Below are 67702 nucleotides of genomic sequence, written 5' to 3'. Positions count from 1 at the left end.
TATCTGAGAGACGTCATGAAGAAGGCAAACTTGTCAAATAAGGGGGAACTTGCAAGAGACGGGGGAAGACAGACTTATTAGTGCTTATCTGAGAGACCGGTCATTTTTAACTGCATCATAATCTCCATTCCCTGGAACTTTTAGTCCACACTGAGGCCTTGTCCCAACATAACTTCAGCTAATTAACAGGTCAGCTTCACATTTTTCACTGCAAGACATTGTAAGAGCTCTTATGCTATTATTCCTTAAAAAAAAAAAAGATTTATTTATTTATGGATACAAGAACTGGACAGAGGTGTGAAAGGTGAGAGGATTCACCAGAGACAGAGTGGGGAGCAGAACAGGCAGACTGACTGAAATACACTGCTGAGGGGAGCAGTGGGCGAGACAGGAGAGGTCTGCTGAGCCATGTGGGTAGCTCCCTGGCCAGGGATCGAACTCGTGCTGCAGTGGCTGCAGATAGGTTGCATCTTAACCCCTTGCGCCATCAAGGAGGCCCTGCTATTATTCCTTTGTACTAGATAACTCATACATAAACACATTTTATTTATTTATTTTTTAGGTGATGATGACAATAAAGTTTAGTTTTCCTACAATAAGAAGCAAAAAATAAACCAAAAGTTCGTTAAGTAGTCAACAAATTTTCATTATTAAACTTAGCAGATCCTTAGTTTTATAGGAGAAATATACCACCATTTAAATAATGATAAAAAGAGCAGATTTAAGATAGAGATACTAAATGTAGCTTTAGTTTTTCTTAGTATATATAGGAAGTTCAAATTGCAGAGTTACAAATGAAATAATTTCATATACCAGAGGTTTTTTTCTTTTTCTTTCTTTTTTTTCCTTCTTTTTTTTTTTTTTTTTGGCTATGACAAGGGAAGGAAAAATCAATTAATGTGCTTACCTGGGGAACAATAGTACTTCTTTTAAGGGGAAGAAATAAGGGTTAGTCTTTTCAGAAAAGAATTTTATCAAAAGAAGTGCAGGTATAAACAAAACCACATTTATCTCTGTTAACATAGACCAGGTCAGTAACTCTTTTTAACTTCTCCAAGCTCCTTTTTTCCCCTCCAAATTAAACACATTTAAACATACAATAAAACTATTAACTCCCAACATTATGAATTTAAGGCATATATGCTTTAATTAAACCATTACATTTTGAACTAGCTTTTGTTTACCAAAAATTTTAGATCACGATCTCAAAACTTGGGTTCTTTTCTATTAGAATTTATATAGGCACCATTTATAATAATTTTTAACCCTCCAGACACAAAGGCAAAGACACAGACACAGAGATCTCTTTCATTTAGAATTTTGTCCATTTGCATTAATTTTTTAGAGATAGTTATTTTACCAATATTTCTGACAACAATTATTAATTTACTTTTGAATATTCCTTTTTAACCAACTCCTTCAGATAAGAAAACATTTCTCGAGTTATATTTGTAAGATTGCCCCTTAGGTTCTAAAGAAAGTGGGGCAGAAAATTCCCTATCAGTTTTCTAAGGCCACATTTTTTCCTTAAATTCCTACAAGAGATTTTGGATGGGTAGAGAGTTTCACCAAAACTATATCCCTTTTCAAGACAAAGATAGACTAATTCCTAAAACAACTTAAGTTTTCCAAGTTAAGTTTGATAGACCCATTTAAGTTTATTTTTCTAATCAAGGTTTCCAATATGAGATGGAAACTAAAGTCCTTACATGTTAGAATAAGCATCCCATTTATTTTACTTTATTTTATTTTAAAGATTTATTTATTTTTATGCAAGAGCTGGGGTACAGGCCGAGGCTTAGGAGGGTGAGGGGATTCATCAGAGACAGAGTAGGGAAAAGAACAGGCAGACTGACTGAAATACACTGCTAAGGGGAGCAGCGGGTAATACGGGAGAGGTCTGCTGTGCCATGTGGGTATCCCCCTGGCCGGCCAGGAATCGAACCAGTGCTGCAGAGGCTGCAGACAGCTTCACAGAGCGGCGCTCAACCTGCTGCGCCACCAGGGAGGCCAGCATCCCATTTTAATCAATTTAAAACCTCTAGAGCCCGAGATTGGAATCATTTTAAAGACAAGCATAGAAAATTCAAATTGCTTTACAAAATCCTGGTTTCTGTTTGACCTCACAGATGAGGCCTGATGCTAGGAAAGATAAAAGATACCTAATACATGGGCTGTGAGGAGGACAGGAGAAGAGGTAGATTAAGATCTTACTTTGCAGTTTGTCTGTTCTTAGACTCTTACCAGAAATTTGATAAGGAATATTATTTACAGAAACCTACTGTGTAGTTTTTGATTACTAAATTGATTATTTTAAATAAGAAACTTCGATTTTTAAAGAAACCTGTAATTTTTAATGGCCAATAAGAAGTTTAGAAATCTTCCAACCAACTAGTAAGCTTCCTTTATAGCTGACTAGAAAGTCCAAAGTAATTCTGACAAAACCAACTGAACCTGATCCCAGAAGTCTCAGCGTATGATGAGAAGAGGCCTGCAAATTTAGAGGAAGAAAAGGCGACCTTCAAGTGGAGAACACTCTCTTCAGCTTACTTTACATCCATTTTCTACAGTGACTGGTAGATACTGAATTAGTTGTCTGACTAAACACATAAAAAACTGAAAAATACCAAATTTTTAAATTATCAAGACCTGATTTCAGATACTTGCTTGAATTATTTACACAGACACAAAGATCAGATTCACAAAGCTCTTTGCACAAAGCTATTTCTAAGGCAAGTAGAAGCCCTGGTCCAGGCCCACAGCTCTCGTGGGAACAATCCAGCCCTTCCAGCCATCTAGCCAATGTCCTAGAAGAGCTGGGATTATTCTAGGTTGCCTATAGCCAAAGCAGCTGAACTTACACTGGATTTCAGGGTAAGATTTTAGAAGAGCATGAAAAAGGATAAAAGGAACCCATGCATGAGCGAGCCAGTGTGGACAAGGAGAGCGTATTGCCTGGCTTTTGTGTTAGAAAAAATCATTAGTCTGTTCCCCACTGTCAGTTGTTCCTGGGCTCCTGCAGGGAGCTGCTTCTTAGACACAGGTTTGTAGCTCCAGGTCCACCACTCAGTTAATACTTTCCACAAGGGGCTTTCAGCTGAAACAAATATGGCGACTCTCATAATTTTAACCAAATCCCTGGCTTCCAAAAAAAACAAACAGGAAACTCCAAACACCAGATACCAAATAGACATCAAATAAAAATACTAAGTATTTCCCAGTTCCCACTCAACTGGGCCTAGCACAACAAAGGCGCCCCAAATTGAGGGAGACTCATAGACTCCCTCCCTAACTGAGGGGAACTGGACTCCCTCTGGGAAGGGGACACAGATTCCTCCCAAATGTGTGAAGGCCAGGGTCTCGGCGTGCAGGCCAGGGGGGACTTACACCAAATGCCAAACGCCAGGGGACCGCAGTTTTCCATCCAGCTTCCATCTCCTCAAAGGTGAATCCAGGAGGCAGAGAAGAGCTGTGCCTCTCCCGAGGAGGACTTGGAAAGTTCCCCGGAGGAAAAACTCCGGCAGCTGCTGGGACTCTCCCTCATCCTCCCGGAGAGAGGGCGCTCCCTCTCAGCAAGGTCAGCGTGCCACCCCGGATGCCCAGGCCCTCTCTGACAGCGAGGACGGGTAAGCCCTGGCGCGCTGGCGCGGCCAACTGCTCCATCCGTTGGAAGTCAGAGTTGGGGTTGGGAGAGCCGAAGTGGCATCCAGCTTCAGGTGGCTCGCCAAATTGATACCTGACACCGGCCTCAGTTTCCCTCAGCCAATAAAAGGAAATAGAGCTTGAGAAAAAGGAACATGGTTTAATTTGTGGACAAATGAGGAGGGCAGCAGACCACGTCCGAAAGACAACCGTCCTGCTCTTTGGCAGAGTCCAGGGGTATTTATACAAAGGAAAAAAAGGGGGGCCATGGGGGAGGGTCCGTAAAGGGGAGGAGAAGGGAGACAGGTGGGCGCCAGCTCGCTTTTTTAATTGCTGTCCTTGGAATGCAAGAAGACAAACCTGTCAAACAAGGGGGGAACTGCAAGAAATAGGGGAAAGACGAACTTGTTAATGCTTATCTGAGAGACGGCAAGAAGAAGGCAAACTTGCCAAATAAGGGGGAAATTGCAAGAGGTGGGGGAAGACAGACTTGTTAGTGCTTATCTGAGAGACCGGCCATTCGTAACTGCATCCAGAAGGCTTTGTCCCTAAACCTGTCCGAAGCAAACTCAGGACAAATGTTTTGGTTTCCAGAGCTCTTTGGAGTTTAGAGTTGTGGCTAAAGGACTGGAGAGCTGCCTTGTCCTCCTGCTGAGCGTCCCTTCCAGAAAGCAGAGGGGGAGGCCAGCATGCGCTGTGCCCCCACGTGTCCCGGGCACACAGCTGGCTCTCCCGTCTGTCACCCATTAAGGGGCTGGGTGCTGGCGGGGGCGGGCCCGGGCCTCCCATTCAGGGGAAAGGCCAGCTCAGCCTGACCTGGAAGCAGAAAGCAGCCCAGTTCTCTCCCCGCTAATGTGTTTACCCAGCGCGGGAGCAGGTGGGAGTCCATCTGCTAAGCTCTCTCAGCTGCCTCTCCAGGCCAGCGTCCTGAAAGGGCAGGGGTCTCCGGAGAGGCTGGGGTGGGGCCCAGGGAGAGGAGCCCTTCAGGGTCCTGATGAGGGAGGCCCTCTCCTTCCTCTGCTGGTGGACCAGGAGGCCTTGCTCCAAGGGCCTGGAGGGTGCGGCTGGGCCCCTCCCTTCCCCCTCTCCCGGCTCTTGAGCTGAGAGGCCATTTCCTTTCTCTTCAGGAGCAACAATGAAAACTGCAGTCCCTGGTGCATCCAGGCCCTGAATATGTCCTGGCTCCAGGGCAGGGAGTTAAGGGGACTCAGAAGGGGATTCTAGAAACCCCACAGGTGTCACCTGGGGCAGGGGTATCCAATCTGCTTTAAGGACCCCTCACTTCCTTTCCCAAGCAGTCCTCCGGGTCTCTCAGCCAGCTCACTGGATCTCCCACCCCGGGGAATCTTTCTACCCTAGAAGCCAGAGAAGTGATTAACTCAGGAATGAACCTCAGAAAGGAGGAGGCTGGAATCCATTCAAATAAATCCATCATCCATCCATACATCCATCCATCCACCCACCCAAGCGCCAACATTAACTTGGCCTTCATGAGATGCATATTATAAATACAAACATGCCAGGTTTGAAGGGATGCCCTTGGCAACTGACATGGTTAGCTGTGCCAGGCAGACCCCTTTCCTGGTCCCAGGGAGTGAGGGTGGCTGGTGAAACTAGTGGGGGAGATGGCTAAATTGTCCTCCTATTAGGAGGAAAAGGATGTCCTAAAGCTATAACACTCCCCTCCATCTAGGGCACCACCCCCAGGAAGGGGCCTCTCCAGACGCCAAAGTCGGGTATTGATAGTTCAGGGGGCACAACCACAAAAGCCCCCAGTAGGTATGGCCCTGAGCCAACCCAAGGTCCCTGGCTGGCGCCTCCCCTACAATTCTGCCCCTTCGGGGAGTCCTGGAGGCTTCAGGGCTGGCTCCTCTGGCCGTGACCCCAGGGCGCAGGGCAGGTGGACCTCGTGGACAATATCTCGGACAGTGGCCCGGAAAGTCTTGCTGACCAGACAGTAGAGGACAAAGTTGACTGTGGTGTTGAGCATGGCCGCCATGTTGGCCACATCCAAGGCCAGGTGGACCCTCCAGTCCCTGTGGACGGGTGCCACATATAGGTGGTAGAGCATGACGCAAATTCGGGGTGCCCAAAGCAGGGCGAAGAGCGTGGCGACGCCCAGGAGGATGGCCGTGCTCTTGCCCACCCGTGGCTGCAGCGCCCCCCGGCCACGTCTGCGCAGCCGGCAGATGATGGCCGAGTTGGCAGTCAGGAAAATGCCGCAAGGGACGAAGTAGATGATGAGGCAGTGGGCCCACTTGAGGACCTCGTCCAGCGTGCTGGGGGGGTCCACGTCCCTCCACACGTCCAGCCACCAATAGAAGGGGATACCGGTCAGCAGGGCGGTGGCCAGGACGGCGGCGATGGCCCTGCGGGTGCGGCCAGGGGACGAGGCGGCCCGGTGGCGCAGGGGGCGGCACAGGGCGCGGTACCGGTCCAGCGTGAACAGCACGGCCACCCACACGGAGGCGTGGTTGGCGGCGAACTCCAGGATGTTGGCCACGCGCACCACGGCCTGGGGCACCCGGCGGGCCAGCACGGCCCCCTGCAGCAGGAAGCCCACGAACACGATGACCACCTGGGTGACGATGTCCGAGGCCGTGAGCGCCAGCAGGTAGTGGTAGGAGGGCTTCCGCGTCCTGGCGGCCAGGCGGCCCAGCGCCACGGCGGTCAGGAGGTTGACTGCGGCGGCCAAGGTAAGAAGGGGACATGTCAGAGCGGCCAACTCAGAGCTGGCCGGCCAGGCCTTAGGTCTCCTCCCACCCCACCTGCTAGTGCCGAGGCCGTGCTGGCTCCCTCCTCCTCCTCCAGACCCTCCTCTAAGCCCACCTGGTCAGGAGATTAGCCCTGCCCTGTCCACCCACTCCACGTGGTCACTGACTTCAGCTGGGGCGGGGACTCTGCCTGGCACACAGGGAGCTCTTTTGCCGGGCAACAGGTGTCCGCAGAAGCCTCCTGTGCCTGCGGCATTCCCCCTAGACACGTCTCGGGTGCTCCGAGTCCTCTTTCCCAGGGGCTTCCATGGTGACAAGGTCGAGACCACCTGTCCTTTCCTGCATTCCCCCTGCACCACCCCCTCCAGCAACCCCAGCTCTGCTGAGGATGGTCCTAGGGGACTGTCCACTCCGGGGGAGAGGGGGGCAGTCTGCTCTGGTGAGGCCTCAGGTATAGCTATAAAGCACCCCCAAACCCTCACTTTTAATCCTATGCTTTGCTCCCCTGTGACTCAGATCACCCCATAAAAGCAAGGGGAGTCCTGGAGTCTGTGATCCAGGGTCTCAGGGGTCAGCACAGAGTGTTGGCACCCAAGGGGGAGGACCCCTGTTTCCAGCCACGCCCATGCCTCACCCCGGCTCCCCTCTCACCAGGCAGCCCCAGGCCCAGCAGGATGCTGTAGTAGATGACAGGGGCGACGCCAGCCACACACGGGGACCGCTCTGGGATCTCGGGCCAGTAGCCTTCGAACTCCTGGCTCGGCTCACTGCCACTGCCGTTGGGCGCGGGTGGCAGGGCCTCTCCTGGCTGGGCAGCTGGGGAGGGTGCAGGGTAAGAGTTCTGGTCTCTTTGCAACCCAGCGGCCCCGTCTTCACCCTGAGGTCTGTGTTCACCCTGCTCTGTGCAGACCCCCGCATCCCCAGTGCCCTGGCTCCCCTGGAAAGGAGCCCCCTGTGTGTTTCCTGTAGCTTTGGAGACTGTTTCTCCATGACGACGTCAGCCTCAAAAGCAGGGCTTCCAAACGGGGTACAGGTGCTGCCAGGCCGAGCCAGAGGGTCTGCTGTGGGGCTCAGGCCCCTCTGCTCTCAGGAAGTGTGCTGGGCGAGCCCCACCCTCGGCGAGAGCCGGCAGCTGCCCTGCTCTGCTCAACAGCCGCCCCCTTGAGGAGCCATGACTGGGCGCCCCTCCTTACTGAGTTAAAGACAATCCGTCTTCACCGGCTAACACTATTGGAGTTGAAACCGCCCTGGTTTCCCAGTAGGGAAACTGAGTCCAGAGGGCATCAAGTCCCCTGCCCACAACCACAGCTGACTTACGTCTGGGCTGGGGAGAGGACGAGCCACCTGCTCTGGTCCCTGCGCCCTCAGCCACACTTTAGGTCTCTTGAGAATCACCTTCCAGCTGGGCCTTGTGCTGAGCCCCCCCCCCCCCAGCCCCCGCTAGACCTGCCTGTGTCCGCCTCGCCCTTGCCTCCCACCGCAGTTCCAGACACCTTACCTGCCTCTCCTCCATCAAGCCTCATGCTTCTGGGTCCTGAGCCCCCTCGTGGCTTTTTCTGAGGGTCCTGCAGCATCACCAGGGGCCCGGCATCGCGGGCGCCGGCCCCACCCGGCCTGCCTCGAGCTGTTGTTCGCCCCACGGTTCCTTCAGCAGAACTGAGCCAATCTGCTCAGGTCACTCAGAGAGGTGGGTGTGGGGAGGCGGGTGGAGGGAGGAGGAGGAAGGAAAGGGTGGGGCCCAGACTCGGGGGAGTGAGCCCAGACTGTAGATGTGGCCTGCAGCAAACTGGGATTCCCAAGGGTGCTCAGGCCACTAGAGTCAGGTGGGAAGGGGCCCTGGGGGGTGCAGGATGGGGCATCCTGGGACCTGACCTGGGCTCAGTCACGGTGGGGATACTCTACGGGGAGGGCTTTGGGGAGAAGCAGGAGAATCGGGGAGCTACTCTACCTGCCTCAAAATGAGGAGGGCCTGTCTGCAAGAGGGCAGGTTAGTGCCCTGGGAAGAGGTGGTCCAGGCACGGCCCAGCTCTGGAGGGACCTGGGGCCAGTGAGGGAGTCAGTTCTGCCACAGCTGCTGGTGGAGGGACAGACACAGAGGAGGGTCCTGCCCGAAGGGCCGCTGGCCAGGAGGGACGGCAGGGGGCTATGCGTAGGGGGCCAGGACCATGGGGAGAAGCAGGTGTGCCAGCAGCCGGGGAACCCAAGAGCGGGTGGCCCCCGCAAGCTGTTGTTTTCCCAGCCCTGGTGAAATGGACCATCCTCCACAGAGTATCAGTCACTGGCAAACAAACACCAGCCGGCGAGGCGCGCGGCCGGAGAGTGGGAGTGGTGCCTGGCCCCTTGGGAGGGTGACTGGTGCCTTCCGCGGTGGGCAGGGCTGGCTTCCCCCATCTGCCCTCTGGGAATAGAGAAATGCTGGCTTCTGGGCTCCCTAAGTTAGATCCCACTTCTGGTGGGAGGTGGGGAGAAGCTACCTGTACCCCCAGCCCGCCCCACCCCCAGTTACACCTGGACTCTCACAGACGAGACCTTGCTGCCCCCTGGTGGCTGCCTCTAGACCCTGCAGGCCCTGAGAGCCACTCCAGCTGGGCAGGGTCCCCTGGGTGGCCAAGCTGGAGCAGAGGCAGCCCCCTCCCTCCCCCAGCTCAGGCCCCAGATAGGTGTCCGGCACCCAGCCCCAGAGAGGGCAGGTAGCACAGATGAGTCCCCTGGCTGCCACTTCCCTGCGCCCTGAGGCTCTGGACGAGCAAGGAGCTGCTTCCAGAAGAGCTGAGAGGCCAGCACACTCCAGGGGCCCCACAGATACCCCCCGATGTTCCCCCCTTCCCTGCTGTGACACCCCCTACAGCCCCACAAGCCGGCTGGCGCCCCCACTCCACACTGACACTGAAACTCAGAGAAGGGCAGCAACCTGGCCAAGGCCACACAGCCGGAGCAGGCGGCTGGAGTGGGAGCTGACGCGGCCCCTGGCCCGAGACTGTCTGGCCCTCACCCTCCTCACGCCGTGGCCTCTCCTCCCGCACGGGCAGGGCAGGGCGAGCCCACTGGACCCCTGTGAGCTCCAGCCTCTTGTGGGAGGGAGACACCAGGTGAGCTCGGGCCTTACGAGGAGGGGGAGGTGCGCGGATGGAGGGATGAGCACTGAGACAGGCAGGGGGAGCGGAGGGGGGGGCGGGGGGGCTGGGAGCACTGTCCCATCGGGGACAGCAGGTTGGAGGCCCGAGCAGGACGCGGCCCGGCTCCAGGGAAAGCTTGTAATAGCGTGTGAGTTGTTCAGGGAAGGATCCTTTCCTGTTTATTATTATTTGTTGGTTTTTTTCCATGATGAGAATCTATATTTAGAAGGAGCCAGCTGGACGCGGGGGGCGGGCCCTGTCTTGCTGCAGGGTCCAAGGCACCTGGCAGGAGCCCCCGGGTGCACCTCCCGCCCCCAGGGCCTGGGCCAGTGCTGGCCTTGCCCCGTCAGTCCCCGGCTTCTCAGGCGTGGGGTCTGGGGCTGCGGCCCTGGTGCCACGGTGAGCTTCTGTCCAGTTCCAGGGAGACTCTGTGGTGGGGGGAGCCATGACGGCTGGTCAGGCTTGTTCCTCCGGGGCGCCCCTCTGAGGGTAGAGGCCCCCTGCAGACCCGGTGACTTGGGTGCGGGAAGGTCGTGGATGCAGCTCGAATCTTCTGCGGCTGGGGACGCCTCCCGCCCGGCACTGCCTTCCCGGCCTTCCAAGCCCAGGGGTGGGGTGGGGGGCCAGGGGCTTCCTTCTTCACTTTTGACGCCATCTTCCTCCTTCCTGCTTGAGATTTGGGCGCCGTCCCTGCCCCCAGGACACAGGCCCAGAACCAAACTCATGACTCCCAGTCTGCGTGTCAGAGGGAACCCCGCGGGGAAGGGAGCCCATACAGATGCCCCTGGAGGGGAGGGGCTGGCCAGGACCGGCCCGGGGCCCACCCTCCGCCTTCCTCGCCCACTCCACAGCAAGTCTGGGTCCTGCCCGAGCTTGCAAGAGCTCCCAGCTGCTTTCAACTGAGATCCCGCGCCCGCTGGGGAGCTTGCTGTGGAGGAAATGGCAGCTGGGCCCAGGAGAGACGGCAGGGGGTGTGGGGAGAGAAGCAGCAAAGCAGCATTTGAATCCCGGCCCCCGCCTGTTCCTGGCCTTGAGAGCTCCGCAGCCCTCAGGGCACGAACGCCTCAGTCTTGGGCAGGAAGGAACCATCCTCTCTGGGGCTGTTCTTGTTATGAGTCCCCAGCCCAGCTCTCGGGGTCACGCGCCTCCAGAGGCTGCGCCCTTCCAGAAGGTTTCCAGGGGCAAATGCCTCCTTCCTCTCTCCCGATCCAAGACTCAGGCTCACTGTACACAGCACCCACACACCAGCCCCACACACCACACAAACACAAACGCATCACACGCGTGTGGAAAGTGGACATCTGAGAAACCAGACGGGCAGGAGCTGGAGGGTCTGCACAAGGGGAGGCAGGCGTGACGGGCAGGGCAGCTGGGCGGGGTTTCCCCTGGGCGGGCATCTCTGCCAGACCTAATTCCTGCCTTCTGTTTCTCCGGAGAAGGGGCGGAGCTGTGCCCCTTCTTGCTGCCAGCCAGGGCTGTATGGAGCTGGTCTCTGGGTCCAGGAGCTGCCCCAGAGGAGCCCAGAGCCGGACCTGTCAGCTGTCGCTGCTTCAGTTCCTCAACCTCCAGGGAGCCCCTCCCACGAGGAGCTGCGCCAGGGCCCCCTGCTCTCCGCAAGGGCCAGGCCTCCGGCACCCACCCCCCACCCCCGGGGCCCCCTCGAGACCCTTTCCTCTGTGCCTTTGTGCTTAGACCATCTCCAGGGCCCGGACCGGGGGGTCACATCCCCGAGGGGCCCAAGAAGCCCATCGCCCACCCCCTGGAGCATGCCACGAACAGTCTCCAACCTGAAAGGATGCCCGGGGTGCCTACTGAGCCCCTTGCCCTCCTCGCTGGAGAGCTTGCCCACCCCAAACGGCAGAGGGGGCGGGGTGGGAGTCTGAGCCACCCCTTCCCGCGCCCCTTCCAGGCCTTTCCTTTGCAGCCAGCTCGCAGGGCCCTCCAGCCAACTGCTGCCAGCGTGTGCTGTGCCAGGGCGGGGGTGTCCTTGGGGCCTGGGGGATGGGGGTACCCTCTGGGTCAGGGACTGCCAGTGGTGCTGAGCTCCTGCCTGCCCTTCAAGGGCCTAAACCTTCCCAGGAGAGGCCCAGCTCGCTGTGTGGGGTGGCAGCGCAGAGGGGGTGCCGGATCTGTCCCCTCAGGGGCCCACCGGCAGCACAATAGCCCCTGGGGCTGCCACTCTCTGGCTCAAGTGGTTGCCTGGGCAACAGCTGGGGCCACTTTCCACCAATCCGTGGCAGAGGCTGGGTGGGGGAGGGTGGCGGCCCAGGAAGGGGGGCTGGTGCCAGCCCCTTGTGCAGATCCTATATAAGGAGGAGGGGTACACGCGGTGTGGCCAGCTTCCCTGTCCCTCCAGTGCACCGGGGGCGGGGCACAGAGATGCTCAAGCTGGGCTTCGCCAGGCCTGGGTCCTGGGGCAGCTTCTGGGCCGTCCTGACCTTGGTGGGCCTGGCCACTCGTGCAGGTACGTGCACAGCGGGTAAGGTGGGGGCAGGGAGAAGGGCCCCCCTAACTTCCAACACTGGGTGGAGGTGGTGCCCGGCTGGCCAGGGTGCCCCCAGTCACAGGATCACACAGATCCGGGGGGAGGGCAGCCTGCTTCGGGGGGAGGACAGCTGGCCCGGAGGAGGGGTCTTAGCCACGAAAGAGCCTCTCACTGTCCATTGTACCCGCGCAGCTGGGCCCGCGCAGAGGTGAGCGGGACGCCATCAGCATGGGGGTCCTTTCAAGGGAGAGCTGGGGGCATGGGGCTGAGAAGTGAGCCCCTCCTTCTTTCTTCCTCCCTCTGTCTCGCTCCCTTTCCCACACAGATGCTCTACCGTCGAGTGAGTGAGCCTTCCTGCCATTACCCCATATGAGCAGGGGCCAGGGTGTGTGTGTGTGTGTGTGTGTGTGTGTGTGTGTGTGTGTGTGTGTGTGTGTTGGGGCTGGGGCTGGGACCCATCTGCTGCTGTCAGGCACCCTCCCTGCCCCCTCTGGGAGGCTCCTCACGTTCGGCCTTGGGAAAGCTGCTGGCAGCAACTTCTGCAGCTGAGTTTTCTGAAACCAAGTGCATGTCCCCATCTGACCCTCATGGCGCCCCTGGAAACGAGAGAAACGCTTAGAGGGGCCAGGATGGATGGCGGGGTGCCGGCCCTGACACCCAGTTCCTGTGAGAGCCCTCCCAGCTCTGCACGCACCCTCTGCCCTCTCTGCCTCCTCCACAGGCCACCCGCTGAGGGTGGACTTCTTTTTTTGCTGTTGCTGAAGATTTATTTATTTATGCAAACAAGAACTGGGGTGCAGGCCAGAAGTGTGGGGTGGTGGTGAGAAGATTCACAGAGACAGAGTGGGGAGCAGAACAGGTGGATCTACTGAAATACACTGCTGAGGGGAGCAGCGGGGAGACAGGAGAGGTCTGCTGCGCCCTGTGGGTCACCTCCCTGGCTGGGGATCGAACTCATGTTGCAGTGGCTGGTGACAGCTTGATAGTGCTGTGTCTTTAACCCTGGGCCACCAGAGAGGCCCTGAGGGTGGACTTCTGTCTCACACACAGGGCCCAAGAAGGCAGCTGGGCCTGGGCACAGCTTGCCCTCTGCACCTGGGCTCTGTAGTTGGGCTCCACCCCTCCCCCTCCCACCCAGCTCCCACCTGGCTCCCAGCAAACAAGCCCACCCTCTGCAAGGGCCTTCGCATAGCTGCTTCTCGGCCTGGGTGCCCTTCCTCTGGTGCCTCCTGACCCTCCCTCTGGGAGCCCATCCCTTCTCCCTGTACCTAACGTAGGCCCCACCCATTTCTTTCACCACCCCCCCCCATTTATCACAGTCTACAGCTGCTGTATTCCGAGCTGCTGGCAAAGAGTAGGTGTCCAGAAAGTATGTTCGAGAATGTACCACCTCTGACAAACCCTCCCAGGCTAAGCGGACAATTCTGGGTTGAGGTGGGGGTGGGGGGACCCCCAGACTCATCATCCCTGCCCGAGCCTCTGCAATCCTGGAGACCAGCTCTGGGCATTTTGTCCCACTCTGGTTCATGGTATCTACCTGCCAGGGACCCACCTCCCTTCCAAGAGCAGCCGCTCAGGGCTTGCTCAGGGTCAGGTTCGCCACCTTCCCCACCCTGGATGTGTGTGTGTGCACCAGTGCATGCAAGCACCTGAAGGACAGCACACAGCCTGGGCTGGCCCATCCTCTGCCCACACCCACACCATGTGTGTCTCCAGCCGGCCCCTCGGCCCCTCTAGACGCGGCCCCGGGCCCAGGCTGTGCTGTGCTCCCTCCCGTTGCAGCCCAGAGGGCCGACATCACTGGGGAGGCAGCGGGCACCTCCATCAACCACTCCCAGATGCTGCTGCAGCGCCTGCAAGAGCTGCTGCGCCAAGGCAACGCCAGCGACGTGGTTCTGCGCGTGCAGGCGGCAGGCACCGATGAAGTCCGAGTCTTCCACGCCCACCGCCTGCTGCTCGGCCTGCACAGTGAGCTGTTCCAGCAGCTGCTGAGCAACCAGAGCGAGGTGGTGCTGCAGGAGCCCAAGGATGGCGCCGCCGTCTTTGACAAGTTCATCAGGTAGGGACAGAGGAGGCTGGGGTGCAGATGTCATCCCTCCCCAAGCCCCCGGCTCTTCTGCTGTGGGTCACGGAGCTGTGGCTCCTTAGAGGTCATGATGACCACTCCCCAGGTGTCATTAGGACGACGATGCAAACAGCTCCTCCATCCCGTCTCCCACGGCTCTCTTGCAAAATGCAGTGCGACTCCCCTGCCTTTCCTGGTTTGATGTCACTTATCAAATAGTCTCAGAGCTGTTTCCAAACCTGGCCGGGAGATCTCTGAGAAGTTACAGAGCTCTGAGCTCCACCTGGAGGGTCTGCTTCAAATCTGGGTTTAGCTCCTGCCATCGTTTTTATTTTATTATTATTTTTAATATTTATTTATGCATACAAGAACTGGGGTACAGGCCAGAGATGCAGGGGAGGGAATGAGAGGATTCACCAGAGACAGAGTGGGGAGCAGAATAGGCAGACTGACCGAAATACACTGCTGAGGGGAGCAGCGAGGAGACAGGAGAGGTCTGCTGCGCCATGTGGGTAGCTCCCTGGCTGGCTGGAGATCGAATTCATGCTGCAGAGGCTGCAGATTGCTTCATAGTGCTGAGACTTAACCCCTTGCGCCATCAGGGAGGCCCCATCATTCTTATTTTAAAGTCTGCATGTGGACTTGGTGTCTGGACAGCTTTGAAACCATGGGGCTAGGGAGCTGGAAAAGTTAGCCAGTGCCACCCCCCATCTCCTGCTCCCTGCCACGGCACAGCACGGGGCGCCATTCACACTGCAAGGAGTCACACAAACTGGCTGCAGAGCTCCAGACATCACTTCCAAGTTCCAGGCAACAGGAAGAGGGACAACACAGAAGGTCAAAAGGGGCTTCCCCCACTTAGTTTCACTTAACCAGCCGTCCCCAAGATTCCATCCTGTGCCTGCAATTCTAGCCAATTCTGATTGGCTAGAATTTAGCCACACGGCCTTTCTAAGGGAACCTGGGGCACAAGTTCTGTTCCCCGAGGCATGGGCGTGGCTGACATGAGACATGGTGCAGGGGCAGCTGCAGGCACTACCGCCACACCCCCTGGAGCCAGTGCCAGCGGGACAGGCAGGAAGGCTGCTCAGAGGGACCCTTTGCCAGCCGTATACAGAGAGCGAGTGAGCAAGAGCAATACTGGGGAACAACAGGGGAGAGACAAAGCTAGAAAATCACACAGCAAGGAAAAAAATAGGGGGGGGCAGGATGTGTGCCCCTGTGTGCCCCGCCAGGCTGTAGCAATTGTCACAGTAACAGCTGATTTCTCCTTTCCCTGGAGAATCACCACAAGGGGCAGCCAGGTTAAGCGACCTCCCACTCATAGCAAAGAGGAGGTGGGATGCGGATCCCAGCCCAGATTGTCAGCCCCCCAGTGCCAGGACCCATGCGTCTCTTCTAGCAGAAAGCTCCACCCAGCAGACATGACCAAACGCAGGCCGCGCTGCTGTCCCGAGACAAAGAGAAGAGGCGGTGAAGGAGGCTGGGCACGGGACGATCCTTGGGAGGAAAAGGCAGGAAACCTCCACGCCCACTCTGCTGTGCGCGCCCCTGACCGCGAAGCTTTCCACCCAAGGCCCGGGCCCTTCTGGACCCAGAAAGTGGCACCGGGTGTGGGCGCAGTGCTGTCCACCCCAGCCTGACGCCGCCGCGCCCTGTGCTTCTCCCGCAGGTATCTCTACTGCGGGGAGCTGACGGTGCTGCTGGGCCAGGCCATCCCCCTGCACAGGCTGGCCACCAAGTACGGGGTGGCCTCCCTGCAGCGCGGCGTGGCCGACTACATGCGCGCGCACCTGGCGGGCGGCGCGGGCCCGGCCGTGGGCTGGTACCACTACGCGGTCAGCACCGGGGACGAGGCGCTCCGGGAGAGCTGCCTGCGCTTCCTGGCCTGGAACCTGTCGGCCGTGGCGGGGAGCGCCGAGTGGGGCGCCGTGAGCCCGAGCTGCTGGCTCAGCTCCTGCCGCGCTCGGACCTGGTGCTGCAGGACGAGCTGGAGCTGTTCCACGCGCTGGAGGCCTGGCTGGGCCGGGTGCGGCCGCCGCCCCCCGTGGCCGAGCGGGCGCTGCGCGCCATCCGCTACCCCATGATCCCGCCGGCGCAGCTGTTCCAGCTGCAGGCGCGCTCGGCCGCCCTGGCGCGCCACGGGGACGCGGTGGCCGACCTGCTGCTCCAGGCCTACCAGTTCCACGCCGCCTCCCCGCTGCACTACGCCAAGTTCTTCGACGTGAACGGCAGCGCCTTCCTGCCCCGCAACTACCTCGCGTCGGCCTGGGGCGCCCCTTGGGTCATCAACAACCCAGCGCGCGACGACCGCAGCACCAGCTTCCAGACGCAGCTGGGCCCCAGCGGCCACGACTCGGGGCGCCGGGTCACCTGGAACGTGCTCTTCTCCCCGCGCTGGCTGCCCGTCAGCCTGCGCCCCGTCTACGCCGACGCCGCCGGCACCGCCCTGCCCGCCGCGCGCCCCGAGGACGGCCGGCCGCGCCTGGTGGTCACCCCGGCCAGCAGCGGCGCCGACGCGGCGGGCGTGAGCTTCCAGAAGACCGTGCTGGTGGGCGCGCGCCAGCACGGCCGCCTGCTGGTCCGCCACGCCTACAGCTTCCACCAGAGCAGCGAGGAGGCCGGCGACTTCCTGGCGCACGCGGACCTGCAGCGGCGCAACTCCGAGTACCTGGTGGAGAACGCCCTGCACCTGCACCTCATCGTCAAGCCCGTCTACCACACCCTCATCCGGAGCCCCTAGTGGCCCAGCCGTGCCGGGAGGTGGGGGGGCGGGGGGCTGGCCTCTGGGGACATCTCTGATGGGGCGCGAGGCCTGGGAGGAACCCCGGCATGGAGGTGCCTGACACCGGCCCCCTGGGTGGCCCGGCCCTGGCAGTGCAGAGATGGTGGCGGCCAGGTGAGGGCTGGTAGACCAGATGCCTGGTTTCAGCAGGTGTTTTCACAACCGACTTGGAGGCAACTGTCTTGGTTGAATAAACAGATGCTCAGAGGACGGGAGGTGACTGAATCACCTGTGCAGGAGTCAGAACAGCCCAAGGAAGGTTCCTCAAGTCGCAGGGTCCCCAGCTGCTTCCACCTCTCCTGCACAGACCAGGCCCGTGGGAACATCCAGGTGGCCAGGGCAGCCCGCCAGCGACCAGCCCGGGAAGCCCCGGGCAGTTTTCTGGCTTTGAACCCGAGGGGCTTAGGTGGGCAGTTTCCGAGCCCAGACTTCAGGGTAACCACCTCACTTGGGTTATAAGGATTTCTGAGGTCTGGACCACCCCGAATGTGGCCTATCTCCCTGGAGGGGCCCTGGGCAGGTGTGACTGACAGGAATCAGCTTGCTAGCCCCACCCTTCTCAGGGCGGGGCCTTAAGGTCTGAGGAATACCACCCCCCCACCCCCCCCACCCCGTGCCGTGACCAGCCAGAGCTTTGGGGGGAGGGAGAAGAGAGTTGGGGTGAATCTTGACCAAGTATGGCCACCCCACCTTCTAGACAAGGTGGAGCTTCCAACATACCGTCAAGACCCAAATGGGATTTTATTGTCAAAAAGGAGGGGGGAAAGACACTACCAGTAACAAAATCCGATCCCTCCCCCACCCAACCACAGTACGAGAAGAGCTTGCCAGCCTCTCCCCAACCATCCAGGTGCCCCCAACCATCCAGGTGTGGGCCCAGGAGCCTCTCCCACTAACAGCCCCATCCCCCGTTTCCGAGGCTGGGTCTGGCCACAGGTCTCTGCAGGATTTTGGCAACAGAGTTCTGTCTGGGAGGCCAGGAAGCCCTGTCATCCTGGCCTGCTTCTGGGCTCACGTCCCTTCCCCGGTGGCACTGAGAGCATGGAGGGTTAAGCAGGTGCATCGCAGTTCCTGGGGCTCAGGAGCCCCAACCTTCTGAGGTCCTGGGCTCCTGCTTCCAGGTCACCCCCGTCTGCCCTGCCTCCATCTCCCATTTCCTGCCACACCCCGTTCAGGCTCGGGGCCAGGAGGGTGGGTTCCAGGCAGGGGTCCTCAGTTACGCCGGAAGCGTCCGTCTTTGCCATGGGTGCTTGCGCCATGGGGCAGGCGGGGCCCACGGCTCGCCCGCCGGGAAACAGCAGCTGGGTTGGAGGGCGCAGCGAGCGGTGAGGTGTCCCCAGGGCCTGCAGCAGGAAATGGCCAGGACCAGGGATTTAGGGATGTCCCCTCTCCCCCGCCTGATCACTAATATCTTGCACTCCTTAGGGGCGCAACCCCAAGCAGCTAGTCCCACGAGTGTCCCGCAAGAACCCTGTTTCCAGCGGGAGGCAGCCATAGGGGCAGGGAGCGCAACGGCCCCTCCCTGGGCCGGTCAAGGCCTCCCGGTCCCCAGTCCCTCCAGGGGTGTTACTGACCCATGTTCTGGCTTGGAGGGAGTTTGACTTTGGCCAAAGGCAGCGTGACCTTTCCCAGGTGCCGGCTGCCAGGGTTGGGGTGCCGGCGCACTGGCATCCTGTGGTCGGAGCTGCTCTCCAGGGGGCGGGATCCCGGGAGGTGTGACTTGGGGCAGGAGAGCTGCACGGTTGGAGCACAGTGAGGTGAGGCGACCGACACGGGGATCTGCCGTGGGGACCAGCCACAAGGCCAACCGTGGGGACAGGAATGGAGTGGGCTGGGGGGTGGGGGTGGGCGGGTGTAGCTACCCTGGGGTCCCCTAAGAAATCCAGCCCTCACACCCTCACCCACAACAAAGGGGTCCTGCCCCCATGTCTCACCCCTTGCCCTGTGACCTCAAAGGACCGGGACCTCCGCTTCCTCTTCTTGGCCTCCAGCGACTCCTCCCGCCTCTTGCCCAGGATTTTCTTCTGGCCCCGCAGCCAGGGCCCAGGACCATCACCATGATGCCCGACCGCCCGGGACGGCGCTTCTCCCGTGCTGCTGGACAGGTTGTCCTCGCTGGCAGCGTGCTGCAGCATGGGGCTGGACGGCCGCTTGCAGGCCAGGGGGCCCGGTGGGCCCAAATCTTCAGCTTCGCTCAGCGAGTGCAAGGACAGGCTGCTGCGCTCCATGGCGGGTGCCAGCAGGTGGCGCCCCTCGGCGCCCAGGGCCCGCGAGCGCCTCCGCGCAGCCTTCACCGAGATGCACTTGGTGCCCGTCAGGATCTCCTTCCTCTCTGCAGCGGGACAGAGGATCCCAAGCCCGGATCAAGGCCACACATCCCTCCCCTCCTGCACCACCTCGACAGCCCTCCAATGCACAAATGAGCAGAATCCAGAATGTTCGCAGCTCCATCCTAGCACCCCCACTAGCTGGCTATTTAAAAAACTGGGGGCACGTTCCTGAGCTGACTTTCATCTATAAACTGGGGGTGGTAAAATAACCCCCATAGGGTTTTGTAAAGATTCACTGAGCTAACGGCTTAGCCTAGGGCGAGGGGGGGATTTGGTCTGTGTTTGCCATTACAATTATGACTGAGTGGAGGGAGGGCTCCATCTAGTGCCGTGGGCTCCCCGTTCTCATTTCCGGCGGTGCGCCCCGCCGTCCCGCAGCAGCCGCTCGCCCGCTCTGGCCTCGGTGCCTCTCGCCATAGGAAGGGCGCACCCGTGCACGGGAGCATGCAGCAGCGCAGCAGGCAGGAAAGGGCTAGGGCTGGGTGATCCTGACAGGGTGGGCAGGGGCACACCTTTGCGGGACATGGGGACCTCTGACAGATTCTCGCTGCTTTCGGGGGAAGAGTTGATCCGGCTGCTCGGGCTGACCAGGCTGTCCTGAGTCCAGGGCTGCGGGCAAGGAGGTTGGGGAGAGAAAGGCAGTGAACACAGCGGGGACCCAGGAGCTACTCAGTGGGATGGGGGTAGGGATGGGGCTCCAGGGTGGGGGTGCTTTGGGAGAGGCTCCATGCCCACCACGGGCTGCCCCCTGTGCTTCCGCCTCCAGCGGTGGGGCCCGCGGGCGGGCGGGTGCTCAGTGACTCACCTCCTGAGTCACCAGGCTGCCCATCTGGATGGGGGGTGGGGTGGGCACAGAGGAGCTCTTCACCTGCCAGGCCCGGGGACTGGCCTTGAACATGCGGTTGGCTTCGCTGAGGCTGGCAGAGAAGGACAGGTGGCTGTGACCAGGCCGGTCCCACGGAGGTCCCACCCCCACCCCGGGGGGACAGCTGTTTGCACAAAGGGAGAGACAGCCCACAAGTCCAGGCTCCAGATCCGCGCCAGCTTCCCTTCCACCACTCTCCACCTTCCCCAGGTGGCTGCCATCCGCTTCGGCCCCCAGGGCCCGGCCCGGCCTGTGGTGGTGCCGGCAGAGGGGCTGGAAGGAAGCGGCCTCTGGCCTCACCTCTCCAAGCCGAGGGGAGGGAGCATGCTGCTCTGCAGGCGCTGGGCTTCAGAGTCCAGCATCTTCACGCTCTCAGGGTCAGACTCGGGGGTCAGCGTGGCTCCTGCTGTGGTAATTTTGGGCAAAGAGCTGTCCTGGGGTGGAGAGAGGCAGGAGGGCACAGTCAGAGGCTTGGTCCTGGAGCCGTAACAACGTGGGGCGACGGAGGCGCACACAGGGTGACCAGGGCTGCAACATGGGCTGGGAGTCCTGCAGGCAGTGAGTGTTCTGAGTCCCCAGGGCTGAGCTGGTCAGGCAGGCATCCTGAGTGGCACTGCCTGATGCCCTGGCCTCCTGGGAGGGCATCAGGGGCCATCTGTGACATCTCAGACCCTGCGTGGGAACAAGTGCCAAAGAAGAATGGCCAAAATGAAGCCCTGACTCAGGGCTGGCAAGGCCTGGGTGGGTAAGAGGGAAAGGAAGCAGCCCCCTGGGGGGCCAGCCCGTGGCCATCCCAGCTACCTGCAGGCATTGCTTGGGCATCAGCCTGCTCTCTGCACCTGTGCGTGCATACTCCCAGGACCTGGTGCCCACCTGCAGGGCCCTAGAGGCCACCCGGTCCATGATGGTGGCCCGCTCCAGGCTGCCCTCCTCCAGCTCCCGCAGGTAGGCGTCATACAGCTCCTCCAGGTGCTGGGGGACCGCCAGGTTGTAGTCTGCAGGGAGGGAGCAGGCTCAGCGCAGGCTCTCCGGGTGGGCCCGAGGCTGCTGGGCTGCTGGGCAGTGCCCGGGCAGGTCCTACCGTCAATGAGCTGCCGCTGGCCCTGGATGATCTCGTCGCAGAGGCTGCGGTGCTGCTCCAGGCGGCGCACGGCCTCGCGGCGGTGGCGGAGGGCGCCGTCGCGGAGCAGCGCGTGGGACTGCATCTCCGCGTTCTCCACCTCCAGCTCGTGCACGCGGCACAGCAGGCTGAGCACCTCGCGCTGCTCCTCCGAGCCGATGCGGCGCGGCAGGGTCTCCTCCAGGCGGCGGCCCCGCGCGCGGAGCTCCCGACAGCGCTGCTCCAGGGCCAGCTGGGGTGGGCGGGAGGGGTCAGGCGGGGAGTCTGCCCCCCTCCCTCCAACCCCTCAACTCTGCGTGGGCAAAGGTGCTCTATGAGGGGCCTTGCAACCAGAGGCTGCGGCGAAGGGACCCCTCCCTGCGCAATTTGAGGCACAGCCCACACAGCCCACCGCTGGAGCCAGTTGGGTGCATATGTGCTCAAGCCTCGCCCAGCTGAGCCCTCTGGTTCCGTACCCTGGCACCTCCTGGTTTGGGTAAGCTGCGGCGCAGAAGGCAATGATCTAAATCTTAAAAACCCTGCTTGTAATATCAGGTGCCACTGTTAGGGTCCTTAGCATGGAAAAGGCATTTATTTCATCTCTCCTGCCCCCAACCGGGGCTGCACCATGATTATTCCCCTTTTGCAGACGGGAACGCGAGGTACGAGACGCTAAGGGGCTTAGAAAAGTCAGCCAGGGCTTGTGGCCGCGTCTCACTCCCCTCCAGCCCCACTCCCAGCCCCTCCGGCCTTGGCCTCTCAAACCCACTTTCCTGCCCCCACCCTCCCCGCACCTTCTGCTTGCGCAGCTTCTTCTGCTCACCCACCAGGGTGGCGATGCTCTCCCGGGCTGAGGCCACCTCTGGCGGCTCCAGGATGTCTGGCTGGTCATCGCCGGTGTCCGAGTCTTTCTCGCTGTCCTCCTTGGTGTAGGACTCCTTTCTCTGCTCCTCCCGCCATTTGAGGGCCCTCCGCGACTTCTCGTGCTCCCAGCTGTCACAGCCCCACCCCAGGAAGACACAGCGTTCAGGCCGCGGGGACACAGCGTGCCATCAGTTCGTGGCCTCTCCATCCCAGGCCCAGGGCTGGGACCTGGGGGTGCTTACCCGGCGATGGTGAGCAGGTGGCGGGAGGTGTCGATCTGGACCTCCATGGCATGGTTCTCCAGCTCCAGCAGGCGTCTCCGCACATCCATCTGCTCTTGGAACGCACTGATGAGCTGCTCTCGCAGCTGCCCCATCTCAGCCTGCTCGCCCTGCCCGTTGTGCAGTTGGACCTCGGCTGCCCAGAGGATAGGGGTGCAGGCGGTCAGTGGAAGAGGAAGGCTGAGGCCAGGAAAATCGCAAACCACTTCCTGTTCAATCACCTCCTCCAGAAAGTCCTCCTAGATTCCTACCTCCTCCCACACCTCACTTCCACGCTGAGATTTCAGGCTGAGGCCCAGAGGGGACTCCAGCGCCTCTGTATGAACTGGGCTGCTGCTGGCCCTCACAGCATCTTTGTGTGAGAGATTTTAAAAATGCCCTTTAGATACTTTCCTGCCATCTGTATGAAAACCATCAAATACACAAGTCTAGAAGACAATGGCGTTCTTGCTGATGCTGGGCATGGTCTCACAGCCCTACCCTCGCCACAGCCAAACGCTCACTCCTGTGATCCCAACTCGTCTCCACGCCGACTCTCTGAAGCAGAGATTACAATTCCGTTTTCTAGTCGGAGAACAGAAGGCTCAGAGCCTCAGAGTCTGCCAGAAACAGCCTGAGTTTGGATATGAACCCAGAGCAGTTTGGGATGGCCTGGGAGGGTTCCAGAGCCGGACCCCAGCACACACCTTGGATCTGGCGGATATCGCCCCGCTCCAGCCGGCCTCTGGCCTGGCCCCGCCCGCCCTGCTCATCGATCTTGCACTTGAGCCTTTGGATCTCGCCTCGCAGGTCGGCGATGATGCTGGTGTACTGGGCGATGTGGTAGGAGACATTGAGCAGGTTCTGCTTCACCTGTGGAGGGCGTGGCATGGGGGCACGTCAGGTAGTCACCCCCTGTGCTGAGGCCTTTCTCGGGGGTTCTTCCTTTTTGTCTTCCCCATCTTTCTAGGTGACAGCAATGGCCTCCTTGCCTCCAACCCCACAACCTTGCACACCTGTAACCAAGCTTAGATGGTTAAATGACGCTCAGACACTACAGCACAAAAGGAAAACAACTATCGAACTTTCCCTTTGAGGTTTGCTTTTAGAGACACACCAGAGCCCAAATCTTACTTAAAAATTCAGAGGAGGGGGAGCTACCCAGAGGCAAGGGACCCACCAACAGAAATTCAAAGCTCCAGTTACCTGGAGAAGAGGCTCTTTGATTTCTTCACACCAGCCACATGTCTGAATTTGAGCCACATCCACATTTCTTTGCCTATAGCTCGCTCCTTGGCCAATAAACTTGAACTCCTTTGTTCTCAATCTTGGTCCCCAAAACCTATATAACCTTATTCCCTTTCTTAATCAGGGAGCAGATGAGTTTTTCCCCTGCCTCCTTGTCAAATGATTTGCAATAAAAGCCTTTCTTTTCTCACAATCTGTTACAGTAATTGGTTTTATGCGCACGAGGCAGCGAGTCCACGGCCTGGCAATATACCCACACGCCTCTGCCAGATCCGTCCCTGACAGTGCTGCTTCCCTGGGCATCCACCTCAGGGGGTCCCTCCTGCTTAGAGGAGTGTCCTAATTCTTTCACCTGGTGCAGAAGGCCCACCCCTATCTCTCTGGATTTTTTTTTTTTTAAACTCTCTGCTCCATTATGCATATCTGTGCTCTAGCCAAGGAACTACCCTGTTCTCCCACCCCCACCACAGACACCCTGTCCTCCCGGCCTTTGCACCACCACCTTTACGCTCTCCCTTCTGAAGGGTCCTCCCCACCCCCACTCAGCCCCCAAAGAGCTACATGGGATCCTGTCAGCCCCCCTTTCCTGTCCCCTGACCTATCCCAGCACCCACAGTTGCATCATTTACCCACTATTAATAATATTCTGTTCCAAAGACATGTCTCTTCTCCGCCATTAAGTTCCTTGAAGGTTGGAATAAAACTGGAGCACCCAGGAGAGCATCTGATCACTAATGCTCTCGTCCCTTTCTCCAGTCCTGCCCCCAAACACGCGGGTGGCAATGGACTTCCTAACAGATACGGGGGCTCTAACACCTCTCTCAGAGGCTGAGAACAGGGCTGGGAACCCAGGCAGACCCAGGTCCAGTCTCGGCACCATCACTGACCCCCTGGGAAGTCACTTAGCTTCCTTCAGCTTCATTTTCCTAAACTGTGAAGTGGGAACACTAATAACTTCTGTCTCCTCTGAGGAGCAAATGAGAGGACGGGCCAAAGGCTCGAGGAAATGCCCAGGAACGGCCACTAGCTCTGGCCACTAGGATTTGGGACTTTGAACATATAAATGCTGAATGAGCATCTCAAGTGAAAAGGAGCAGGTGGAAAGGAATGGGGTGGGGGGCACAGACCTTGAGCAAGAAGAAGGGGAGCCTCGGGAGCCGGGGGCTTCCTGGCTGGCCAGCAGGTGTGGGAGGTACAGGGGTGGGCAGGGAAGTGACATTTGACTGGGGAGTGAGGCAGAGAGATGGGGAGGGAGGCAGGGCCTGGGACCCGTCTGAGGGCTTGTGTCTTGGTCCAGGAAGGAGTGTTCTGCGGGGAGAGACCAAGGGCCCTCACCCTGGTCTTGATGTTCTTGGCCCGGCCGGCGTAGGTCAGGGTGTTCCGGGACTCCTCAAAGGCGCTGCTCGCCGGGCTGATGTGGGCGATCATCACTGTGCGGCTGTTCCCCCCCAGGGAGTCCTGGGCAGGGAGGAGGGTGGGCCGGGGTCAGTGGTCCTGCCCCCTTGGCCCCTGCTCCTGCCAGGCCCTTCACCATACCCTCCCTGCCATGCCCTCCATGGTGTGGGTTCGCCTACTCTCTCCCGCTCTTCTCCCATCCCCCACCCCCCTCTCTCTCTTTCTCACACGCGCACACACTGACCGGTGCTGCTGATGACATCACTTGGATGCTCCTGAGTCTATTTCCCCTCCCCCCTCCAATCCCCCTTCCCATTTCCAGCCCGCAGCCTCTGCAGCGTGGGTTTGATTCCCGGCTGGCCAGGGAGATACCCACATGGCGCAGCAGACCTCTCCTGTCTCGCCCGCTGCTCCCCTCAGCAGTGTATTTTGTCAGTCTGCCTGTTCTGTTCCCCGCTCTGTCTCTGGTGAATCCTCTCACCCTCCCGTGCCTCTGACTGTACCCCAGTTCTTGTATAAATAAATTAATCTTAAAAAAAAAGTTCATATCGGCTTTGGGACCGTCCTTTTCCCCCTACTGCCCACTCTTCAGTTAGGGTCAGCAGATGACAAAGGACACCAGTCAAGTCTGAATTTCAGACAAATAGTAAAAGATTTTTTTTTTTTTTTTAGTATAAGTATATCCCAAATTTTGCTTGGGTCATACTTATCCCAAAACAAATGCTGTATATCTAGAATTCAGATTTAGCGGGGCGTCCAGTATTTTTGGCTACATCTGGCAGCGCTGCCCTCGGCGTCCGTGCCAGGCCGGCCGTAGCGGGTACCTTCAGGAGCCGCGTGAGCTTGCTGTCCCGGTAATTAATGTACTTGTTGCTGCTCTTGTCGCTCAGCGCGTTGATGCAGTTGCCCAGGGCCAGCAGGGAGCGGTTGATGTGGGCCCCCTCCTTCATGCGCTGCCCGCGGTTCTGCGTCTGGGGGGCAGGCAGTGGGCATGAGGGTGGCCTCATGGGGCAGGGGACTGGCTTCACTGCCAACCCCCTGGCTGAGCCCCTCTCCCTCGGGGCTCTGAGATGTGACCATGACTGAGAGGGCCTCATCCTCTCGGCCATCAGGAAGGCCTCTGAACAGAGCCTCCCAGCATGGCAGAGAGAGCCTGGGCACCAGAGTGGGCACCAGGCCTGGCTTAGCACAGGCGGAGGATGAAGTGCAGGGAGGGTGTGGCCACAACCACAGGCACCAGGGTTTAGAGGGCGCCCTGGTTGTTAGGGAGGAGGAAAGAGTGTGTGTGTGTGTGTGTGTGTGTGTGTGTGTGTGTGTGTGTGTGTGTGTGTCCTTTCCTGGCCTGCGGGATGGTGCCAGGCTGAGGAGGCTCTGCCCACAGCTGCCCAGCCCAGCACCTCTGCCCAGCCCTCCCAAGCTGGCTCCTCCCTTGCTGCCCTCCAGGAAGCCCTCAGGCCTTACTGGAAAAAGTGTTTCTCAAACCCCACCTACCCACCCAACCCCCCATGTTGATTCTCCCACCTCCTTCCTGTCCTTTGCATTTGCATCAGAGCTTACAGGGCGTCACTCAGCCTCATCCTCCAGGTGACCCTTAACCCCCCAAGCTTGCCTGCAGGAGGGTGGGGAACCCCCACGGGGTGGTGCTGTGGCCCAGAGCCAGAGGGCTGCTTAGTGATGGTAGGGGAGGCAGCTGAGAGAGATGGGTGACAGGTCTCTCCTCCCGGGGCGTGGCTGCCAGCGCCCTCTCCTGCCCTTCATCTCCTGCCCATGGCCCTTCTCTGGGGCCAGTCTCCTTCCCTGGAGGAGCCCCACCCCCACACTCCTTCCCACAAATAGCCCCTAAGTGCTTCTCTGGGAAACCCCACTTCACCCTGCCCTCCTCCTCTGGGACATTCCTCTGTCCCCTGGGATGGTGTCCCCCACACTCCCTGGGGAGCTGGAGGCTGGCTCCTCCCCTCCTCCAAACCTTTCTCCCCAGTTACCTGGGAGGCATTGCTCCCCCACCCCAACACCCCTACTCCTAACCCCAAGGGGGAGCTGGCTTCACCTGGGAGATGGCCCTCCCACCCCAGCCCGTGCACAGGCCTCACCTGGGAGGCCCGCTCCGAGCCGGCCAGGTCAATCATGAACAGGCGGCCCTGCCGCACCTCCTGCAGGATGTTCTTGACCCGGCTGCGCTGGCGCACGGCCACCTGCAGCACGGCGTGCGAGCGGGAGGACGTCTGGTTGGCCGCTGTGGGCTCCTGCGTCCTCTGCCGGTTCCCCTTCATCAGCAGCTGCATGATCTGGGTGGGCAGGTGGGGGGCTCTCTTAGGGACCTTGGGATGTCCCACACCCACCTGTGAGAGGCTGGGAAGGGGTGGGCGGGGTGGGCAGGTGGCCCGGAGTGCTGAGGCGTCTGGGTGCCTGGCTGGTCCCCCAGGGGGTGGAGGCAGGTGTGAGAATGCCCCCGCTGGCCGTCATGCAGCTGCCTCTCTGCCTGCTCCAGTGCCAGCAGAGTGGGCAGCTGCGCCCTTGGGGGGAGGGTCCCTTTCCACCCCCGCTGGCTGCGCAAGACTCACCTCTTTGGCATTGATGGTGGAGACCTCGGTGATTCCGGCCACCTGGATCACCCCTTTGGAGTCCTCCCTCAGCTCCAGGTACCCCAGTGTGGGGTTCAGCAGGTCTCGGATCATCTCATTGTAGATCTGACGGGCGGGTGGGCATGGGCATTGCATAAGGGCAGGATGTCCGGCCCAGGGCTGGGAGGTCCCGGGTCCCTTCTTATCCATGTGGTTGCTGCAGCCTCACAGGGAGGCATCTGCTGCCACAGTCGAGGGCCTGAGGCACCAGGACCAAGCTGGACTCCCTTTGCAGGTGGCTGGGCCCTGAGCAGAGGATGGACCTGACCCATGACCAGGCTGGCTTGCTGCTAGGCAACCCCCACGCTGCTTCTCTCCCCCTCTCCCTCCCAACAAGGTGCGTCTTGCTGGCTGGAGCCGCTGCTGGTGGCAATGCCTCGCTGCCCTCTGAGAGCTGTCACCCAGGAGATTATCAGGAGGGAGCAGAGGGAGAGCCAGGAGCCAGATGGAGTCCAGCCCACTGGCCATCCGCCTCCTCTGGCCTCCGTGCTCCTGCCCCTGCTGTGCCACGGCTGCCTGGCGGCAGTGCTCCCACAGGTGGGCGCGCGGCAGTGGCAGGTAGCGAGGGGGCAGGTTCATGCCCGTCCATGTGTGTGCAGTTCCCACCAGCACCCATACACCTGGAGGGAGCAGCAGGGCTGACGATGCTTTCAGGGCCGGGAGGATGGCAAGGTGAGGCTGGAGCCGTCTGGGAAGGCGGCTGAGGCTGGGGACTACTCTGGAGTGGGGCGCAATGGCAGGGCTTGGATTTGGAAGAAAATGGGTCCTGAGTTTGAACGCCGGCTCCCTCACTGTGTGCCACAGATGGACCTGTCGAAGCCCTCTGGGCCTCAGATGCTTATAGAACAGGTTGACAGTTATTTGTGTGAGGGATGAGCACCCCAGTGTCTGTTCCCAGGGCGGTGGCCCGGCCCATCCCATGGGCCTCTCTTCCAGGCCTGGGGCTCACCTCCAGGTAGGACATGGACACCTCATATTCCATGTCGTTGCTGGTCTCCTCAATGGTGCGGAAGAGGTCGTTGAGGGTTCGAACGTAGATGCCCGGCTCGTGGTCTGTGCCCAGCATGGTGTAGGTTTTCCCACAGCCTGGGCAGAGCGGGTGGCAGTGAGCAGGGTGGGGGCCATGGCCTTGGAGGGCAGGGGCTCCCGCAAGCCGGGGTCTGTCCTCCAGGCGAGGCCTGCCCCCCTGGCTGGGGTGGGGGGAGGGAAGAGGGGAGGATGACGTCCCTGGCTGGGGAGGGGCCTCTGGCGAGAGCAGGGGGTGGGGGGGGGGCTGGGTCAGCTGCATCCTTGATTCCTGCCAGCTGGGATCAGACCAGCTCCGTGATGGAGAAGGAGGGGGCCAGGGCCAGAGTCCTCTCCCCGTCTAGGCCCCTCACCTGTGGGGCCGTAGGCGAAGACGGTGGCATTGTAGCCGGAGACGACGCCTTCGATGAGGCTCTTGGTGGTGGCCTGATACACCATCTCCTGCGGGCCAGAGGGAGCTAGTCGGGGCCTGCCCGCAGCAGGCGGGGCCCACGGGCACGGCCCAGCCCTCGTGGGAGCTGTCTCTGTCCCTGGAGCCCTCAGCCCCAGAGCAGCGGTGGTGGGGAGGGGTGTGCAGTCTCTGCTTTCAGCCCATGGCGGACACCAGCCCGGGAGAGCGCTCAGGACACCCGAGACGCTGCCCTCCAGAGCTGGCTCTTGGCCCCTGGATCCAAGGGTGTATTTCATCTGCTATTAGGAGCACCCGCAGATGGGCCGACAGGGGTCCCCGGGAGGGTGTCAGCTTCCCTGTGACTCCCCCTGGCACCAGATGGGTTTCAGGGCCTTCCTGCAGCTCCCCAGGGGCCAATGGCAGGTGTGCTGGTGGGTTCGGGGTCGGGTGGTGTCTGCATGGCCACCAGGTGCGTCTAGGCGGCGAGTAAGCCCCGTGGCGCCTGCACCCGTGTGCACGTGATGTGGTGGGGTGAGAGCTGGGGAGCCTGTTGGGGGGAGTCCAAAGAGGCTGTCGCAGGGTCCCCCAGGGCTCCCTCCCTCCCTCCCTCCCTCGTGTCCCGGGCCAGGCCCTCCCTCACCTGGGTGGCAGTGAAGTCAAAGGCCACGTCGAACAGGTAGGACTTCTCCCGGGAGCGGTGCGCCCGCAGGATGTCGTCTGGGTCCTCCATGGGGTCCATGAGAACCACCATCTGCAAGGTCCGGGAGGGAGGCTGGGGTCGCCTGGGGCACCTGACATCAAGCTGACCTCAGTCCACCTCACTCTGCTGTGTGAGGGGCCAGAAGCCAGGGTGCCCAGCCAGGCCCCCCGGGAGGTCCTGGTTGGGCAGCCCTGGCCAGCCCTGTCCCCAGCACCTCTGTCCCATCTGGGCACCCCCTGAGGCCCAAAGGGGAGCCTCTGGGAAAAATGATGCCTCGAAGGAGAGCCCCGTGGTGCTGGGCACACCTCTGCCCAGCAGGGGGGCAGTGCGCAGCCCCCACTTGTTCAGCACTGATTTCGTGCCACAGGCTGCTCGCCCTCGAGGTCCTGGGGCTGGCTCAGGCCCCCGTGCGAGGCCAGGTGGCCGACCCACCACCGTTCCCGCCTCTCGGAGGAGGAAAACGAGGCCCAAAGATGTGACTCGCCTGAGCTCAACACTAGCAAGAGGGGCCGGGGGCTCCCACCCCAGGGGCAGCTGGGCCCAAGGGTGCTGACCTGGCCCCCTCGCGCAGGGCGGGGTGATGGGCAGGAGTGCAGGTCAGGGGCAGGGTCTCAATACCCATCCTCCCTCCCAAGTGGGGTCCCCGTTCCCAGGAGGTGCCCGGGGGCAGGGCCACACTGCGGAGCCTAGCTCAGGCGCAGCAGGTAAGGTGGAGCCCTCGCCGGAGGGGCGGTGGGCACTAGGGGGCTGCAGGGGTGGTCTCGGCCGGTGGGGGAGCTCGCCGGCCCCCTCCCCTCCCAGCTGCTCCTCCGGGTCCATAGCGACAGTCGTCCCCTAAGGCAGCCCTTGGCCGTGAATTCATGATCCTCATGCTCAGGGGGCACCTCGCAGCGAGGGGGCGCAGCTAGGACACGCGGGGCCAGACGGGCGCTGGCTGTGGCTCTCGGCTGGCGCTCTGCCCACCCTCCAGAACCCACTCCCTCCTGACCCCCCAGCCCGGGGAGCTGGCAGGAGAGGCCCTGACCCTCGGCAGTTGCCCCACCCCAGCCAGGGCCCAGCACCCGCTGTACACACGGGCCCGACCTAATTTTTCCTGGGAGATGTGCCCAAGGAGGGAAAGAGAGCCCGAGGGGGCCAGGCTAGGTGAGCGGGTGCCACCGGGGACGCCGAGGCAGACCCTCCCCGGGTCAGCAGGGAGCCAAGGTCAGGGGTAGTCCCCAAAAGGGCTGGACAACAGATGAGGATGAGGGGCAGCTGCTCCGAGGGACAGAGGGGCTGAGGGAGAGGACACGGGCCTGGGGTTTAGGAGGTGAGGTCCCGGGGGGTCAGCCTGGGGACTCCTGCAGACCTCCTCAGCCTTACTCAGACGTCCATTCAACCAGTGGGGTCCCTGCTAAGGCAGTTAGGGGGAGCACTGCCGACACGCTGGGCTGGGGCTTCCAGGTGAGCCCCCTCACAGCTGGTCAATGGCTGGGTGGCCACGGTGGTCTGAGAGCAGGGCCTGGGGGGTCCAACCCCTCAGGGCTTCAGCCCCAATACCCGCTAAGCCTCTTTCAGGCTCCAGCCTCTGCCGCAGGTCCGGAAGGCCGGATCAAGTTTCAGATCCAACTGAGAGTAACCAGACAGAAGGTCCCTGGCTCTGAACAAGAAAAGAAGGAAATCTGACCAGCTGGACCAGCTCCCGGGACAGGGCAGGGCCTGAGCCCCAGGGGCACCCTCTGGCGGCCTGAGGGGCAGGAGAAGGTGAGCAGCATGCGCTGAGGCCCCTCACCCACTGATGACCTTCCAGTGACCTCTGGGCACTGCCAAGTTCATGACACCCTGGGTATTTCATTCCTTTGCTCTCCAGGCTCCTGAATCAGCTCATTGTGAGCAGGGCAGCCGTGATCCCCTCTTAAAGAGGGCTTTGTCTGGGTCTCCATCTGTCTGGGCCCTGGCCCACACCCCACCCTCCCAAGCAGTCCCCCTCAATCCCCGTCCACTCTGCATACAATGGAGCCCTTGTGCCCCTCAGCCAGGTGAACTGGAGCTGAGCCACGGAGCAGAGGGGTGCCCTGGACCGAGGCCTGGTCAGTCGACACAGTGCGAGCACCCCTTGTGTGCCCCACATTCAGCAGGAACAGAGAGAAAGAGAGCTGCGCTTGCTGCCCGTGACATTCAGAGTGGAGAATAGATATTTTAGTAACAGGAGCCAGGCTCCAGCAGGCCACCGAGGAGTGGCACCTGATCCAGCCGTACCACCCCAGGAAGGCTTCCTGGAAGCAGTGGCACAGCCTTGAGTCTTAAAGGAGGAGCGGAGATGGGAAGAGATGGAGCATTCGTGGCAGTGGCCACGGGCATCGGTTCTCAGCTGACCACACCAGGGTGCCCGGGACAGAGGCAGAGCTGGGATGCTCAGAATTTCCCCTCTGTCACTGGTACAGAGACCAGACGCCAGGCCCCTCTGGACCACATGATGTCCCCCCCCCCACCCTGCCCCGGGGCCTCCTGCACATCCTCCAAGTCTCCTAAATGTCCCCTGACTGCCCCCAGCCACACCCAGGGAGCGTTTGCTGGATAAAGCCGCCTTTATGGGGAGCTCAGTGCCAGGCTGGCACTCAAGCGTTTTCTCATTTTCTCTGACACCTGGGAGCAGGCACTGTTACCACAGGATGTGGTGAGGATCAGATCGGTTACGTGAGGTGCCCAGCGCCCCACTGCCGAGCATAGATGAGTCAACTGTGAGGTTTCAGAAGCCAGGCCGTTCACCCCCGGCCACCACCTCTGCCCTGAGAGAGCCGGCAGGCCCACACGGCCTGGAAGGGTTGGGCTGGATTCTCCCAAGGTTCGTACGTGGAAGGCTTGGCCTCCAGGCCCTCAGAACGTGACCGCAGATGTAATTAGTTAAGATGGCGTGCTGCAGGGTGGCCCCTAATCTGGTATGGCTGGGGTCCATAACGAGTGCGGGCATGTGGACACAGACATGCCTGGCGGGAGGACAACGTGAGGACGCACGAGGCTGTGGCAGGTTCTCCTGAGCCCCTGAAAGAACCAGCCCTGGGGAGAATGCTCTGCGGCCCCGCCCAGTCCAGGTGCTCCATGATGGCTGCCTTGGTGCTGCTCCGGCAAGGAGGTGGACACAGCCCTGAGCTGGGGCCCTGGCCAGCCCCCCTGGCAGCCTGAAGGCAGGATTAGCGAGTTAGGCCGGCACCCCTCCCTTTCAGTGAGGATGCTGCTCACACAGGACACCGAGAGGCCCCCCCTGCGTGGACAAGAGGTGGGAGATAGGCCCCAGACCAGGGGAGGTGGGCAGGGAGGTGGGCAGGTGTCTCCACAGTCCAGCTCTTCCCACTCGGCGGGGCCCCAGCTCGACCTCTCCCCACCCCACTGCCTCCATCCTGACTGTCCTGATTCAATGTCAGCTGAGCTCGGACTTAGGGGCTGGAAACCCAATTTCTAGCGGGGGCTTGGACTAGAGGGGTGGTGTCTAGTCTGGGAACTGTCCCCTGCAAGACCCGGCTCCTCCCCAGCATCTCCTAGGTGAGAAACACCGGGAGCAAAGCCTGCTGGGAGCTCGTCCTCCTGCACACCACACAGCTGTGGGGCTCTCTGGTCAGCTGCACCTTTCACCGGCTCCCTGAGGCCTCCAGCAGCTAAACCAACATTGGCGTTTCTCAATCTCTGCACTGTTGACACTCTGGGTTGGGCCATTGTTAGTGGGACAGGTCTGTGCACTGCAGGGTGTTGAGCAGCACCCTGGCCTCTCCCTGCAAAATGTCAAATGTCCCCCGAGGGGCAAAATTGCCCCCCATTGAGGACCTCTGCCCTAGACTGTTCCTCCTCAAACCTCCAAGAATAGCAGCGAAAATCTAAGGGTGGGGGGTGCCAACAGTGGGGTCTGGATGAACACTGCTGTGTGACCTTGAGGCAACTACGTCACCTCTCTGAGTCCCAAGTTGAAAGTCAGGGAGGGAGGACCAGCAAAGTCACAGCCAAGAGTGAGGCATTATTCCAACTCCCCCAGTCTACTGGGGAAACCTCAACAAAGAATCTGAATTGGGGAAGACCCCGCCTAGGAGACTTCCTTTCCAGACCATGGAGCCAGACCTACCCCCAGCCCCTTTATTCATGGGGTATAAATAACAGCAATACAAAGCCTGGTTCCAGACCCCATAAGACTGCTCTTGGGTTTTTGTTTGTTTTTTTTCTTTAAGGAGAACACAGTCCCTGTGAGGACATCCAGGCAGGTGTCCCTGCGCCCTGTCAGCTCTCAGGTACATAGTTAAGGTCAGGTCGAGCCTGCTGAGCTCATAAAGCCACCAAAGCCTGGCTGGCTACTTAGGACTGAGCCACACCTGGTGGATGTCCTGCTCAGGCCCCACCTGCCAATAGGACCCTGAGGCCCCAGAGGCCCAGGATTCGGGTAGTGTGGTCTGAAAGAGAGCGGAGGGCTGCATCTCTTATGGGTCTGCAGACAACTTCATCAGAGTCCTGTTCCCACCCCCCCAGCGGAGCTTGTAAAATGCAGATTCCTAGTAGATTCCTGACTGTCCAGATTCACAGCATCCGACTCTAGGGGAAGTGGGCCCACAAATCTGTTCTTTAAATGAGCAGTCAGGGTATGGACCCCTCCAGACGCCAAGTGTAAGAAGCCTTGAGTCTTTGCAACATTATTCACAATCACCAAATGGTAGGAAGCAACCCCAAGCCCCACCAGCTGATGAGAGGATAATACCACGTGGGTTATCTCTACCAGGTGACATTATCCAGCCACAAAAAGGAGCAGGGCCTGACACCAGGGACAACGTGGATGAGCCTCGAAGACATTATACTCTTTGCCCCTGAGCAACGAGGGGGTTGGGGCACTGACCCTGTACGCGGGGAAAGTTCTGCAGATAGTTTACGACTCCTCCAAAACTTAACCAGTGACCTGCTGTCGTCTTATCCTACTATAAACCCCGGAGGAGCACCGGTGTTGGACGTTACATGTATTAGATACTGTATTCTCACAACAAAGGGAGCCAGAGGAACGCAGCGTTGTCAGGAACATCTCCAGTGGCGCCTCGGTGCGGAGCAGGTGGAGAAGCGGAAGGAGGAGGGAGCACCCAGATGGTGGGTGTATGGGGAGCCCCTCCCCAGGCAGGCGAGTGGGCCACGGCAGCTGCCCCACAGCACTCCTGTCTCTGACGCTGAGCATCTGTCACCTTATCCTTTATTTATCTTTCACAACAGCCTGGCATTTGTGCGGCCAGCCTCCCCCCAGGATCCCGGAATCCTCCGCAGCCCTCGGGCCGGTGGAGCTGGCTGGAGGAGGCCAGGCTGGGAGGAAGCCGGGGTCTGTTCTTGGGCCCACAGCCTTCCAGTCTGCTCTGTCGGAAGTGTGGGGCCTGGGGACGCCACCCTTCTCCAACCTGCCCCCCACTTCTCCATGTCCACCTCATTCTTCCCCTTTTGTCCCTCGCTGTGCCCACCTCACTCTCGCAGTGGGGCTTTGCTGGCTCTCAGACAGACCCCCAGGAGGGCACAAGTGGGTGACGCTGGGCATTGGGCAGATAAAGGCTAATTACGGGATTGTGTATAGTGTCAGGTGACTTAAATCCGGTGGATAAACAGTCTGGAGGGCAGCGAGGAGGCTCAGCAGGCTTTGGGGGTGGGGGCATGGGAGGGAGAAGGTGACTGCTGGTTCTGGTTTCGTCCCCCTCCCCCACCCCGTGCCTACCCCCTGTGGTCGTGGATGGCATCCCTGGGGGCCCTGGGGCTGGGGTCTAGAGCTGCCCCAGAGAGCTCCTGCCACAAGCACGTGTGGAGGGGCCTGCTGAGGACCACCAGAGTAAGTGCTCTGAGCAGGAGGCGGGCTGGATTTCTCTTGCCTCTGGGGGCCCCAAACCATCCTATATTTCAGCTCTGAAGATAAGCCAATGTCTGTAAAGGCCCTACTCTGTGCCAGGCTGGGGTTAGCAGTGTGCACGCCGCCTCTAGCAACAGCCACATGGTCATGTCTGAACTGACCGGTCTCGGGGGCCCCGCCCTGAACCTGCCCTGCACAAGCCCCACCCCCAGCTCCAGCCTCCCAGCTCCAGTTCAGCGGCCTCGTCTCTCCACAGTCATGTCACCTGTGGAAAAGCCACCCCAGCAAAGCCTCAAGTAGCTATGACCTCTGTATCCCCCAGAGAAGAAAGTCAGCCTTGAGGAAGCTGCCCCAGAAGCCCTCAGGGTGGGCCCTGCGGACCTCCAAGGGGCCGGGCCCTCAACAGTGACCTTGGGCCGTGCTGCTCAGCAGTTCCAACCTTCAGGCTAGAAACAGGAACAGCAGAGGTGGGCCATGAGGGCCACAGCCTAGGGAGCAGGCAAAGCAGGGAAAGAGAAATTCTGCATCCCAGGGGCTTCTTTAGATGCGGCGGGGGGCGGGGAGGGGGAGCTGGGCCCAGCAGCACCTCTGCCGGGAGACACTCCATGGCCATGTGGTCCTGGGGACACTCCTAAACTCACCTCACTGGGCTCCAGGCCTCAGAAGGAGCAGCAAAGCGACCACTGACCAGCTGGCCCATCAGGGAGGCTGCCTCACTGACCACCAGCCCCCCAGGGGGCCAGCATGCAAGCCTTAGGGGCCAGGGCCATGGCCAAGCCGAGCTGCCCACGGAGAGGGACAGGCGCAGGGACTGGTCAGGCAGGAGGAAGGGATGATGGTTGTCAATTTTGCTTCTTGGCCTCCTGCGTCCCTGCTTCCTATGTGGCAGGGCCTCATCTGTCAGAGGGACAGAGCAACTCGGGGGCAGCTGGCTTTTAGGAGGGCCCCAAGCTGGCCTTTGCTGTGGCTCCCCCAAACTGCAGGCAGGGCAAGCGCATCTTTGAACCCAGAGGGGACAGCAGGAGCTCGGGGCCAGAAGCCGAGGGCTCTCCCTGCAGGGAGCCCATGTTGTGCAGGTCCCCTTCCTGCCGCTCCAGGCTGACAACGCAGCACCTTGTGGGGACCGGCTGGGACCTTCTCGGGGGCGGAGATGTGAGCTGCGCCAGGCAGGAACCCCCGCTCCGCTTGCAGGAACAGAAAGGAGTCAGTGTTTGCCGTGTGGGCACCCGCACAGCGGGCTGCCAGCCTTGTCATCAGCATCAGTTAATACCCACCAGCCCCCACTCCGGCTGGGAGCCAGAGCGGCAGAGGGCGGGCCAGCAAGCACCGTCATTGTCCTAACCCCGAGGCCTGATATCCTTGGGGACAAGGTGGACAAACAGACAGTGGCCTTGTCTGGAAGATTCTCCTCGAGCTCTTTGGCTCTGCAGGGCTGGACGCTCTCATTAGCCAATCCAGCAGCCCTGGGGGATTTCGGTGGCTAATGACTGACAGGACACTGGGAATTCACAGCTCTTAGCCCCCTACTGCGTGCCAGGCTCTGGAAGCACTCCGGGCCCAGTCTGATGAGACCCCCACCCCAGGCCCAGGGCTGGCAGGAGGCGGCCTACCCAACACTATGTTAGTGGCCCCCTGCTCTGGAGGGCCTGATCAGTTGCGATGGGGCCTTCCCAATCACCCCCACTTTCCCCCAGGTCTTTGAGAACAGCTACCCTTTCCCAAGAGGGAATAAGGAAGAGGAATCAGGAGGCTGGAACCAACCAGCTCCCGCTCTGTTGTGCCTACAACGCCATGGGGTTGAAGGAAGCGCTAGATGGGCACCTGCCCCCAGGGGAGCCCAGAAGTGGGCAGGCTGTGCCACCACCTGTAGCTGGTTCACAAGTCTAGCTTGCCAGGCCCAGGCCAGGCCCAGAAGATGCTCCCTGGGCCTCTCTCTGGATGGCACAGTACCCCCTTGGCTCCTCGAACCCCCAGCACATCCCATCACTTCGGTGAACCCTGGCCCTTAGCAACAGCCTCCTGAGTAGAGGCAAGTGGTGGCTGTCAGATGCCCATGGGCCATACCTCTGTGATGCCCCCTGTCTGGGCACCCAGCCTGCTCTGTCCACCACCATGCCCATGCCCCACTGCCCATGCAAACATCTGATCATGGTGAGATCTGGACACACACACACGCCCCTTACCCCTTCTCTTTTTCCCTTGAGCCACACTGGCCTTTTCTGTTACCCACTGCCATGAACCCCTCTCACCACAGGGCCTTTGCACATGCCAGTCCTCTGCTTGAAATGTCTCCCTTCATGCTCCCCTTCTCCCTCCTGTGAACACTTCTCAGGGACCCCCCCAACCCAGATCTGGGACTAGGTCAAGCCTCCTCTTACTCTCATAGCTTTACAGTGTCTTTGCAGCCCCCTGGTTAGGTCTCGTCTCCCCACAGTCACAGAGGGAGGACAGGGCCTTTTCTGTTCACTGTATATCCCAGCTCCTGACTGTCCTAGCTCCAGTGCGTCCTGCCCAATTGTCACCTTCCGTGTAAAGGGAGGTAGGGCCTGCCCTGCTACCTCCTCATGGTGACAAAGGACAAGAGTTAGCAGGCATCGAAGGACTTTGCAAAGCCCGAGCACTCTGGAGGAGAGCTTTTTCTCTCCTTCCTATAAATACATGCTCTACGGAGAGCAGACATGGTATGCAGGAAAGTCACCTCAGGGGCACGTGGAAGGTGTGGAAGCTTTCAGCTTTTGTGGGTCAATCTAGGAAGGCTGCCTGGAAGAAGAACCCTGGCTATGGACACAGCCAACAGTTCAGTGGGTAGTGGAAAGGTGGCTGCAAGCTCCAGAAGCCCTCCCCGCCCCAGCAGATGAGCAGATGCCCACGCCCAGCCCTGTTCTGCCCGGCGGCTCCTGCATGCAGCCCCATGTACCTGCTCGTCTACTTTATGGGCGATGAGAGTGGCTCCTTCCTCCAGCTCTGCCACACTGATGGGCCGGACCCGGAGTGCCACCTGGGAGGGAAGATCAGACACTTGGGGTTAGGTGGAGAGAGCTGCGGGGGGCCACAGAGAGGAGGAAGAGCAGACCCCAGGACTCCTCCATGGTTCTTCCCTGCCCAGCCACCCCAGGCCTCTGTGGTCTTAAGGAAACGCAGTGGGACAAGCCACTGCCATGGTGCAGGCAGCACGTCCACTTAATGTGGGCCCAGCCTGAGTCTGTGAATTCCCAAGGAGGAGCCGGCGCCACAGGGACAGCCCCAGGGGAGCGCTGTCTGCACCTCCTGCTGCATCCCTCACACACCCAAATTAAGGGCCCACGGCTCTCCTGGGCTTTGAACTTGGAGCCCTGGGCACGGGAGCAGTGTCTGGGAGTCGTGAGCGACACGCTGCACTAGAAGTGCCACACGGAGGGTGAGGGAGGTGTGTGTGCGGCTGGGGTTCCGGGAACTTCCCTACGCCATCCTAACAGCCTGTGCCTACATTCACCCCGGGACTGGCCATCACCACTCACGCTCTGCCTCTACCCTGCAGCCAGTGAGAGATGGGGGTCTTCATTCTTGCACGGGTCTCTGAACAGTGGTCCTGGGAGTGCATCTGAGGGGATGCATTTTTTCTACTGATTGAGGGGGTGCTTGCTGGATTTGTGGGTATAACTAGCAGTTCTGCACCCAATAAGGACATCTCAGAGCGATCTCCGCTGTCAGGCAGGTCACCTGCCCGCCTCACCAGCCACAGGTGGAGGGAAGGACCCTCCATGTTGCCCGGGGGACACATGTGATGCCAAGACCTTTTCAGAGACACCTAAACTGCCCCAGAGCATGTTTCAGGAGCTCCTTGGGCCAAAGCTTGTCTTTGGAGTGTCTTGCTCGCCTTACAGAGGTGGGGTATCTCTGGGGGCCACATTATCCTCAGTTACATCATCACCCACCTGCTGGAGACCGTGCCTGGATCTCAGAAGTGAGGGAGAGGGGAGGGAGCGGGGAGGGCCTTGGGTTTCCTGGGTCTCCCCCTGCACATTTCAAATCAGGAATCTGTCTTCAGCCCTCTGTGCTCCCTGTACCCCGCCCGCCCCCCCAACTCTCTTCCTCTGCCTGAGGCCTGGCTCCCCGGCCACCTCTGTCACTGTTCACTCTCCTCAGAAATATTTAGAGTCGGGGCTGGGCAGTGTGTGCGCTGCAAGCCAGTACAGCCAGATGCCACTCTGACTCCTGGGGACCACCCTCTGCCCAGCTGTGACCCCCCCATCCCTTTAAACACCTGACACCGCAGGGCTGGGGAGCTCTGGGTCGCCAGGAAGCTCCCACCTTCCTCCTCCAGGCAGGGAGGAGAGGACGCTCTGCCCGGCAGGAGACCAGCTGCGGGACCCAGCTCGGGGCCTGGGAGGCATGGGGGGACGCTGCTAAGATGGGGGACAGTGGGAGGGGGTCAGTGGAAGTTGGGGTAACTTCTCAGGCCCCAGAAAGATGGCCATGCTGCTGCTGGTCGGGGCACCCCGGACCCGGGAAAGTTGGTCAAGCCTCCTGAGAGTCCTCTTGGGGGCCGGGGGCGAGGGTGGGCGGAACTGCTCTCCGGGACGCCCCGCTCGAGGTTCCAGGGCGACGCATGGGGCCGGGGCGGCGGGAAGGGTCTCACCATGAGCTGCTGGTCCTTGGAGTCCCCGCTGTCCTTCATGCTCGCGGCGGGTGTTGGGGTCTGGCGGCGACGGCGGGCACGCCCGGGCCGCACCCCCTGCGCCGCGGGCCCCCCGCAGCCTCGCCCGCGCTGCCTGACAACCCGAAACCAACGACGCGCCGCGGCCCAGGGCGCCGACCGGGAGGCGGGGCCGGGACAGCCCCGCGGCGCCTCCCTCTGCGCCCCCGCCCCCCGCCCCCTGCGCCCCCGCCCCCCGCGCCGGGCCGGGAGCTGCCGCCTCCTCCGAGGGGGGCCCCCCCGAGACTGCGCCCCCTTCCTGCGAGCGCCCGCCGGTGCGCCCCTCCGCGGCCCTGCGTCCCCCGGCGCCCGGCGTCCGTTTGGCAGCTCCGGCGCCTCCCCGCGACCCCCGCTCGCGCCCCGGCGCCCCTCCCGCTGGCCGCGGGGGGCGACCGGCCTGGCCCGGCTTCTGGCCGCGCGCCCCGGCCGCCCCTTTGCCCTTCGGCGTCGCCAGGCGGCTGCGGGCCGCCCCCGCTGTTTCCAGGGGCGCAGGGCAGCGCCCGGCCTCGCTGGGGGCGTCTCCTCACCCGCTGGCCGTGTCGGGGCACAGAGCTGTGCTGTGGCCCGGGCCCGCCCGCCTCACTTGCAGCACCCCAGAGGGGCGCCCTGGGTGAACCCAGACTCCGGGGCCAGGCTGCGGCCTGTGCGCCCCTCCGGCCCCGCCGGCAGAAGAGCCACCCCCCTGGGCAAGGAGCAGAGGTCGGAGCTGCCGGCTCCTGCCTGGTGATGGCTGGGAGCGCACCGGGAGGTGTCCCCGGAGGCCCCAGGAAAACAGGATTCTGGTCCCAGCGCAGCATCCAACTTGCTGAGCCACCTGTTGCCGGTTTTTCCTGCCCCGCCCCCCATGGACCTTAGTTTCTGGGTGATGGTGGAGTTCCTGCAGCTCCTGCGTGTAGGGGGAGGGCACGCGTGCACACACACACACACACACACACACACACACACACCCCGGAGTCAGCAGGGCCCAGGAAGCGCCCGGGAGCCAGCAGCCCGGTGGGAAGCTGCTGTGCAAGGAGCTGGTAAGGAAGAGCGAGCATCCCCTGGGCCGTCTCAGACAGCCTGGCACGCGTCCACGGCGCAGCGTGGTACCAGCCTGTGCCCTGGGACTGGCTTCCCCGCTGCCCCAGGAGCTTGCCCTGGGTGTGGCTATTAATAGAGGAGGAAGCCGCCCTGGCCTTGGATTTGATAAATAGATAAGCCGAGAGCAGTGCGGTGGAGTCAGCACTCCTGCAGGGGGTCCCAAGGTTGCCCTTGAGGCTGCACCCCACGGCTGGCCTGTCTGCACATGGGCCTCCCTCTGCCAAAAGCAGCAGGTAGGTGTGCAGATGGACTTTCTGACCAAAAAAAAAAAAGTGTCCCTGCATCGAATCTGGGGGAACCGGCCACAGGAGGCCCCTGGTCAACTGGACTCTAGTTATTTTTCTTTCTTGACTGTTCCTCTAAATGCAAAATCCCTCAAAGCAAAGCCCGCCATGGCAGAATGAGAGAACTTTCTAAGCAGGAGGTCGCGGCCCATCTCCCTTGGCGACTCATCCCAGAGTCACCTCGATTTTCTCAACCTGATTCCTGTTTGTGGTATTTTGCCAACCACACCACCCGCCACGGCCTCAGGCCTCAGTTTTCACTGCCTCTTCCCCCCATCATGCACATGCAGCTCTGGGAGATTCTATTTCTGCAAATGTTTCTCCGTCCCGTGGCCTCCTGGCCATGCCCCCACCTCAGCTCACTTGAGACCCCGGCCTGCCCCCACAGCTTGTGAGGGAGCTGGAGCCCCCGCCCTTCCTGCCACACCTTAGGCACCCCCCCCCCCCGCCTGCCTGCTCTGGGCTCTGGGCTCTGGCGGTGCCACCGCGTGTTCTGGGCCACGCGGCCATGTTCAATTGCCCCTGGGCCTTGTTCCTGCCTCTCTGAGCAGGAGAGACGCTGCCCCCACCTCTCCCACCTGCTGTCTGTCTCCTGCTTCCCGTTTCTCTTCTCTGTCACAGCCCACTTCTCTGAGCTCATTGAGATCTTCATTCATTTACCTGAAGCGAGAGCCGACAGCTCCCTCGCTAAACAAGACGACTGCTGCTGCCCCGCTGCCTCGCTGAGGGGTGACTCGCCAGTGGCCGTTAGTCCTGACTCGGGAGACCCATGACGTCCTCCCTGCTCGCTCCCTGGGAGCGGAGGTCGGTCCTCCTACCAGCCCCGTCAGGACGCCCCGTGCTTCCCCTGTACATGTGGCAGGGTTGGGGGTCCTGCCTGGAGCCTGGCCCGGGCCCGCCGCCACACAGAGAGGATGTGGGACGCAGCTTTCCCCGGCCCCCAGAGCCGTCGTGCCACAGGCGGCCACACCCTCAGGTCTGGGGCTCTGTGTCCATCAGCGCAGTGGAGTGGAGCCGGCCTGGGAGCAGGTGCGCCTGCACAGGAGCAGGTGCGCCGGCCTGAGCCTGCAGTGGACACTTGGGGCTCATCATTGCTCCCACCACGTCCCCCCCTGCTTGGACGTGACCCCGCGCCAGGCCCCAGGGCCCCACCCACACCCATAGGGCTGGTGTATCCGTGGCCTCTGGCTCCCGTGACACGGAGCACCTGGGGCCAGGTGAGGCTGGGATGAGGACGTGAAGGTCATGGCCATGAGAATGGGCATTTATAGGGCTCATGCGCCCTTCACCCCGCCATGTCCGGAGGCTCTCCTCTCCCATGCCCGTGTGCCAGCGCCATCAGGCACTGGGCTCTGTACCTGTGTGAAGATCAACAGGCCTGGCAGGCGGTTGCCTTCCAAGCACAGAGGTGCCAGGTTGACACAATGGGGACCTGTGCTTTCTCCTGGGACGTGTCATTTGGGTGGGTTTTCTAAGTGGGGGTTTCGACCTCAGCACCAGCCGCATTTGGTCCGAGTCATTCTTTGTGGTGCGGGCCTGGCCTCCACCCACTGGGTGCCAGGAGCAGCTCTAACCAGTTCACTCAATCTAGAATGTCCCCCAGTGTTGCTGGGGGAGACACAGTCACCCCCAGTTGAAGCCTCTGCTGCATGGGCAGCTCGGGCTCTGATTCCCTTACACAGGGTGGGGCCAATCCCAGGACAGTGGGGTGTGTGAGGTGTGGGGGTACCCTCCGCCTAGATGGCAGGGCTGGGCAGGCCCAGGTTGCTCCGGGGAGGCGGCAGCCTGCAGTGTGCATGGGCGGGGCCAGCGCTGCCACCTGCTCCCTCCTGTGTGTCCCCTTGGGGACTGACGACGGTGACGTCACTCCTTCGGGGCTATCGCAAGATCAGCACTCAAGAAATGTGACCCTCGATGATGATGACGTTTCATCAAGGTCTGGCCACCGGGGCAACTCGATCCCTCACTCCCCTGAGCACAGAGAACAGCTGGCCAGCCCCCCCCCCCCCAGATGCCTGACGCAGGCATTTTTAAAATAAAGGGCAGTTGATCCCCCATCCAGAGACAGACGAGGTGGGGCTTCTCATGGTGCAAAGCTGACTCAGAACCACCCCCTGCCCCATGATGTTTCTGGCAACATCACTGGGTGAGCCGCGAGGCTGGCTCCAGGCCGCTGCCCTCCTGGCCCCGTGGGCCGCCCTGCACTGGCTCCGCAGCTGACCGCAGCCAGGGTCAGGAGAGAGTGGCCGGGCACCGGTCCCCCCCTCGCCAACTCCGTGACGCAGGCCAGCGCCCACACCTCTCCGGAGCCTGCCCCCTCCTCCTTGGGGTGGGGTAACCAGAGGACAAACCTTCCAGGGGCTTTTTAAAAGAATCACCTGCGGTTACACGGAAACTCTTAGCGCAGCTCTGTGATAAGCGCGAACTGTCTGCACATTATTATTAATTTCATGTTACAAGAGTTGAGATAATAGGAAACCCCCCCACCCCCGGCAGTGGATCCCCCCTCATTTCATCCCCCTACTCTCACCCTGTGGAGGCAAACATGGTCCTGGGGGCTGCTTGCAAGGACATTTGAAAATGGACAGACTTTCTTTTCCTGAGCTGGGCCACAGGGGAAGTTCTATAAGGAGAAAGGGAAGCCCCTTTCCTGCACCCCCGGGTCTTCCTGAGGCTTGTCAAGGTGAATGACTGTCGGGAAGGTGTGGAGAAGCCAGACCTGAGGGGACACGCAGGGTCAGGCTGGCAGGCCCTGGGGGCCCTGAGGTGGGGTCACCGGGACATGTTCTGGGTGTGTGAGACCAGGGCCCCCCTCGGGTATGAGCGGGGTGCCTGCCCTCCCGCCAAGGGGCTAGCGATTTGTGTGGGGTGGGGGCAGGGGCAGGCCCCTTTGCTCCCCCAGTGCTTCTCACTCTTGGACAACCTGATTGGCACCAGAGGTGGGGCGGGAGGGCTGGTGGGGCGGGCGCCTCCTAGGCGGGCCTTCTAGGCGGACGTTTCCTCTCGACTGTCCGTGTTCCCTTCATCATCTTCCTCCACTTCTTCTGTGTCCAGATGCTGCTGCAACTGCCGAGAAAAGACAGTGGTGGGGGGCAGGCCTCCCCCGCACCCAGTGTTAACGCCGAGGCCTGCGTTGGCTGGCGCCCAGGAGACCGAGGCGGCAGCCCCGCGCCACCAGGGCCCTGTGAGTGCCCAGGGCGGTGGGCCCCAGACCGACAGGTTAGGCCCAGCTGGTGAGGCTGCTCACTCAGGTCCCGGGGTGGGTCAGCCAGCAGGCCGTGGCTCCCCCCAGCCCCCCGTCCCTGCCAGCTCAGGGTCCCTACGATCTTATTCTTCAAGGCCTCGGTCTCCTTCCTCTTCAGCTCGGCGAAGATGACTTCGAAGAACTCCTCCTCGGCCTTGGCGACCAGCTCCTCCATGTTCAGAGGGGACTCGTCCTCCCGCGTCACGTCCTCCCGGCCCTCGGCCTTGTCCTTCTCCTTCTCCTTCAGCCGCATCTCTCGGTGTCTCGCCTCCAGGATCTTCTCCCGCCGGGTCTCACGCTCGAACATCTGGGGTGCACAGAGACAGGGAGCCCGTGGGGAGGGGGTGGGCAGCCACAGGGTTGGAGGGGGGGGGGGTCTTCTCCTGAGCTTTGCTGGCTCTGCTGAAAGCAGCACCGCAGAGGTCTACACCCACAGGGTCTATACTGGGGCTCAGGGAAGGGTGTGGAGGTGGGAGCAGGGACCCCAAGTGACCCCCTTCTGAGAAAGCCAGGTGATTAAATTCTGAGCTGACAGGGTGGCAGGTGACTGCTAACCCCTTGTTTAAGCAGCCTGCCTCTCAGACCCTCCCAAGGCGCCCTGTCTGGAAACCTACACCCCAACGAGCAATTGTTCCACTATTTCCTGGAAGAGGGGGACAGTCAGGGGCCCCCCACATGCACAGATGATGAAAGAACTTGACCCAGAGTGACCAGGGCCTCATCAGCAACTATGCACCCCCCACCCCCTGCCCTCCCCGCCCCCCCCGCCCCTGTGGAGACTTGAGATGCTCACGAGACCCGCAGCAGACGTGGCACCAGGAACCTGCCCAGCGTGGTCCACCTGGGAGTCTGCTCCCCTCTGCTCTGCCACAGTAGACCCCCCCTCAAAAGCCCTTGGGGGAGCCAGCCCGGAAGCTTCCCATTCAGTGTCTGAGCACAAGCCTAGCAAAGCCGGGTCTGGACGCCATCATGCCTTCTTTTACCAGGAGCAGAACCTCTGAAGAGACCCTCAGGTATGAAAAGCCTCTCAGGGGCTCCAAGAAGGCAGACAGCCGCCTGAGAGAGCCCTGGAGTCGAGCCGGGAAGGCCCAGGGCCCAGTGGAGGCCCAACCAGCTATGAGGCGGGGCCGCAATCACAGGTGGACCCAGGGCCTCCCCGTGTCTCGGTATCCAGTGATCTCGGGGCCACAGCGTTCCCCACCCCTGGGGGCTGTACTGACAGCTCTCAGCCCCCCATGACTGTCCCCGGGGCAGTCCCCTCCATGTCTTCTCCACGGGCCTTCTGCTAAGCCAGGGACTGGGAGCTGGGCGCTGCCCGGCAACACTCACAGAAGAAGCCGTGTTCTTCTCGTTCCTCTGCAGCGTGGAGAGCCCGCTTGAGACCTCCAGCAGCGTGGTCGTCCCCAGCTGGGAGCCACAGGCGATGAGACACCCATTGTCCTGCACCCGGAGGCAGAAGAGGGCCTCGTCACACACCTGCAGGAGGCCGGGCAGACTCAGTGAGCGGGAGAGAGGAGCAAAGTGTGTGTGAGTCCCTGGCCTGGTGAGGCTTCCCCAGGTGGCTCTGTCCAGGTGTCCTGTGACTCCCCCTGACCCCCAGGATGAAGCTCTGATTCTGGGACTAGCCCTTGAGACCCTAGACCCCCAGCTTTACCCCACCCCACTCCACCCTGCTGCACCCACCCCTTGAGTCCAGCCTCATGCACCTGCAGTTTCCCAAACTCCAGCCAGTAGGCTCGGCCTGGCTACGCTGATACGCTGATGTGCTATCAGCATATCAGGCCTGGGAGGCCGGGGGTGGGGGGTGGGAGGTGGAATGGGTGAGGCATCTGGGTTTTGTTTTTGTATTTACTATCCCCCAGGTGAGTCCACTTGGCTACCAGGGCCTGCGGGCCTAGAAGCAAGGAGAGGATGTGTGGAGGACATGACCTTCAGGCTGAGGGCCGGGTCACACTGTTTGAACACATAGTCCCAGATGTCCAGGGTCCCATCCATCTTGGTCGTGAAGAAAACAGCCGGCCTCACGGGGCTCCAGGCGGCATCGGTGAGGTACGCCATGTGGTACCTGTGTGGAGTTGGTCCACGGGTCAGGGCCACTGTGGTGGGGAGGCTGCTAGGCCACATCCATTGCAGGGGGATGGTCTTCCCGTGCCTGCCGTCCAGCTGTGCCAGCCTCGCCTCCCGCTGCTGACAGGAGGCCCCTGAAGGGACCTGGGCTTGTCCCCCATGGACTGACCACCAGTGCTTCCCCACAGCCAACTCCAGGGAACAGGCACGGGCTGGGGGACCTGGGCCCAGCCCCCCAGCCATGGGACTCCCTGAGAGGAGCCAGGAAGGGTGTGTTGAGATTAGCGCTGCGCTGCCTGCATGATTGAATTTACATTCTCAAGGATTTCCACAGGAAAGAATGAAGCTGGACTGCATCTTACACCATACACAAAATCCAAAACCAAATGGGCTGAAGACTTGAAAGCATGAGCGGAATGTGTCAAAGTCCTAGGAGGAAACAGGGGAAACTCCGCGCCCAAGTCTTGGCAGTGAACATCTGGATTTCACGCCAAAAGCACAGGCAGCGAAGGCAAGAATCAACGCGTGAGAGGACATGAGACCACAAGCGCCCTCCCAGCGCGGGAGCAGCCGAGGCAAGGCAGGCACAGCCCAGGGGGCCGGCGCAAGTCTGCAAGTCGCATAAAGGGTTAATGTCGAGGACATACAAGGAATGGATACCACCCAACAGAGAAAAAAGCATTTAAAAATGGGCCAAGGGCCCAACAGACATTTCTTCAAAGAAGACACAGAAATGGCCAATAGAGACAGGGCAGATGCCCAGCGTTGCTCGTCATCAGGGTAACGCAAATCAAAACCACACTGAGCTCTCGCGGCCACCTTGCATCTGCTTACGAGGCCTTCACAAATTTAAAAAAAAAAAGAAGAAGAAGAAGCTGCCCGCAGCCTCTGCAGTGCCGGTTCGATCCCCGGCTGCTCCCCGGCCACCGAAGGAAGGTCCCACATGGCGCGCAGACCTCTCCTGCCGCCTGCTGCTCCCCTCAGCAGTGTACTTCGTCAGTCTGCCTGTTGTGTTCCCCGCTCTGGCTCTGGTGAATTCTCTCACCCTCCAACGCTTCTGACTGTACCCAGTGCATGTATGAATGAATGAATGAATGAATGAATAAATAGAAAATTGATAAAGGAAAAGGAGAGTGGGTGAGGGCCCCTAGAAAGGAACCCTCGTGTTCTGTCAGTGAGATGGTAAACTGAGGCAGCCACTATGGAGAACAGTATGGAGGTTACTGAAAAATTAAAAACAGAAGCCCCAAGTGATTCAGCGATCCCACCTCTGGGTATTATCCAGAAGAACTGAAATCAGGATCTTGAAGGGCCCCCCCCCTTGCCACCCACCCCCCACCCCTCAGCCAAGCTGCAGGCAGCCTGCCTGTCCGTCAGCATCTGGACAGATGGCACACGGGCTTCTCTGACCCCACTCCGGCGCTCACAGCTGCTCACAGCCCCCTCGCTACTCCGCCTGCCTGGTGGTCATGGGGGTGTCCTCAGGCAGGACCCATAGCCCAGATTCTGGGCTCCTCCCAGCTGCGAGAGTTGGCTCCCCATTGCTCTGCTCCCTCCCATAGCAAGGAGGGGGCGAGCCCAGCATGGCCACCTACGAGGGGAGGGGAATGAACGCCCCCAGGCTGTGGGGCTGGCCACTAAGCTGGGCACACCGAGCGTGTTCTTGGCATGGCTGGGTCATGCCAGTGCCCAGCTCACACGCGGGGTTTGTGGGGGGCGTCTCCTCCATTTTAGGGACAGACACACGGAGGCTCAGGGTGCCCCCACCCTCATTTGCCCCGTACTTGGTCCACATGATGGACGACTCCCGGCTGTCCTCCGACCAAATGCGGGCGGTCCAGTCGCCGACGGTCAGGAAGTTCTTGGGGTAGAAGGGGTTCCTCTGGAGGGCGTAGATGGGGCCGTGGTGGCCCGAGAAGGTGCACACGATCTTCTCCGCCTGCGTCTTGGCCTTGCGGTTGCAGGAGACCACGATACCCTGCTCGGTGCCCACCATGAACTTGGTTGGCTGCAGAGGGGGTGAGCAGGAAGGAAGGAAGACTCCAGGACACGGCAGCTCAGGGCTTGGCTGGCCGCGCGAGTGGCCGCTGGTGGGGGAGGGGGCTTCCGAAGGTGCTGGGAGGGCCTTGGGTGTGAGCCTCTCTCAGGCTGTGCCCACCTAGAAGTGGCCCTCACCCTTACAGCCCCTTCAGAGCCCACCCTTCTTTGGAACCTGGCCGAGGAGCCCACCCTCAGGGGTGCCCGAGTCCCATCACTGCCCACTGCATGCAGCACATTGCACCCAGTAGGCATTTTGCCACAAAATCTGGGAATGTCTGTTTACAGATAAAGTCAATAAGCCCTGAGAAGAGACACTGGGTGACCCAGGTCACTCAGAAGCCTGGGCAGAGCCTGGGGTGGCACTGTAGAGCACTGTCTGGGGGACGTCCCTGCCCCGCCGTCCCCGAGGATACAGAGCAGGTCACTACCCAGCACGCAGGAACCCACGGACCGCTGGTGATGTGATTGCACCCCCACCAGCCTGGGAGGTCCTCAAGGGAAGAATCTGGTCTAACTTTGAGCTGTGCTCCCCATGGCACCCACAGTGCAATTGTAGATCGCAGAACAGAATTGCCTCCTGCCTCAGGCTGGCCCCAGCCCTCTGCCCGCAGCCTCCCCCATCACCCCAAGTCTGCCTCACTCACTGCTGCACACCTCACCCTTCAGGCCAGACTAGACGCTCTATGTGGCAGCCCCAGCCTTTAGGATGCTGTGTCCTCAGGCCCCGAAAGGAAGAATAGGGGTGCTGCTTGGGGGAGGGCGGGACACCCACATCCCCCTGGTGATAGATCCACCCCTGGGCGATAGATCCACCCTGCAGCTCCAGCTCAAGAGTCCCAGGGAAGTAAGTCAGTAAGTCACGAGGGATCCTGCCAGCTCGTCCCGGAGGCCAGCACCCCAGACTGGGGAACCGCCCCTCACGCCTCTGGTCTCAGGCTTGGCATGTCGGGGTGGAGGTCTGGCCTTGGAGTCAGAGGCGCCGCCCCTCGATGGTGTGTTCTAGAACATGTGACTTAGCCTCACGGAGGCATGCTTTGGCAACCGGGTGTCGGAGCAGTAATGTTACTTCACTGGGTAGTGTTGGGCCATCGCACAAGCTCAGCCGGTAAGGTAGGCAGGAGCGGCCTCCCGTGGGCATGGCTGCCAGGCATGGCGGTGGGGTGGTGGCAGGGACCCCTGATTCTAGGACAGAACATTTTTTCTGAGTCCTCTCCACCTCGACCTCTATGCCCAGGGTTGGAAATCAGTCAGATTGTCTTCGACCTCATCCCAGCAGCTGTCGCCCAAGGCTGAGGGCTCCCCGGGGCAGGGGTGAGGCCAGAGCACCCCCACCTCCCAGGGGCCTAGGAGTGTCACAGGCCCAGAGGCAGACCAGCCACGTCCCAAGCGGGGAGCAGGGGGGCTGAGAGCTAACTGAGGCACCACCTCAGGCCAGGAGCCTCCTAGGAACGATTTTTGGTTTTGTGTTGTTTTTTCTTTTGCTTTGGAGGAAGCCTTCATTTGCTGCTTCTAGAAGCTTCCCTCCTCTGACACATTCACACTACGGCTCCACTTTGATAGTCACATGCCTTCACTGTTCCTTCTTGGCTGCTGCGCCATGATTATCCCTGTGCTCTGCTTTTCCAAGGTGCCGCTCGGGGCAGGGTCTGGCGTCCCCGAAGCTGGGTCGGGCAGACCTCTCCTATCGAGGGGCTCTCCTATGGAGGGGCTCTTCTGGGATTCCTGCCCTGGGGGGAGCTTGCTTTCCCTTAACCCAGCCACCAGCCTGGTGGCAACCTTGGGAAGGAGCCGGGCTTCCTTCCTCAAAGGCTCTGCTGCCCCCTGCCGGGACACTGCTGTAAAGCCTGCGCGCATCGGAGCTGCCCGTGGCGGGCATGGCCCTCCCGTGTCTTGTAAGCAGCGGGCAGCAGGCAGCCCCAGCACACTAGCCCCAGCCTGACCTCGGCTCCTGCCGGCCGGCAATGAAAGTCAGGGAAGACAGGAGACGGGCACCCACCAAAGTAGACTCGAACTCCAGAGAGATGGCCCCCAGGGCATTTTCCAGCTGCTCCTTCCTGGTGATGTCCAGAATCACCACCTCGGTGGGCTCGCTCAGCTTTCGGATGTCCCACCACATGACCTGCAGGAGGAGGGGTGATAAGGACTGAGGCCCCGGGGTTCGCCTGGCCTTCTCCTCCCCAGCCCCTTCACCTTAGTGGGCCAGAAGCCCTGGGCCTGAAATGGGGGTGTGAAGGGGCCGTCATATGTACCCCGTAATCTATTTACAAATAGGCACTTCGCCACATTTTTTATAACAACAAATGAGAAAAAATCCATTTAAAGAAATTGTGGCATGCCTGCACGACGCAGCCCGTAACAGGGCGCCCTTTATGCAATGCCAACTGTCTCCCGGACTTGCTAATGGAAACGTCGAGATCAATGTGCAGGGCTGCCAAGAGATCAGGAGAGACCGTTGCTTCCGTGTGCGGAGACGCCCTGACGGCAGACTCAAGAAACGCTGTGGATGGGCGCCCGCCAGGAGGGGCCTAGGAAGCTTGTGGGCCTCCGCGTTGCCCCTCTGTCCGGTGCCCCTGGATAGGAACTATTCACTGTGCCCCCACCATGCCCCTCGAGCGCCGGCTGCTGAGTACCTGCCCGTCTGTGGACGCGGAGAAGCACTCGGTGCCGGTCTTGGACTGCAGCCAGATGGTGCCGTACACCGGGTCGCGGTGGCTGAACTCAATGGTGGACAGCTCGGCCACCAGGCTGCCTTTCCTGGTGTCCCAACAGGCTGGTGGGATGAAAATAAGGAGGAGCCGAAGGGGGCACAGGCGTCCCCCTGGGGAGAGGGTGCTGCTCCTCTCTGATAGGCAGGGATGTGGTTTTTTAGCATCGGAGCTAGGTTCAAACCAGCCCAAGTTTCCTATCAGCCCCAGGGCCAGCGGGAAGATGCCCAGAGAGCACACGTCACTAATTCCTGTGTCCTGCCCACCTGCCAGCCCTGGGGGAGCCGCTGCGGTGGCACAGGCAGGGCACTTGCTGGTGCGCAGTGCTGTGGCTGCTACGGTGGTTGAGGCCCTGGGGGTGGTCCGGGAAGGCTTCCTGGAGGCAGTGAGGGGGAACTAAGGGTGATGATGAGCCCAGCATTGTGAGGCAGGCCGAGAAAGCCTCCATCACAGGCAGAAGCAGGTGAAAATGCTCCCAGAAGTAAGAGCACTTAGGCAAATCTCTCCTGCTGATAACGCCCTCTTTCACCTGCCTCTGATGGGAAAGTCACAGAGGAAGTTTTACCCTTTGCTCCAACCTATTATCAGTGCTTTGCCTCTTCTGCTTTAACAGTGAAGACTCAGAGCTTATCTGCTCTTGTTCAGATAGAATGTTTTTTTTTTTCAATTCCCTGTGAGTGACAGCAAGGCCCCACCGGGGGCTATTTCTAGAAAAGCTGATCTGTAAAGCAACAAAAATACTCAAAAGTCTTGATTTAAGGATCTCAGTCTGCAGCCTGGTCCAGACATGGGTTTCCTCAGCTCAGCTCACTCTGCTTGGACACAGCAGTGCTCCCCGCGGGGCCCCCCTGCAGGCAGCGCCCAGCCTGGCGTGAAAGTCCCCTGGAGGGGTCGTGTGGGTAATGCAGGCCCCGGGATCCGGAATAAACCGTGGCAAAGTGGCTCTGCTTTAGCCCTTTAGGCCCTGGCACCCAGAGCACTTGGCAGGGAGGTTTGTGGGAACCCACGTCTGTTCCATAACCTGGCAGTTACCCCAGGGGAGATAGTAAATCTAGAAGGGAAACCAGAGCAGGCTGACCACGGGGAGTTTCTGAGAAGTTTCTCAGCCATGTGGCTCCTCTCCCGAAGGACAGGGAGTAAGAGCGTGGGAAGGTAGGAGGGCCAGAGTCCTTTGCATGTCCAAGGTCAAATCCGACCTGGGGGTGAGAGAGGAGGGTGAGGGTCCATGGACATGGTGGGGGTGGGGTGGCGGGGGGGGCCACCTGGGCATTTTCTTTCCGAACACACTAGAGATCTCAAAATCAGGTTTTTGGGTCTGCGCCAGCAAAAGTGGCCGAGAAGGGGCCTCTGAAGGAGATTGTCAGAGTCTACTTTTTCACACCTGGAAATTAGCCAAAGGCTTACAGCAACCAGGAGAGGGGTTATTCGAGAAAAGCAGCCGAGTCTTGGTCAGTGCGGGGAGTTCTGTTGCATTTGAACTGGCCCTACTTACAAGCCCACACTCCCCAGTTCCCTGGTAGCCTTGAAAACCCATCACGTTCCTGGTGAAAACCACTAGCAGCCAGAGGAGGGGCCTGGAGCTCTTTCCATGTCTCATGTCAAAGAACTGTTGTGACTTGACCTGGGCAGGGGGCCTGGAGTCCCACTTGCTAGGTTGTCTCTACCGACTGACCTGGAGCTTGCCCAGCAAAAAAGTCTTTTCACGGAGTTCCCTGGTGCCCGCCCTTGACGGAGAGCCTGGACCTGGCAGGTGGGAGCTGCCTCGGAGTCCCCTGGGAGATCACAGGAACTGGTGCGCCCCTGGCTGAGCATCCAGGTCTCTCCTTACCGATCTGCCCGTTGTAGCAGCCTCCCAGGAGCACGTGGGAGTCCTTAGGGTTGTACTCCAAGGTGACCAGAGGAGAAGACGGCTTCAGGACAGTTTCAGGCTTATTGGGGTTTTCTGGAAAGCAGGAAAAAACAGATATAAAGATTTCTACCTACCCCATCGATCATTTGTCATCCATCCACCCATCACCATTATCCACCCATCCATCCATCCACCCATCCACCCACCCGCCCAGCCACCCACCATCTCCCCGTCCCTGGAAGGGAAGGCCAGGGTCACGCAGCTTAACCTCCTCTACAGGTGGGGAATGGCAGAAGGGGGGGCTGTGTTTGGGACCCCTCCTGTCTTTTCCAGGCTGCCCCTCTGGCGCCCGGCAGCTGGGATCTGGCCCTCTTGATCCTAGAGACTCTTCTAGTGGTTTTATTTGGGGGAACCGGGGCAGGGAGGGGGTGATTGCATTTGCAGTGCACTCCCCGGATCTGGTATGAAATGAGGCCCTGACACAGAGTCAGCTCTCCCCGACTCCTCCAGGGCACTTTCCCCTTCTGTGCTTGAACCATGGGGGAGCCCATGCCCAGGAGTGACCGTAGGGACCTGCTGAGCCGCTCAGGCTGGAATGAGCTGTGCTGTGGGTTCGGCACCAACACCGACTAGTAACGGCTGACGCTTGTTGTCACAGCGGCCACAGGGAAGGGACGTGTGGGAGCATGAAGCCACCTGTGCCAGCCGCCTGCCAGGCTGTCAGAGGGAGCCTCGTGTCAACAGCGGCCTGTGGATCAAGCCACACAGTCTGGCCTCCTGATGAAGACTGCTGGGCCGTCAGGGAGCCTGTGGGAGTGCCGCCATTCACAGCACGGTGGGGCGTTCCAGGGAATATTCAGAAAAACTAGCGACACTAGTGAGGCTGCTGAGGTGAGGAGAGAGGAGGGAGGGAGGGAGGGAGGGTCTAGGGGTGTAAGGGATGGGGTGGGAAGAAGCCTGTTCCCGTGTTATCAAATGAGCTTATATATGCAAATTGTTGAGAGCAGGGTCGGGCCTATGTAAGTCAGCCTGTGTGTTCTGTTCCCCACCCTGTCTCTGGTGAATCCTCTCAGCACCACCCCCATCTCTGGCCTGTACCCCAGCTCTGGTATGCCTAAATAAATAAATCTTAAAAAAAAAAAAAAAAAAAAAAAGGCTGTGCTCCCAAGTGGACGCACTGCCCCCTGCTGGCCACAGATTCAGAACCAGCATCAGGAAAGCAGGACAAAAGTGAGTCCAGTCCCGCCCCCCGAGTCCCTTCTTAGGTGGCTGGGGACCCTTAGGAGGCCAGGCGGAGGCGCTCTGGAAATGAAGCGAGCTTCCTGCACTGCACCCGGGAAGAGGAGACAGTGGCTTCCTTCTGGGTCCCTGGTCCCTCCCTCCAGGGAACAGCTCTCAGTCCCCTTCCTCAGGCTCCCTCACCACCCCCGGGACCCCCAGCTTTTCTCACCCAGGTCCCAGATGTAGGATTCGTAGCTCATGCCTTCAGGTGCCCGTTGAAACTTCAAGCAAGAATAGGCCACTGCCAACTTTCGGTTGCCATCAGGGTGCCAGGAGAGGTGTGTGGCCGTCCGCTTGATTTCCTGGGGATCCCTTTAGGGAGCAGCACAACTGAAGTGCAAGGCTCCCCAAATGTCTTTCTTTTAAAGATTTATTTTATTTAATTTATGTATAAGAGAACTGGGGTGTAAGCCAGAGGTGCAGGGGTAGGGGGGTGAGAGGTTTCACCAGAGACAGATTGGGGAGCAGAACAGGTGGATCTACTGAAATACACTGCTGAGGGGAGCAGTGGGGAGACAGGGGAGGTCTGCTGTGTCATGTGGGTCACCTCCCTGGCTGGGGATCGAACTCAGGCATTTGTGATAGCATTGAGACTTAATCCCTACACCATCAGGGAGTCCCCCCCAAATGTCTTATTTCCTAAATTTCTCTTAAAATAATTTAAGTGTATTTAAGGAATATCATTCACTTAGAGAAATTCACCTAAACAGCAAAGTTTACAGGACTCCCTTAGTCGGAACACCAATCTCACCAGCCACAAATAGAAAATAAAAATGAAAATTAAAACAGTAACAACAAAATATTAAATTCCAGTCTGATAGTCTCACTTGCTGAGACTTTTGAGCCCAAGGCTTGATTTCTCATTAATATTAATAAAAGAGGAAGGATGAAACCAGCAATCAGGCTCCTTGGCATTCACCCAATTGAGCTGAAAAGGTTTTTCCTCACAAAATGTCCGCACACAAATGTCTACAGCAGCTTTATCCATGATTACCAAAGCTCAGAGCCAATCAAGATACCCTTCCCTGGGTGAATGGAGAATAAAATGCAAACATGCAATGGGATGTTTTTCAGCATTACAAAGAAATGAGCTGTCAAGTCCCAGAAAGACGCGGTGGAAACTTAATGCACGCTGCTAAGTGAAAGAAGCCAATTTGAATAGGCTGTACGAGTCCACCCACTTGCCATCTGGGAAAGGCAAATCCACAGCCACAGCAACAAGGCCAGTCACTGCCAAGGGCTCAGGGCGAGCCAGGGATAAAGAGGTGGCACACAGGGAGGGGTGTAGGGCCGGGAAACTGTTCTGTACAATACATTTGTCCAACCCCGTGAAATCTACAACACAAAGAGTAAACCCTGAAGTAAATGATGGACATTGGATATCTGCAGGCTGAATGTTGTGTCCTCCTGGAGTCATGTGTGGAAACCTAATCTCTGATGTAATGGTATTTTTTTTAAGGTTTTTTTTTTTTTTGGTAATTTTTTTTTTTTTAAAGATTTATTTATACAAGCAGAAGCTTGTACAGTCAGAAACTCGGGAGGGTGAGAGAATTCACCAGAACCAGAGCGGGGAGCAGAACAGGCAGACTGACGAAGTACACTGCTGAGGGGAGCAGCGGGCGGCAGGAGGGGTCTGCACGCTATGTGGGACCCTCGCCGGCGGCTGGGGATTGAACCGGCTCTGCAGAGGCTGCGGGCAGCTTTGCAACCCAGCGCTCAACCACTGCGCCACCGGGGAGGCCCTCTGACGTAACAGTATTAGGAGGTGGGGCCCTTGGGAGATGATTAGGCCATGAGGGTGGAGACATTGTGAGTGGAATTAGTGCCCTTTGGAAGGGCCTCAGAGAAGTTCCTTGCCATTTCTCCACTGCACAAATGGACACTCCTGAACACAGCTTTGCAATTTTGCTTAGTCTTTTCTTGGAACCTGTCCCTCCTTTCCACCACCCAGACCTGCCCCCAGTGTAGAGCCCACTTGCCCACTTGTCTGCTGGGTGCTTTATTGTTCTGCCCCTTATCAAGCCCAGTGCACAGACTTCAACCTGGGCTCAGAGTGATGGGCAAGGAGTCACTTCTGCAAGTGCTGGCCCCTGGGGCGACAGAGACCGGCCAGGCACCTGCCTTGCTATATGAGGTACCTGAAAACGTTGATGGTTTTAGCTGAAGGGGCCTCTTCCATCACCTCCACCTCATCTTGGTCATCGAAATACTCCTGGTAGATGTCAATAGCGTTGTTCTGCTTGATGCAGTGCTCCATGATCTGAGGAGGACACACAGGGGTTCTAGCAGTAAAGAGGGGTCCATTCATCATGACTAGGGCTGAGGTGGAGTCTGAGGGAGACAAGAAAGACCTAGTGGTCTTCTCCCACCCTTCCAGCCCATGCATTTTCAATGGGAGTAACATCGTACCCAAGGGGTGTGAAAATTGGTCCCTGGGGGTAAAAGGATGTTACTTTCTATGTACAAAGCACATGTGCAGCACATACCAGTATGCCTAGGGCATTAATATTTTATGGAGGCATGATTGGGGAAAAAAAAATCTAAAAAGGCTAATTGAGAAGAAGATTTATGATGGCAGAAAGGTGAGAAACAGAAGTATGATCACGCCATACACAGCACCCACTTTCTGGTTCTGCCACCCAGAATAGCCTCCCTATTATTCCAAATGTTCAACAAGGAAAAGCCCAAGGTCAAGGGCTACCTCTTCCAGGAAGCCTTCCCTGATCCTTTCAATAGGAACTGAATTCTCCCTTCTTATAAGCAAAAGGGCATGGAATCCCTTCTCTTCCATCATCTCTTTCTAAGTTATGTGTTGATATCTCTGCTTTTGTCTTTGCACGTCAGGGGATTATAAACTCTTTGGAAGCACGACATATGTGGATTTCATTTCTGCAATCTCTGTCACATCCAGCAGAGACTAGACCAGTCCAAATGTGTCAAACGAAAGACTGATTCCATTTGGAGGTTGCTGCTGGGTGGGGTTCTTTGGGGTCCTCTGTCCCAAGGGCTTCCTACCCTCAGACTCCTCCTAAAGCCTGTTCAGCCCTTGCGCCGTTCGCGCTCCCCTTTGGCCTGCTGCGGTGTTCCTGTCTGCCTGCTCCAAAAGGAGCTTCCTTATGGCACCGAGTGGCCACGGGAGCGCAGTATAGCTGGGCTTGGCATCCAGCTGGGGAGCCGGAGTGGCCGCTGGGGTGCCCCCGCGGGAGCTGCGGGAAGCCTCACCGAACCCAGCTGCATGATGGCGTTGATGTAGTTCTCGTCCTTCTCTATCTTTTTCCGGAAGCGGATTGTCTGCTCCAGCTCCAGGGGGTTCACGTCTTTGGGCCAGCCCCCCTCAATGTGGTTGACTCCCCGCGTCTCCATCTCAAACCGCTCTGTGTTGGCCTAAACAGAGAGCCTCATGAGAAGACGCCACTTGGTGTTAGCATTCATCACTTCTGCAGAATCCCGGGGCTCCCAGTCCTTGAACCCCGAGTGCTCAGGGATGACCGATGAGGTGCCTTCAGCCAAAGGCTCCAGCAAGGGATTTTCTGGTGTTCAGGTGATCACAGGCAGTCACTAAAGCATCGCCTGCGGAGCTAATGGCTTTGCAGCTGACACCAGTAGCTGTGACAAACCCAGTGCTGGTTTTACCTGAGTCTGAACGGACCGGGGATCAAGGCATAGAAACCGTCAAGAGTTGGATTAGCTTTGCCCGCAGAGAGAATGGCATTGATGTTATTTCACCCCTTCACCTTTGCCTGCTTTCCTTTTTTTCCTATTTTTAAAAGTTGTGGCAAAATAAATGTTACATAAAACTTACCACTTTTATCATTTTAAAATGCACAATAGTATGGCACTATGGGCAGCCACAACGTCGTGCAAATATCACCATTACCCAGTTCCAGAACTTTTCCATCACATCCCAGATGGTGAGGCCAGGCTTACTAAGCAGTTTCTCCCCTCTCTTTCCCTCTCGTAAGCCATCTCCTCCAAGGGTACAAGTCTTCACAGCGTGAAGCTGCTGTCAGGAGATCCTAACCTGGCGTGACCTTCGTGGCGGCCATCTTGTCTAGCTGGCCACAGGCAAAATTGCCCTGATCCCCTCGACAGCAGCTCGCCCTGGGAAAGCAAGAAACTCAATTCCTTTGACCTGAGAGTCCCCGGAACCACGCACACCAGCCTGATTGCTGAAAGTGTTTTTGCTAAATCAAGACTGATTTTCATGATAAATGAAAATTTCATAATAAGATGGTTTATCTCCTTCAGTCTAATTTTCTCTCCACAGTCCTTGCCATAATCAGGACTGAATCTGATGCTGGTTCAGACAGGGAGGTCTCTGGGAGCCTCAACAGCACCATGAGTCTTGGCTCTCTTATCTTGGGGGTCCCTCTGACCAGAACTTTCTATAGGACCATTTCCTTTTCACAAGCTGGGAAGTTGCCTGTGGATACAAATGTCTGCTCCCCCCAGAAAACTTCTCTCAGCTGTACCAAATGCTTGTACCAAACGACACAGTGAGAATGTTTGTGGTGAGCCCATGGGCCCTGGGAGAGGAACGTCTTGAGTTACATTCACCTGGCCCAGAATATTCTGGGTCTCCTGAATCTGGGCATCAAGGTGGGTCTTGGGGTGATTCTGTCCTCACACCTCCAGCACCCACAATTGTCCACTCCAACTGGCCTCCAGGTAGATGGAATCAACCAGTCCCACTTACTGCCCTGGTCACTCCCCGCTACCCATAGCCCAGACCACACTTCAGGGCCAGGCCATAAGGGTCACACCTCATGTTCTGACATGCTGACGGAGCACTGCACGCCCGTGTCCACCGGGTTCCTCTCTATGTACTGCTCGGCCAGCTCGGGGTTGGGTGGGATGTCGATGTTCAGCTCCGCCTGGCGATCTGAGAAGTTGCATTGCTTCCCAAACTCGCTGCGCTTCTTGAGGTACACATACACGATCTCCATGGCACCGGCTGCTGCAGAGCACATGGAGGGGTATGCGGTGAGGGACCCCAGCCCCAACAGCCTCGTCCAGACAGCTCCAGGTTCCCCACTGGGGAGCTTTGTCCAGAAGCTACATCTGCCTCTTTATAAAACCATTTATGACAGATGACTACATACTAAACATTATATTATCTAGTTCTTATAATTGCTTCTGATTGGGCAATAAAATCACTGTTTTGCTGTGTAGGAAACTGAAACCCAGTTACCTTGAATGCCTTGCTAAGAATCATGCAGCGTATAAGTGGTCCAGCAGGTCTGCTGGACTCCAAAACTCTTACCTTCCATGATAGAGATTTTACTGAGCTAATATGCTTATTGGGAGGCAGGAGGAAACATTGGTGGTGATGGTGTTGGACTGAATTTCTTGCTAAGCACATGTCCTCTGTCCTTCTGACCCCTGTCACATCAATAGACTCTATGGGGTCTGCATGCTTCTCCGTGGCTTAAGTGTTTGGTCATCTGATGGGGTCTGTCTAATATGAGAGGATAGAGTTGAAGCAAAGTTGTCCATTTGCTATCCACCCCCTTATACCCAGAAAGTTCCCCAGGATCTGCAAGGCTCCTGCACCTGTAAGGAGATCTAAAAAAATGCTGTTGATGAGTGGCTGGGTGTGGGGTTGGGGAAAAAACTGTATGAGAGTTTCCCCAGGGCAGGATTACCCCTACCTCACACCATACACAAAATTAACATGCCATGGATCACAGGCATAAATGTAAGAGTGGAGCTATAAAAAGTAGGGAGAAGAACCTATTGAAAATAGAAAGAAAAGGTAGACTTAGAGGAAATATTTGCAAATCATATTTCTGATAAAGAACTTGTACCCGGACTATACTGAGACCTACTGCATCCTGGGCATGGTGAGGAGCAGGCCACATGCACTGTCCCTGCACACCCACGTCAACCCCAGAATACTTGTCACAGTTCTCATTCCACACATGAGGAAACTGGTGCCTAGAGAGATTATGTACCTTGTCAAAGTCAATGTCACAGTGTAACTGAGGTTAAATGGCTAAACTGCTCGCAGAACCTAGAGCACAGAAGACAAAAGAACCTCACTGATCTTCGTATTCACCGGCACAGTTTATCTACACATGACCCAGCCTGAGAAAGCAGTACTGACTGATCCTGAGCTGAGCCCCAAGGCCGAGTGGAGCTGGGAAACTGTAAATATGAATGAGGGACTACCCAGAGGTCAGGGGCACCACAGAAATTTAAAACTCCAATTCTCTCTGCATGAACTGCCCTGAAACTAGCCAATGACCTTCAGCCCAGTCCACATTTCTTTGCCTCAGCCCGCACTTCGGTTAATAAAATTTAACTCCTTTGTTCTCAATCCTGGTTCCTAAACCTTTATAAGCTCATTCCCTTATTTAACCTTGGAGGCAGACTTCAGCTTCCTTCCTGCTCTTTGTCAACTGCTTCCCAATAAAGTTTCTTTCTTTTCTCACTCGTGGTGCACGGTATTGGCCTGTGCTCATCGTAGCTAGCCCCCTGCGTGGTATCAACAGTTTTTACGTGCAGGCAGAGCCAGGACCCAGACACGCCTGGCTCTAAAGCAGTGATTCTTAACCTTGGCTATGAGTGTAGAAATACCTCAAGGGCTTTATAAAAAGCACAGCGCTCAGCTGACACAGACTGACTAAAGCAGAATCTCACCAATAATTTTTAAAACTCCCTCGGTAATCCCCACCTGCAATCAAGCTCGAGAATTACCAGTTTAAAGTGAGGGCTCTTAATCTCTCAATCAGCATTTCTCAGATCTGAGCTGTTCGTTCAAAATATGGAGAGTCCCAGAGCCCCCTGCTGCAAATGCTGATCTGGATGTCTGGGGTGGGCCCCAGCAATCTAGGACTTCTCACAATCATCAGATGAATATCGGGACCGGCAAGCATCCAGGGTGTCGCCCCACGCCATCTCCAGGGTTGCAAGAAATCAGACCAGTGGGCTATGGCTGCTGACCTAAGATGGACGGCCAAGTGCAGGGTGACAGCTTCAAAGCATGTGCCAAGGGTGGCTTTGGCCCTGGAGGCCCTGGGGAAGGGGGAAAGGAGAATAGGGGCAAGGGTTGGGGAGTCTTGGGTGACTCCTAGGTCCCTTTGCATCCACATACATTGACGGGCATCACCCCACCTACTCCCGGACACATTTTGGCTCCTCAGACAAGGACAGGGGCTGTGACAAGAGCACCTTCAACTGAGTCTCCCCATGCGGCACATCGTTCAAGTGTAACAGGCCTGCACTTGGGAGCTCCCACAGGCCTGCCTGGCTCCGCAATTACCGGCTGTCTGCCCCCCTCCATGAAAAGATGATGGCTGCGTGCGGCAGCTTTGAGCGCACACAGGGAGGCTAAGAGCTTGAGGAAACTCCAGGAAGACAAAAATAACATCTTTAGCGCAGATCATATTTTTAACAACTTTGCTTTCCTTCTTAGAGCTTCCCAAGGCCAAGGAGCAAGAACAGAGGCATTGTTTTTATCTGGAGGCGGACAGAGGGACATTTAGAGGCTGGCTGCGTGCCGGGAAGTCAGCTCATTCACGGCCCAGGGCGGGCGCTTTCTCGCAGGCTGGCGGGCGGAGATGAGCAGGGAGGTTAGAGTGGAGGGGGCTCAGCAGGTCTCTCTCTGGCCTGGGGGTTGGGGGGGGGGCAAAGGCACAGGCTGCCGGGCAGTCTGCAAAGCTGGCCGCAGAGGGTGCAGGGCCAGCATAAGTGCCCTCTGGGGCCTGGGGCCGATCATCCACCCGCGGGAACCAGAGGCCCAGAGGCAGAACCTGCGGGGAGTCTCGGACACAGGAACACGCAGAGCTGGACACCTGCTGGTCCCAACTTGATTTCCAGCTCCCGCAGCCCCGGCCCTCAGATCACAACCTTCACCACCTGGAAAACTGCTGAGCAATGATAACTAGCAAAGCAATTCCTGGAAAGAAACTCTGTGGCTCAAAAGCACCCTCCACGCTGGGAGCGGGACTAGCGCTCTGGGGGAGCTCAGGGGAGGCCACGCCCTGCAGCCGACCTGCCGAGTGGGGAAAGCAGATCGGAACCAGCCACCCTCCCTGAGGTCCCTGGGCCAGCAGGTCTTTGCGTCAGGGACTGAGGGCTCCGGGTGGCGCCTGCAGCACAGAGGACCGGGAGGGCTGCCTTCCCTCTTTCTGAGGGACTTGGGCAGCCTCTGGCATCTGGGGACCTTACTGCCTGCCAGAGAGGCAGATACCCCTAGAACACTCCCCTGCCCCGCTGCTTCCACCAGGACAACGGCAAGCACACTGGTCAGCCTGGGGTGAGCTCAGGAAGGGTGGGGGGCAAGAGGAGTCCCCAGAACTGGAGGGTGACCCAGGTCAGAGTTTACCTGCTCACCCCACCACAAAGCCATCTCTTGGCAGGAAGACCCGGTCTTTGTATCCCTTGCCCCCCGCCCCATCCTCAGCGCCTCGCACAGCCAAGGAGCCTCTACTCCCTTGGTGGCATGGGGGTGCCAATGTGACTCCCGCCATCTCCCAGGGCTCACCTGCAGGGCTTGCTTCCACCATTTCAGCTCCCTTTAGAAGCCGCCCCCCTCCCGTCCCCCAATCTCCCTCCAGGACACAGGTGCTCCGGGTCTGACAGGAGTAGGAGGTGCAGGAGGCAAGGTGTTTGGAACTTGGAGGTCCTGCGCCTGGGGGGGCTGGGAGTGAAGACTCTTGGGGGACGCTGGGTGCCTGGCCTGGTACCCACTATCCTGCAGAACTATCCCGGAGGACGCCCCCACGGGGAGTTTCTTGCGGGTGATTATTACCCTCGGGGGCTCGCCCCTTCTCTCTCCACGCTCCTCTTCAGCCGCGGCCGTCCCCGGGCGCCCGCCCTTAACCTGGGTCGGCTCCTCCTGCCGCCGGGTCGCGGGAGAAGCGGCCGGCCCGGGAGTGGCCTTCGTCGCGCAAAACGGCTGGGAGCAGTTTACCCGTCGCCTAGCAACCCCGGCCGGGCCCGACGCGGGGCAGCGCGGCCCGGAGCGCGTGACCTCCTGCCCCGGGTCGGAAGCGCCTCCAGCCCCTCCTCCCTCGTCCGGAGACGTCTCTGGGCTCAGGAGGAAATTAACCCACAAGCGGGTCCCACAGCGCTGATGACGAACGTTTGAGGATCTGCGCCAGGGCGCTTATCCACGTCCACAAATATGTCTGGGGCAAGATCCTGGCGAGTGCGCCCTGAGGTCTGCGCCTGGGGGTCCTGCGCCCGGGCTGGGGGTTCCTGCGCCGGGACTGGGGGGGTCCTGCGCCCCGGCTGGGGTTTCCTGCGCCCGGGCTGGGGAGTCCTGCGCCCCAGCTGGGGAGCCCTGCGCCCCGGCTGGGGTTTCCTGCGCCCCGGCTGGGGGTCCTGCGCCCGGCTGGGGAGTCCTGCGCCCTGCCTGGGGAGTCCTGCGCCCCGGCTGGGGAGTCCTGCGCCCTGCCTGGGGAGTCCTGCGCCCCGGCTGGGGGTCCTGCGCCCGGCTGGGGAGTCCTGCGCCCTGCCTGGGGAGTCCTGCACCCCGGCTGGGGAGTCCTGCACCCCGGCTGGGGGTCCTGAGCCCCGGCTGGGGGGTCCTGCGCCCGGGCTAGGGAGTCCTGCGCCCCAGCTGGGGAGCCCTGCGCACTGCCTGGGGAGTCCTGCACCCCGGCTGGGGGTCCTGCGCCCCGGCTGGGGGGTCCTGCGCCCGGGCTAGGGAGTCCTGCGCCCCAGCTGGGGAGTCCTGCACCCCGGCTGGGGGCGGCGCGCTCTGCTGTTCAGTCGCCGGTGATCTGGCCGATCGTTTTCCCACGTCTTCCTTGTCTGTTAAATGAGAATATTGACTCCCAGCCTCCCCTCTGCCCCGCCGGAGTGGCCACTCCTGGAGGGCCACGGCCGGGGTCCCCACGGCTCAGCTTGGGGGTTGGCACATCGTCAGCTTGGATGAGTCACTGAAGGAATAAATGAATGGAAGGATAAACAAGATGAAACGTCTGGTGGGCTGCAGGCAATGAAGTGAGCGGATGTAAACCCCGGGGGGGGGGGGTGAGGGGGGATTGGGGGCTGACGTCAGGGAACCTGGCTGGGCCATGCCAGCCCTGGTCAGAGATGGGGCAGGAGATCTGGGCTGAGGAGGACCAGAAATATGTCATCCAAGAATGTGGGTTTGGAGCTGGGCGTTGAAAAAATGGTTTTGAGTTGCAGAGGGAAGGGGGCGGTGGTTCCAGACTGGGGGGGAGAGCATGGTGTGAACCCTGGAGGGGCAGCTGTCCTGGAAGAAGCACTGTGGGGGTGGGGGTGCCTCATGGTGGTTGGAGTCACATCCCTGCAGGGGAAAAAAGAATGGAATTTGCTAAGGTCAGCCAGGGCCAGTTTGTGGGGGGTCTGAGAGGCTGGCTGAGGTGCCTGGACAGCTTCCTGTGGGGTTTGGAGCAGGGAAACTACAGGAAGAAAGCAAATGTTCCCCACCCCCTCCAGCTGCCCAGCTCCCCATAAATGTGTCCTCACCAGCAAGCAGCCAGCTGAAGTGGGCAGGTGCAACATTTCCAAAGAGGGTGGCTTTCCCAGCTGCTCCCCACAGACCAGCCGCGAAGTGACTGCTGGCTCTGACTCCCCCACCCCCTTCACTCTGGTCTGCTGAGAGCAAGGATTCCCTTGGGGTGGGTGCTGCGGGGTGTATGGGGGCTGGAGGGGCAGCTGCAAGCCCGTTGGACAGGCTTTGTGAGGCCAATCAGAACCAGGGCCGAGAAGCCACAGAGCCCCGCTGCTGCGAACTGGGACCAAGGACCAAAGATCTGTTCTCCCTCCACCCCCAGCTCTGGGGAGCTGAGGCCCTCTGCACACCCTCTGGGCGGGGAAGTGGGGAGAAAAGGGGAAACGGAGAAGTCACCACCCTTGGAAATCGCCGTCACCTTTCCCACGTTATTGCAATGACTCATCACAGCCTCCCCGCCCCGCCCCCCCATTCAGAAGCTGCCAACCCCCAGGCAGCTATGTTCAGTGGCAACACATCTCACCCCTTGGCAGGCTCTTCCCAGCCGCCTTGGGCAGCCAGCATGAGGTCATATAATTAGGAATAGGCACAAGGATCCAACTGAAAACAATTTGCTCTATCTCTCAGATCTCCACCCAATGGCGGCAGAGTTGGGCAACTGAGAATCTGAGCTGAGAGCAGCCCCAGGCCTTGGGTCCTCCCAACCTCTCCCAGTTCCACAGTTCCCTGCCATGTGGTCCCCCACTTACCCCTCCCCCATTTTTCTTTTTATTGCGGTGAGATAGACAGAACAGAACATCGACCACTCCAGCACCGTTGAGTGCACCGTCCAGTGGAGTGAACACATTCATAGTGCGGGGCCATGGCCCCCCCCCCATCTCTGGAGCCGGTTTGGCCTTGCAAGACTGAAACTCTACACCCATCAGCACTGAGGCCTCACTCCCTTCCGCCAGCTCCTGGCAACCAGAGTCCTACCTTCTGAATCTGTGATTCCAGCTAGTCTCTGCACTGCGCACACTGGGGGGGGGGGGGGGGGGTCAGGGGGGGGTTAATGCAGTTTTCGTCCTTCTGTGATTGACTCATTGCACTTAGCAAAATGCCTTCCAGGCTCGCCCAGTTTATAGGATATCACAGAACTGCCTTCTGCTCTAGACTGAGCAATGTTCCGTGGTATGGACAAGCCATCCTTTTGTTTACTGGTTCACCCACTGAGGGGTGCCTGGGTTGCCTCCATATTTCCATATTTTACTTTTGTGAATAATGCTGCGGACACAAGGGTACAGACATCTCTTCAAGATCCAGTTTTCCGTTCTTTTGGGAAGTGGAGTCATGAGATAATGTATCATATGGGCCAGATGGTAACAGATTCTATTTACGTCATAGAATTAGTAATTTACAGGCCTCCCCGGTGGCGCAGCGGTGAAAGCTAATCCCCGGCTGCTCCCTGGCCACCGGAGGAGGGTCCCACATGGCGCGCAGACCTCTCCTGCAGCAGTGTACTTCGGTCCCTCTGCCTGCTCTGCTCTCCGCTCTGGCTCTGGTGAGCGCTTCTGACTGTACCCAGTGCATGTACGCCTCTATACAAAGAAAGCCATACATTTCCCAATGCAGCCTGTCCAGGCACGTTCTCCCCATGTGCACACCGGTTCCCTTTCTCTATGTCCTCACAACACTTGTTAGTTTCTTTCTTTTTTCTTTTTTAAATAGTAATTGCTGGGCCTCCCTGGTAGCACAAGGGGTTTGTTAAGATGCAACACTCACTATGAAGTTGTCTGCAGCACAAATTCGATCCCCAGCCAGGGAGCTACCCACATGGTGCAGCAGACCTCACCTATTTCTCCTGCTGCTCCCCTCAGCAGTGTATTTCAGTAGATCCGCCTTTTCTGTTCCCTACTCTGTCTCCTTTCACCTACCGCATCTCTGGCCTGCACCCCAGCTCTTGTATGCATAAATAAATCCTTAAAAATAAATAAATACTAACTACCCTGATGGAGGTCATATCACATTATGCTGCTGATTTGCATTTCCCCACTGATTAGTGATAAGCTTACTGGCCACTCCTATTTCTCTGGAGGAATATATTTAGTTTAAGTATTTTATTGATTTTTTAAAAAAGATTTGTTTATTTATGCATACAAGAGCTGGGGTGTAGGTCTGAGGTGCAGGGAGTGCAGGGATTCATTAGAGACAGAGTGGGGAGCAGAACAGGTGGATCCATTGAAATACACTGCTGAGGGGAGCAGTGGGTAAGATAGGAGAGATCTGCTGCGCCATGTGGGTAGCTCCCTGGCCTGCTGGGGATTGAACTCATGCTGCAGAGGCTGAAGATACTTCACGGTGCTGTGCTTAACCCCTTGTGCCACCAGGGAGGCCCTTTTTTTCTTGTTTTTGAATTGTATCTTTTTTTAAATTGAGGGAGTTGCACTATTTGTTGAAAGGAGATGCTTCCGGCTTCCTTGTCAAAAATCCTTTGACCATGTGGGTGAGGGATCAGAGTGTGGCACTCTGGGTCACCACAGGGATCTGGAATTGGAGGGAGTCCAGGAAGAGGGTGTGTTAGGTTGACCACAAGTTTCAAAAATTTCTCACTGGTCAGCCCGTATTTCCCCACA

The 67702-nt window shown here is 59.1% G+C and overlaps 4 protein-coding genes across 4 annotated transcripts; 1 reads left to right on the top strand and 3 right to left on the bottom strand.

The window, feature by feature from the left end:
* Nucleotides 1–3666: 3666 nt before the first annotated feature.
* Nucleotides 3667–7986, bottom strand: GPR142 (G protein-coupled receptor 142). The gene is made up of 3 exons (XM_037493589.2): nucleotides 7855–7986; nucleotides 7008–7172; nucleotides 3667–6324 (listed from the first exon to the last, which is right to left on the bottom strand). The coding sequence occupies exons 1-3, from the start codon at nucleotides 7928–7930 to the stop codon at nucleotides 5465–5467; spliced, it is 1101 nt and encodes a 366-aa protein (XP_037349486.1). The 5' UTR covers nucleotides 7931–7986; the 3' UTR covers nucleotides 3667–5464.
* Nucleotides 7987–11837: 3851 nt separating this feature from the next.
* On the top strand, nucleotides 11838–16780 carry BTBD17 (BTB domain containing 17). Its single transcript, XM_037493588.2, is given in 4 exon segments — nucleotides 11838–11936; nucleotides 13740–14016; nucleotides 15695–15954; nucleotides 15957–16780. Coding segments are annotated over 4 exon segments (1431 nt in total). The 5' UTR covers nucleotides 11838–11851; the 3' UTR covers nucleotides 16766–16780.
* A 726-nt stretch (nucleotides 16781–17506) lies between these two features.
* KIF19 (kinesin family member 19) lies at nucleotides 17507–40141 on the bottom strand. Its single transcript, XM_037493586.1, has 20 exons — nucleotides 40052–40141; nucleotides 38351–38431; nucleotides 29547–29657; nucleotides 28869–28956; nucleotides 28439–28575; nucleotides 27430–27555; nucleotides 26959–27153; nucleotides 25693–25839; nucleotides 24809–24931; nucleotides 22933–23098; nucleotides 22208–22382; nucleotides 21896–22094; nucleotides 21084–21354; nucleotides 20876–20997; nucleotides 20303–20436; nucleotides 19943–20054; nucleotides 19650–19746; nucleotides 18742–19139; nucleotides 18382–18541; nucleotides 17507–18150 (listed from the first exon to the last, which is right to left on the bottom strand). The coding sequence occupies exons 1-20, from the start codon at nucleotides 40088–40090 to the stop codon at nucleotides 18020–18022; spliced, it is 3012 nt and encodes a 1003-aa protein (XP_037349483.1). The 5' UTR covers nucleotides 40091–40141; the 3' UTR covers nucleotides 17507–18019.
* Nucleotides 40142–43980: 3839 nt separating this feature from the next.
* Nucleotides 43981–63549, bottom strand: DNAI2 (dynein axonemal intermediate chain 2). The gene is made up of 13 exons (XM_037493998.2): nucleotides 63414–63549; nucleotides 59422–59615; nucleotides 57881–58042; nucleotides 56797–56918; nucleotides 54828–54970; nucleotides 53357–53470; nucleotides 51454–51593; nucleotides 50820–50942; nucleotides 48568–48791; nucleotides 46646–46781; nucleotides 46046–46192; nucleotides 44796–45023; nucleotides 43981–44538 (listed from the first exon to the last, which is right to left on the bottom strand). The coding sequence occupies exons 2-13, from the start codon at nucleotides 59602–59604 to the stop codon at nucleotides 44458–44460; spliced, it is 1803 nt and encodes a 600-aa protein (XP_037349895.1). The 5' UTR covers nucleotides 59605–59615; nucleotides 63414–63549; the 3' UTR covers nucleotides 43981–44457.
* Nucleotides 63550–67702: the final 4153 nt, after the last annotated feature.

This window comes from Talpa occidentalis, unplaced genomic scaffold (genome assembly GCF_014898055.3).
Source record: "Talpa occidentalis isolate TD23 unplaced genomic scaffold, MPIMG_talOcc4v2.1 talOcc4.7, whole genome shotgun sequence".
Classification (NCBI taxonomy): domain Eukaryota; kingdom Metazoa; phylum Chordata; class Mammalia; order Eulipotyphla; family Talpidae; genus Talpa; species Talpa occidentalis.
Note: the sequence above shows the minus strand (reverse complement) of the source record. Positions and strands in the feature narration are given on the sequence as shown.

Coding starts and splice junctions, on each gene's coding strand:
- GPR142 (XM_037493589.2), bottom strand. CDS start 7,930: ATGCTGCAGGACCCTCAGAAAAAGCCACGAGGGGGCTCAGGACCCAGA. Junction 7,173..7,854: donor GCTTGATGGAGGAGAGGCAG/GTAAGGTGTCTG, acceptor CACCCTCCCCAG/CTGCCCAGCCAGGAGAGGCC. Junction 6,325..7,007: donor GCTGGGCCTGGGGCTGCCTG/GTGAGAGGGGAG, acceptor TGGCCGCCGCAG/TCAACCTCCTGACCGCCGTG.
- KIF19 (XM_037493586.1), bottom strand. CDS start 40,090: ATGAAGGACAGCGGGGACTCCAAGGACCAGCAGCTCATG. Junction 22,095..22,207: donor CACCTGCTCACCATCGCCGG/GTAAGCACCCCC, acceptor GGGCTGTGACAG/CTGGGAGCACGAGAAGTCGC. Junction 19,747..19,942: donor GCAGCCTGGTGACTCAGGAG/GTGAGTCACTGA, acceptor CCTTGCCCGCAG/CCCTGGACTCAGGACAGCCT.
- DNAI2 (XM_037493998.2), bottom strand. CDS start 59,604: ATGGAGATCGTGTATGTGTACCTCAAGAAGCGCAGCGAGTTTGGGAAG. Junction 46,782..48,567: donor TCGTCCATCATGTGGACCAA/GTACGGGGCAAA, acceptor AACTCCACACAG/GTACCACATGGCGTACCTCA. Junction 46,193..46,645: donor ACCCGGCCCTCAGCCTGAAG/GTCATGTCCTCC, acceptor GGCCTCCTGCAG/GTGTGTGACGAGGCCCTCTT.